We start from the raw sequence: 72,089 nt of genomic DNA, 5'->3' as shown, positions 1-72,089 counted from the left end.
CAAAGATGGGCTCAATAAAGAACAGAAATTGTATGGACCTAACAGAAGCAGAAGATATTAAGAAGAGGTGGCAAGAATACACAGAAGAACTATACAAAAAAGATCTTCATGACCCAGGTAATCACGATGGCATGATCACTCACCTAGAGCCAGACATCCTGGAATGTGAAGTCAAGTGGGCCTTAGGAAGCATCACTATGAACAAAGCTAGTGGAGGTGATGGAATTACAGTTGAGCTATTTCAAATGCTGAAAGATGATGCTGTGAAAGTGCTGCACTCAATATGCCAGCAAATTTGGAAAACTCAGCAGTGGCCACAGGACTGGAAAAGTTCAGTTTTTATTCCAATCCCAAAGAAAGGCAATGCCAAAGAATGTTCAAACTACCACACAATTGCACTCATCTCACACACAGTAAAGTGATGCTTAAAATTCTCCAAGACAGGCTTCAGCAATACGTGAACTATGAACTTCCAGATGTTCAAGCGGGTTTTAGAAAAGGCAGAGGAACCAGAAATCAAATTCCCAACACCTGATGGATCATCAACAAAGCAAAAGAGTTCCAGAAAAATATCTATTTCTGCTTTATCAACTATGCCAAAGTCTTTGACTGTGTGGATCACAATAAATTGTGGAAATGATGAAAGAGATGGGAATACCAGACCACTTGACCTTCCTCTTGAGAAACTTGTATGCAGGTCAGGAAGCAACAGTTAGAACTGGACATGGACCAACAGACTGGTTCCAAATAGGAAAAGGAGTACATCAGGGCTGTGTATTGTCACCCTGCTTATTTAACTTATATGCAGAGTACATCATGAGAAACTCTGGGCTGGAAGAAGCAGAAGCTGGAATCAAGATTGCCAGGAGAAATATCAATAACCTCAGATATGCAGATGACACCACCCTTATGGCAGAAAGTGAAGAAGAACTAAAGAGCCTCTTGATGAAAGTAAAAGAGGAGAGCGAAAAAGTTGGCTTAAATCTCAACATTCAGAAAACTAAGATCATGGCATCCAGTCCCATCACTTCATGGCAAATAAATGGGGAAACAGTGGCTGACTCTACTTTTTTGGGCTCCAAAATCACTGCAGATGGTGACTGCAGCCATGAAATTAAAAGATGCTTACTCCTTGGAAAGAAAGTTATGACCAACCTAGATAGCATATTAAAAAGCAGAGACATTACTTTGTCAATACAGGTCTGTCTAGTCAAGGCTATGGTTTTTCCAGTGGTCATGTATGGATGTGAGAGTTGGACTGTGAAGAAAGCTGAGTGCTGAAGAATTGATGCTTTTGAACTGTGGTATTGGAGAAGACTCTTGAGAGTCCCTTGGACTGCAAGGAGATCCAACCAGTCCATCCTAAAGGTGATCAGTCCTGGGTGTTCATTGGAAGGACTGATGCTGAGGCTGAAACTCCAATACTTTGGCCACCTGATGCAAAGAACTGACTCATTTGAAAAGACTCTGATGCTGGAAAGATTGAGGGCAGGAGGAGAAGGGGACATCAGAGGATGAGATGGTTGGATGGCATCACCGACTCAATGGACATGGGTTTTGGTGGACTCCAGGAGTTGGTGATGGACAGGGAGGCCTGCTGTGCTGTGATTCATGGGGTTACAAAGAATCGGACACGGCTGAGTGACTGAACTGAACTGAACTGCGATTAAAAAAAAAAAAAATCATTTGATTGCCTGTGTTATGTTGGGGAAAGTTAGGTCCATTGTATTCCTGCCTTAGTCAAAGGACATAAACATCCGTTAAGTTGCAACAAAAACCATGAAATGTCCGTGGGTCCTCACTGCCTATAGAAAAGTGAATCCATCAGAGGTTACTCAACATATTCCTCAATCTTCCTTTCTATTATTTTGATTCCTCAGAATGAGTTCTCTATTTTAACTTCCATCCCCATCATGCCACACTTATCCAAAACCTGCTGTTTGCTCAGAGGTTTTTTACTATCTGAAACTTACCAGCCTCTCCATCTATTCAATTTTTAAACCAAGGGCACAGAGCCAACACCATAAATACCAGTGGTCACATGGACAATGTATGAGAAAGAAGACATAACTCATAGAAGGATGCTGGATGGTGGTGGTCCAGCATGGGAGCCCTGCTGCTCGGTTAATAGTGATTATCTTCTATATGGTCAACCACTGTGCTAAATAATGGAGATGCTGCTGCTGCTGCTAAGTCGCTTCAGTCGTGTCCGACTCTGTGCGACTCCATAGACGGCAGCCCACCAGGCTCCGCCATCCCTGGGATTCTCCAGGCAAGAACACTGGAGTGGGTTGCCATTTCCTTCTCCCATGCATGAAAGTGAAAACTGAAAGTGAAGTTGCTCAGTCGTGTCTGACTCTTAGCGACCCCATGGACTGCAGCCTGCGAGGCTCCTCCATCCATGGGATTTTCCAGGCAAGAGTACTGGAGTGGGTTGCCATTGCCTTCTCTGAATGGAGATGCAAATATAAATAAAAAACATGGGAATTTTGAGGTGGGGATGAGGCAAGATGGCATCAGTCATATCACTTGGCCCTTGTCTTAATAAGTAGGAGACACGTTGTCATCCTGAGAGACAGTGTAGGTGATGAGGAAGAGTATCTGGATGAAAGAAGTCAAAATGTCTAGAGCAGCCTGTATATCTTAGTGTGGTCCTGCTGACTTCTGGAAAGTGCAACATGGTTATCGGTCCAATAATGATGACTTTGGAAACCTTTCCCTTAGAAGAAATGACAGAATGAAGTATGGGCTTCCCTCAACCATGTCTCATAGAAGACCACAGCAACCTGAGGCATTGTTTGTTTTGTTTTATCCCCAGAGGTCTTGCAGTTTGCCAAAAGAGAAATAAAAATGGAGTCGAAAAAAGAGAAATGATTTGATTCTATGTAACAGGCCAACCATGTGCACGCTAAATAATGATTCTGTGTTATATGATGCAAACTAAGTGACAAACAAGTATTATACTCATCTTAACAAGGAAAATTCTTATATCATATAAAAGCTACCAAAATGTTTGAAATAAATATTTGCATCAAAATAACCTACATAAGAATTTTTTTTTTTTATCAATTAGAGTGCAATATAGGCAGATCAATCTGATTTGAATGGAAGTTTTATTTGAAATAGATATTGGGATTATTCTGGAATCTGCTATAGTAGAATGAGCTCAGGTAACACATTAGACACAAAACTAATCACATTACTTCTGAAAATTCTAAAAGTTCAAAGTTCCTCGGTGTCAGCTATGATGTCAGTTTATCCTTTCTACCTACTCAGGATATTAACAGAGTGTGAGTTGTAAAAATGCTGACATCAAGTTAGAGCTAAACAGCGATGCTTTTATTACATTGGCTTATGATTTAAAATGACATCCTTATATAGGTTAGTTTTGGAAAATAATTCACATTATTTTTCACTGAAGTTCTGATATCTGTATTATTTTATAATCTTTAAATTAATACTATCGATGTGTATTAGTAGCTCAGTCGTATCTGACTCTTTGTGACCCCATGGACTGTAGGCCACCAGCCTCCTCTGTCCAGGGGAGTGGATTGCCATTCCCTTCTCCAGGGCATTTTCCCCACTCAGGGAAGCCTAATACTATCAACAGAAGTTTCAAATTTTATGCTGTACTGGGTAACCACAGGTCAATATTTTCTTTCCCTTTGATCTTTTTTATTCCTAAAATTTCAATAACCTCTTCAGCATTACAGACAGGAAGGAACAAAGAACTGAACAGTGGCGATTACTCAGTTATTTATGAAACTATTATATGCTTACAAAAATATGTTTTATTAAACTATAAATCAAAGTAAAGATAAGAATACCACCATTGCTTCTCCTTACAAATATGATATAACATCTTGATTTGAAAATAGGAATTTGGCATTTGCTCCTTGAACACCATTCAATATGCTAATCATTCTCCCCAAAATTCACTTTACTTCTCCTTCTATTGATGTCTATTATAGAAAGCCCAAGAATACCAGAGTAGGCAGCCTACTCCTTCTCCAGCAGATCTTTGCGACCCAGGAACCAAACCGGGATCTCCTGCATGGCAAGCAGATTCTTTACCAGCTGAACTACCAGGGAAGCCATAGAAAGTTATAGATTTCAGTTATTCAGTTAACAGTATTAAATGGCATACAGGGTTTGCCAACTTTTCTCAGTCACTATATAGTTTCCTATACACATTAAGCCAGAAAGACCTATCACAACTGCTACTAATGGGGAGCTATAGTATCCATATTATAGCTGATAAAGACACAGTGTGATCGTAGCCATGACAACTGAGATAGGAAGAAAGAAAAGGGATGCTGAACTCCCAGTTTTCACAGGATAATGTGGAGGGTAAAGAGTGCTCCAAAGTAGAAGTTTCTTGGCAAGCCAAAAAGGTTTAACAAGCCCTGCGTTGCTCTTGTGTAACAGACGGCAATGTACACGGTGTGAGTTGTCCTCTGGTTTCCCAAACAGTTTTTTACGGTTTCTACTTTGAGTTCTGAATACCTCATCTGTAGCAGAATCCTAAGAGGTCCTAATGGGTAAAATTACAAAGAACTTCTTGACTCATGCAGGCTTCAGATTTCACTTTAGTAAATCTGTTTTAGGAAATGCAGTGTCCTGGAAATTTAAAAACATTCAGAGTAATATGCCAGTTTGAGGCTATCACGCATAATCTTTGAGTGACAGGCATTCCTTTCCTGCTATCAAACCTGCTCGGGTATTTTTATAATCAGAAGCCCACATGCTCTGAAAAAGTCTACCTGACTTGTTTAATGAGTGACTTTCCCCAAACAAAGTTTGTCTCTGCTGTCAAAATCCCTCACCCAATGATAATCACTCCCACCAGAACTTGATCAATTTCAGCTATTATTTCCTTCCAGGTACAACTTTTTAAGGACCTGAAATCCACTGCACATCCAAGTTGATTGAGATGACACATTAGCTCTGTACCACCAGAGCTCTACTTATCAGAGACTGTAGACAATGATATTATTATAAAATATCACCCATTTTCTGCGCTGTCAAACATTATTTATCTCCAGGGGATCAAAAATGAATGAAATTTACCAAGCAGTACTGAGATACAGTTTTCATGTTTAACTAAACTTGTACTAGTATAAACCAAACACTATTGTTAGATCTTCGTTTCCTCCCTTTTTATAAGCCAAATCATATCCATTCCTGCCACTGGCTCCCCAAAATGGTACCCAGCTTTGCTCTTGCTCAGCAGCTCCCCAAAGTTATGTTTGGCTTCTTTGAGCCAAGGGTCCAGACAGTATGAATACCGATATAAATCTGTCATGAAAGTAAAGGTTGCATGTTATCTGATACAGCCAGTCTGGACAAACGTAGAAATAGCCATTTAGAAGGTAACTCACAGAAAAACAAAAAGAGGCCCCTATTGAATATGACTTACTGCCTTTCCCCACCGGATCCCATTTATATTCCTCATGCTGTTATTGATGGACATGTAGGAGAGAGTGGCTGTAGGCTTACCATTAGTCACTGTAATCACCAGCCTCAATAATTGACAGGAAAGAGGCTCAGCTCTGGCAATAGGGAGCCAGGGAGAATGGTCTTCACACAGCGGTTAACCATTTATTCAAATACTCAGCCTGATGCATTTTCAAAGATTGAAAAATTCCTTCTCTGCTAGAAATGGAGGTAGAGACGGGCCAAAATGATACTTAAATGCAAAGGCCGCGAATTGCTCACAGTAACCATCACAATCCCAGCCAAAAAAAAAAAATTTAAACACACCATATACAGAAGAAATGTTGACAGATGAATGATGAAGTGACTTGAGCGAAGTCAGTTTCCCAGTTGTTTAGAAGCACCGTATCTCACTGGTGATGATGGTTATGCATGAACTCCTCTCAGGCATGCAAGGCTGCAGGGTCTGGATGTATATCGATGGGTGATCCTGGCTCAGGCATATTTACTGATAACACACCCAGCTGTTATTAAGAAGGGCCACCACTCCTTCTTATTACTGTTAGAATGACAGAGGTTTAGAAAGAGTTTCTTTAGGTGGACAGTACAGAATTTACCTTAATGACCCAAAGCACCCAGTTGGAGAGCTAGAGAACAAAGGAAAGAGGGGACAGTTAGGGAGTCTGGCGTGGACATGTGCACACTGCTATATTTAAAATGGATATCCAACAGGACCCACTGCATAGCACAAAGAACTCTGCTCAATGTTATGTGGCAGCCTGGCTAGGAGGAGAGTTTGGGGGGAGAATGGATACATGCATATATACGCATGACTGAGTTGCTTTGCTGTCCACCTATCCCAACATTATTAATTGGCTATACTCTGATATAAAGTAAAATGTTTAAGATTAAAAAAAAAAGAAAGAAAAGCATATCTAGTTTCTTTAGCTCTGCCCCTGGCAAATCTAATCCTTTTATAAACTGGAATGAGTGCCCCAAATGCAAAATGGAAGGAGGGCATTTGCAGGAGGAAACCAACACGAGAATTTTCGTAGCAACTCTAAATTGTACAAAAACCAAGGGTGGGTTTTTGCTTTGTTTTGTTTATTTGTTTTCTTTCTGGCAACCACTCGGTTTCGGGTCAAAGGATGTGGTGAACTTCGTGGCCGTGGAGGGGAGCTGGCGGCCCAGAGGAGGAGCCTGGGGTCCAGCAGGAAGCTCTATCCCCAGGGCAGGAGAGACCCCATCTAGGCAATCTGACAACTTTCCTTTACAATTTGTGCAAACTCTGTAGCAGTGATGGGCTTAAAGCCATATCTCCAGACTAGTTTAGCAGCCCTCTTGTGAATTGGAGACTTGTAAAACCTAAAAGAGCGGGCAGGCGGACATCATAATCACCATACCAGAACAGAGCAATGAGGCCAAGAGTCTGGTACCTTCTCTCCAACACAGCCAATGCCGCGGGATCCGGAAGATGCAGCCCTCCCGCCCCACACCCCCAGAAGACACCTAATTGTGCAACACGGGACCACCGGGGGCCATTTCTCCCAGTCCCCAGATGGTGATCAGCAGAGTGTGTGCCCTGAAGCAGTGGAATTGAACATCCTGTAATTTCATCCTCGACAACAAACTGCCCGCATTGCTCTTCCTGGGAGCAACACAGAATCCCTTTGGCAAACCTCCCTCCAATGTTTGAATCCAGTCGAAACCCAGCAAGTCCCCTGGTGGAATTGCAGACACTGTGTTGAGAATCTGTTTCTGTCTCTCTCTTTACACTTGCCGCCTCCTGGCTTCCCCGAGTGCCTGCCTGGTTTCTCTGCTTCCAAGTAAACAAAGGAAGAGTGTCCATGGGTTTCCATAATACCACTCGTTCCGTATTCCCCACTGCATACCCCCAGCCCTGGCCTCTGGCTTGCCCCTGTTTCTACATTCATCGCTCTGATTTTTCTTCTTGGAGGACTTACTCCTCACTCACAGCTCTTGCAAATCTCCCGACACATTTCTGTTCTGTCCTGTTGTTGTTTTCTCTTGCTGATGTTTCGTTTATGAAACGAGGGATGCAAGTAAACATAGATGCAAAGTGTGAGCACACAACAGATTCAGAAGCCTGAACACGTGCCTATTAGGCATATTGTGCCATTTTGGTGTACTTCTTAATTAATATGGTCTAATATTAATTCACATACTGTGTATACACACTTTATTCTTCTACAGCTGCTGCGCATGAAATAGACATTCTTAGTTCTCAAAACGGATGCCTCTGCTTTTGTCTTGAGAGGTTTAGAGATAATTTGGAATTCATCATGGATAAAGGACCGTTAAATGTTCCATTGAACAAAATATACATATGTGCACACACATTTATTCATTATATATGTGGTCTGACACTTGCCTGGATCAAATTTAATTTACCTGCCAAGTTGATGCTTCGTCTTAGACTGTCATTTCATGTTCTTTGGAGATTTTCACCAGTTTTTCTCTTCCTAACATACCCTAAAAATGTATTCTCAGTGAATATCAATACTTCATGTTTGACTTGTCTTCTAAGTCATCAGTATAGAGAACATATATACTATACCAAGTCTACATTCTTAGAGCATCTCATACTTAATCTTTCCCTGGTGAAAGCCTGCCCTTTTGAAATGAGGTTTTGTTTTGTTTTGTTTTTCCTTGTCTATTTAATCCACAACAGGTATTTTTTAAAAAATTTATTTATTTTAATTGGAGGCTAATTACTTTACAATATTGTGGCGGTTTGGCCACACATTGACATGAATCAGCCGTAGGTGTACATGTGTCCCCCATCCTGAACCCCCTCCCACCTCCCTCCCCATCCCTTCCCTCTGGGTTGTCCAAGTGCACCGGCTTTGCGGGCCCTGTTTTATGCATCGAACTTGCACGGGCCATCTATTTCACATATGGTAATATACAAGTTTCAATGCTGTTCTCTCAAATTATTCCACCCATACCTTCTCCCACACCTTCCAAAAGTCTGTTCTTTACATCTGTGTCTCTTTTGCTGTCTTGCATATAGGGTCATTGTTACCATCTTTCTAAATTCCATATATATGCACTGATATACTGTATTGGTGTTTTCCTTTCTGACTTACATCTCTCTGTATAATAGACTCCAATTTCATCCACCTCATTAGAACTGATTCAAATGCATTCTTTTTTCATAGCTGAGTAATATTCCATTGTGTATATGTACCACCACTTTCCTATCCATTTGTTTGCCAATGGACATCTAGGTTGCTTCCATGTCCTAGCTATTGTAAACAGTGCTGCAATGAACATTGGGAACAACATTCAAGGAACACGTGTTGCTTTCAATTCTGGTTTTCCCGGTGCGTATGCCCAGCAGTGGGATTGTTGGGTTGTATGGCAGTTCTAGTTCCAGTTTTTTAAGGAATCTCCACACTGTTCTCCATAGTGGCTGTACTAGTCTGCATTCCCATCAACAGTGTAAGAGGGTTCCCTTTTCTCTGCACCCTCTCCAGCATTTATTGCTTGTAGACTTTTTGATGGCAGCCATTTAGACCAGCATGAGATGGTACCTCATTGTGGTTTTGATTTGCATTTCTCTGACAATGAGTGATGTTGAGCATCTTTTCATGTGTTTGTTAGCCATCTCACAACAGAATCTTTGATTGCTCTCTGTGACTCAGTTGTCTTGACAGATTCAACTAGAGAATGTATCAGTAAATTATGTTCAAAGAGTGCTATCTTTTTGCTGCTGATGTAGTTCTCAGGAAGTTTGCAAAGTGTCATACAAACTGTCATTCTGCTCAGTAGGTACGCAAGAGGGGCATTTTGATGGAGGGCCAAGGACAGGAGCCCCTCTAGGAGGAATCCCAGCTGCTGCCTACCATGAACTTAAACCAGCCCCTCTGAGGCCCCAAGTCCCTCATCTACAAAAGAGAGAGGATGCCCTTCCTCCTAGGGCCTTTAAGAGAATGAATGGGCCAACAGCTTATGTTCAACAAGTATGAATCCTCTGCCCTTCTTAGATCTGGGCCTGTGTAAAAGTAATGGTACTTAGCTGCAGAAGAACATTCTCATTTAATGATTCTAGAAGTCACTTTGACAGCTTCCATCTTCCCCTTTTCACAAAACATAGTTAAATGGTCTTCCTTCCATTTCACTATCTATCCCCTCGGATCACCACATCCTGGGAGACAGCAACTGTTTCTTGATCACTATAATACGTGGAACACATCATACCATATTTCAACCATAAGATAAAGTTTCCTTGTCCTCCATACCAGATACAAGAAGGAAGCACTAATAATGGCAGAAATCAGAAGTAAGGAAATGAAGAGGAGGGTGGGGCGGGGGCGTGGGGGGCGGACAGAGTTACACAATGGCTCCTGTTTCTTTTAATACTTGTGTGCATGATCCATAACAATGCAATGATGACAACCACAAACCAGCAACACCAAATATCTTTAAATGTCCCCTTTGTGCCAGGCCAAACCACACCATGCCCTGGACTTTACATGGACTGGCCTACTTAATTCACAAAAAAATGTGTGTCCCTAGGGTATCCACAACTGTGAGGATTGGACCTCTTTTGGACTTAGCATGGAAGTTGATGCTTTGAGAGGTAACATGGGTGACAAAGAGGCAAGTTTTCTGAACCTAATGACAATTTTGTAGCCCAAGTGAGTCTTACAAACTCTGTGCAAGGCTGTAGGGGAGATTATTTTAATTGTAAAGACATTTTTCTTAGCATCAATATGAAACTCACAGATGTATAATTTCTGAGATCACCTCTAGTCCTATTAAGAAGATGGGTGTCACCTTGGCAGTCTTCCAGTCTTCTAGTGGAGCGGCTGTTTTAAATGATAAATCACATATTTTTGTTAGTCGCACAGCTACCTCATTTTGTAGTTCCTTCATACTGCTTGGACGAGTTCCATCGAGCTGATGATTTATTACAATACAATTTTTTTTAGCTGTTCCATCACTCCCCCACCCTTACAAGTTGAAAATTTTCACCTTCAAAAATAGTAAAGGATAACCCAAGCTCTGCAATAATTTTAAGAATAAATGAGAAATTGAACTATTGTTCTACCAAAAGGGTGGGATGACCCAAGACTGAATGTGCCCTGAACAGCAAATGGCTAAGAGGGTGGATAGTAGGGGCCCTAGACCAGCTCCTTCTGCCTGAGCCCACAGGAGCCCAAGGTCTCCCAGGACCACATGCCTGGACTCTTGGGCAACATTCTAAGAGCTGGTAATGAGGAGAGGCAGGGTAATGGTGTGAGACTCAAGACTAAAAGCATGATTGTGCAAAAAGCTTTTCCAAAAGCTTCTAAAGTTCTTTTCCTGATGCACATTCTAGACCCAAGAAATATTTTTCATCCTAGAAAAATCTAATCATCTGTGAGTCTTCAAATAATTTGAGCAGATCCCTGGTAATCTTGATGTTATTAACCACTTATAGGAAAACAGTTCATTCTGCAAAATTGTCCTAGTCTAGGGAGGTGTGAAGATTTTAGTTATTTGAGTGACTTTTTTCCCATTACATATATTGTCTGGGACAACATCTGTTAAAACTTATGAGTCTTCCCAGCCTTATCCTTCTCTTCCAATCTTTCTATGAAGGGGACAGTTTATTTGTCTGTTCAAAGTCTCCTCTCAGTGATCCTCTAATTGGTATCTCCATTTCTCTTAGCCACATTCCAGGGCTGGAAAAAAACAGACCGCAGTAGAGAGAGGCTAGACTAGACTAGAACGAGGCTTTCTTGTTGAGACACAAGCCCACGGGTTGACAGTCCTCCACCAAAAGCCATCCCTCTGTTCTCTTAACCTTTTCTCCCAATTCCATTTTTTGCTGGATTTTTTTTTTCACCAACTTTACTCTTGCCCCTTTGGATTATCTCCAGCCCCAGAAGGCTTCCTCATCCTTCACTGTGGTGGTTCTGCAACATAGGCATGCATCCAAGTCACCCAGAGAGCTTGTTAACACACAGATGGTTGGGTTCCATCCCCACAGTTTCCGACTGAGCAGGTCTGGAGAAGGGACTGAGATTTGGCATTTCTAAGTTGCCAAGTGATGTTGATGCTGTTGGACCAAGGACTTCATGGCAGGCAAGCACATCTTCCTGGTGTCTCTTAACCCTGCCTACCTGTTCTCTCTTCTGCAGCTACTTTTGGTATGCTCCATCTGTGTGCTACTAGGGCCTGATCGACACACTCAGATATCCTTCCCCAGTTACCATGGGGAAAAAAGCAAAACAAAACTACACAACCCACTGCACTCATACAACCCATGATACGCATTATGCTCAGTGGCCGTGTGACCTTGAGCCTCACTGGCAGGAACTTTGTCCATCATGGTGGCTCTCACTGACTGACGGGCAAGACCAAGACCACCGGAGTAGTCGAGGGAGGAGCCACACCCTAAGAAGAGGAGATAATACAGACAGGACGGTGTCATGGGTGGATGACAATGGCATCATGCTGCAGAGGATGCAGCTAACCTGGTCTGCTGCTCTGGCATGGTCACCATCAGACTGGCTGGTGGTGTAACTCACTTGGGTTCCAGAAGCCCAATTTATAAGAGAGTTCTTGATGAATAAACTGAATACTCCTAAATGCAGTATGGCCTGATGATGTTTCCCCGATTCTTTTGAATTATTATGCATGGTTCTCTCTTGCTGTGCCTAGGGTGTGTTTCTGTGCATCATTTTCCATGGTTCTTTGCTCCTAATACCTAAGTAATGAGTCCAAAAGAACTTCCACATGTGTCAGACTCATGAACTACTACAAAGACATGTGATGCTAGGAAAATACCTAAAGCATTTTCAAGCAACCAGAAAAATAAATCCTAAACTGTTCTTTGATTAAACGATTTGGACAGTAAGATCATGTGTGAATCCAGAAAGTACAATGCAATTTGAGTAAGACCTGCAGTTTTATGCAAGAACAGAATCTTTCCCTATGACCTTTGGACAACTACAAAATGTCAGTGATTAATACCTGGATGTGTTAATTCAGAAGGTAATTGCCCTCTTTTCGGATATGAGACTGAAATATGCAGACGCATCTCTGCTGATTTCAAGGCACTCTGGAATATACATCTTTGCATTTTTTAATATCTGGTAGTTTTTGTTAAAGCAACATTTAAAAATATACCATATCAAACTACAGTTAATTTATTATACTCTGCATGTAAGTTTTCATTTTTAACCACAGGGAAGATGGAATATAATGGTGAAGATGAGCAAATGTTCTTATTGCCAGGCTGAATTTTTAAGGTTCTAAAACAGTGAAAAGATGCAAATAGACAAATGATCTTTGAACTTCAGGATACCAACCTCTGACTTGGATTTGCTCTGCAAATGGAATGTGGTAGAGAGGTGACAGTGGAAACATGGAAAAGATGATGTTAATGATTTTTATAATCCTAAAAGAAATCCTTACTGATCCCCAAGCACCAGGAGACATTACGTATTCTGCATAGCTGCAGCTTTGAAACACTAATAGCCTTATTTGTATGTAACTGCTGACGAATACACGAGAGTCCCAGCACTTATGCTGAAGGAAGTCTAGCTTGATGCCCATTCATTCAGGTTTTCATGACTCATTCAACCACCACCATCTATTGTGTGTCTCTCAATGGAGTCACTCTGCCAGGCAGTATGGATTGAGTGGTTTCTATGACCAACCATCAGCCCAACTAGAATGATACCCATGTCTTAGATTTGAGTCAGCCAGTTTTTTACAAGTTACTTAATATTAATATTCAGTAACTAGATAAAGGAAAAGGGATAATGTCAACAAGCAGACCTCTGCCCCTAAGACTGCCTTCTACCTAATTTCTACCTACGCTATTAAAAAGGCCTACTTGTGCTCCACACCCTTCCTATAGATCCAACTACAGCTGGAAAAACTGAAGGAAATTGACAAGGAACAGCCCATGAGACGGGATGGAAACCACAGAAGGCGAGGGAGGAAGTCTTCTGAAGGAGAAGGGGGTGACCAGTGTGTCCCATCATGCTGGGGGTCAAGTAAGAACTGAGGACTGAGCATCCAAAACTGGATCCAAGGCCCTTCATGTCTGACAAAGGCACTCATGGCTGGAATGATGGAGATAAAGAAGGGCAAATCTATGACACAGGCCTAAAGAGGACGCCGGTGGAGCACTGTCTGTGGGTGGCAGGGTAGGCAAGGTGCGCACGTAGGGAGGAGACCCTGAACAGTGGTGCAGGGGTGGCCTTGTGATGGGAGGGGTGGGTACAGGTGAGTTGGGCACAGGTGCCGACAGGTGGTAGATGCCATGATGGGAGCTGGTGGAAATTATCTTCTGGTTGCATCAAAAACAGCTACACCTGACCCAACTCACTGTGCCTAGACCCTCTTCCTTCTCATCTCCCCTCTCTCCATTCTCTTTTCTCTCCTGTCCCCTCAACATACATTTTTTTCCTGATCATTTTACCTGCATCCTTGGCTTCAACCATCATCCCTACAGAGTGGACTCCAAATTTCTGAATTCTTTGCTTCAAATCAGACAAGTCCTATTTCAAACTCACCTCTCAAAATAAATACCATGGTATCTACCTCCTCAATGCTTTCCCTGCCCCTGATCTCTCTTTCTCTCTCTCACATACAAACACACACACACACACACACACACACACACACACACACACACACACACACACTTTCCATTTTCTGAAACTGACTTCACTAACCTCACAACCTCAGGACCCAGTGAAATCTGCCCCCCCACCCAAAGTAGGGGAATCAAAATAAACAAAACTGGGAAAAACAGTGATGATTTTTAAAGTTGTGATGCATATGTACAAGTTCATTATAGCTGTCTCTCTACTTGAATAGAGATGTGAAATTTGCCTTCTGAAATTAGAACAAGCTCAGAACTATTCTGATTCTTTCCGAAGCTGTCCCCACTATCCAATGAGATCTGGAGTCCTGTAAATTCCTCCCACACAATTGTTTTTCCTATGTAGATTATTGCCCAGAAAGTTCAGTTGAATTGGGGTTTTCAGCTTTTATACCTTTTAAGTCAAAGATGGTTATTGAACTGAGGATCTGATACTTAATTCCTTGAATGTGAGCTGTAGATGTATCTCCCAGGAATGATGGAAAGTGGTGGGAATACCTGGATGTGATCAGAGAGGAAGACTCTAGGTGTAACGCCCACTTACTGTGGTATTTCTGTGTCTGAGGAAAGTGCTTCATCTCTTTATACTTCACTTGCTTGTTGGAGAATCAGAAAGGGAGTGGTCAAATACAGTGGTACTAACCTGAGTCCTGTAGTCGGAACCTAACTGAAGCTATTTCCCACAGTTATCTTTTTATTAGTCGGCAACATTAAAAACTGAAGAACTTTTACAGGAACATCTGCATTTCAAGTGCCTTTTAAATTCTAACATCCAACATCTAGCAAAACACTGTGTGGTGTTTCCACGTGGTGAGGACCACCTGCACCCCAAGAGTGGGCATGTGCTCTCCATGGTTCTTCAGCTTCTACCTGCCCTGACACATGGTGAATTTTTGCTTGAGATTTCTGTCTGTCTCATGATCTCTAAGACAGTTTGTCAGATTGAAATTCGAACAACTGACTTTGGCCAGATATCAGGGAACTCGAAGATGTGTGTGTCTTTGCTGGTCTTATCCTAGCCCTCAGCAAACTCTTCCATGCATTTGATCTGCAGCTGTTTAAAGGAAGATGTACATGTCCATAGCTTGTTAGCCTATGTTCAAAACAACACAGGCCACCCCAGGGTATGTCCCCAGGACCTCCACCATGGAAATCATCTCACCTGACAAATTTCTGTTGCCCATGTGACACAAGACAATTAACGACAGAACCCAAACTGGAACTGAGCACTCTGGTCCCAAGCCTGCTGAGTCCTTCAACTGGACACACTCCTGTATACCTCTCAGCATCTAATCAGTCTGTCAATGAGATGACAAATGAACCCTTCTGTTCATTTATATCAGCACTCAAGATCTGCAATTATTCGTGTGTTTATTGTTTACTTGCTTATTGTTTGTCTTCCTGGGAGGGCGAGGACCTTGTCTGTCTGGTTCTTTCAGGTAAATCTAGTGTTTGACACAATCAATGAAACATAATATTAAGCAATGTGTGTTGTTATATTTTCTCTCTCTTTCAATGTGTGTGTGTGATTATATGCATATGAATGCACGATCTATATATATGTATATACTCTCTCCAAACACACACACACACACACATATATATATACACTCATATATATGCACACATACATATAGAAAATATATACACACACACACTGCTGCAGTCTGTGGGGTCACAATGAGTTAGATACAATTGAGTGACTGAACAACAATAACTATACATATATATATGTATATATGAAAGTCACTCAGTCATGTCCAACTCTTCGAGACCCCATGAACTGTAGTTCGCCAGGCTCCTCTGTCCATGGGGATTCTCCAGGCAAGAATACTGGAGTGGGTTGCCATGCCCTCCTATAGAGTATCTTCCCAACCCAGGGATTGAACACAGGTCTCCCACATTGCAGGTGGATTCTTTAATGTCTGATCCACCAAGAAAGCCTATATACACATGTGCACACACACACACATGTGTGCAGTTATTCTGCACACCTATCTGCATGTTGTCAGGAAGGAAACGGCACATAATGAGATTTAACCCCAAGTCCCACAGCTGTTCCTGTCTGTTTTTTTCCTGACTATGACCTTTCTCAGAATTTCCTCTCAGAGGATGCCTTGACTCCATCCAGATGCCTGTGTTATTACAGTGCTTTGCAATAGCTTTTTTTTTTTTCTTGAGTCCTTTCTTCACAGTAAATCCAGCAAAGAAGATTAATACATAAAACAGCTAAGAAAGAATTGCTGCTCCAGCTTTAAGGCAGAAGGGGTTGGCCTGGGTCCTGTTGGCCTCCACCCCTCCATGCCTGCATCCTGGAACCTTCCAAAGCCATAGCTCACGTGGCTCCTTGAGCCCAGTTCAAAAATCACCACTTTATAGAAGGAAACCCCCAGTAGGCTTCATGGAGAATCACACTGAAGTTTGACTGATGATGAAGAGACCCTTGGTCCAAGGCCATCTCAGCTGAAGGCGTGGAATCATTTATCTCCACCTCAATACCAGCATGTACCGGCCTATCCTCTTACATTCAGGTTGCTCATCTGAAGCAAATCGAGTCCTCCTGTCTCTCATGAAGACTGATTAATTTTTTAACCCCACGTTCAGATGTAACTAGTAAATCAGTGTTTATTTTTATTATAGAGTAGGTAAAGAATCCTCCTGCCAATGCGAGTTCGACCCTTGGGTGGGGAAGATCCACTGGAGTAGGAAATAGCAACCCATTCCAGAATTCTTGCTTGGAGAATCCCATGGACAGAGGAGCCTGGAGGGTTACAGTCCTTGGGGTTGCAAAGAGTTGGACACGACTGAGCATACACAAACATATACTAGATAGCTATATCCATAATTAGCTGAATTCATATTAAGGGGCAATATCAATTAAGTAACAATCATGATAAAACATTTCAGCAGAAACATTCATTTTCCAACTTTCTCCTTTGCTCTACCCACACACATCCTTTCTGCTGAGGCAGAGAAAACTTTGACTGCTAAACCCCGTCAGAATTAATGTGACTTACTCTTGTACCTCTCAATGGGCACAGATAAGAAATAAACAATGTTATTTTTTGAGATGACTCTCATAATATTTATATGTCTGTTAGTAGCTTACACATCTTTTTTTCTCTTTTCCTTCTTATGAAATCCAATAGAAGATGAAAACAGGGTGATGGATAATAGAGTATTTCTCACAAGAGTGCAAGGAATATATTGATTTTAAAGGAATACACGTCATTTATTAATTAAGTTCAAAAACCCAAATGGAAATGCTCCGGGGACTCTGGTTTTATGCGGAAAAAAAGAAAAAACTGGTAAACAGCCATGACTCTGGGTAGTTTGGTGAAAATCAGAGAAGATTCTAGTAGGAAGATTCATTAAAGAAATGGCTGTTTTAATTTAAAGTGATTGAAATTTTGATGTAAATTATGGATCATCCATTAGAGATGAGGAGAAGCTTTTAGCACATTAATCTTAAGGAGTAATAGAGGGCTATGTTATTTCCTACAGGAGAGACTTAAAATATATGTATCTTGAGCTTCCTCAGAAAGGCAAGATCAATCATTTGAGGCGTATGGTACTAGCGACACAAAATACATAGGAAAACAGATAACATATGGGTTGCATCTGCAAGGTATGCTCTATGAAAAAAAAAAAATAACACCTTTCCCCTCAATTATGAATGGCTGTAAAGAAAATAAGGACTGTTTCAAAAAACTGAATTAAAAAGAAAAAGAATCAAACAGATACATATATTGAAAATAGATTGTTTGGAGAAATCATGTTTTATTTAAGGAGACTGAAGAAAGAAGGCCACATTTGTTACTTCAGTATTTCTTATCCAGGGTGAACTTTCACAAAGCGAATGGCAAATGTTTACAGCCGCATAAGGCCAACAACGATAAACGGGAAATTTACAGTTGGCAAAGGCAAATATGTAAATAAAGTTTATTGCTCCTCCAAACACCAAGCATTCTAAATTGTGACAAGACAGAATTTCCATTCACAGAATGTGATCATTGCCAAATGCTACCTACCATCAACGTGTTACACTGGGGCTATCAGTGTGACTGAACTAGAAAAGGAAGTGCAATTTTTTTTCCCCTTAAGGGCAAATTATAAACATGAAAGAAAGTAAAAAACACTTAAAAAGACATCCCTCACTTTGCCTGGGAAAATGGCAGGAGGACCTTAAATATAAGCTTAAAGGAATTTAATCAAGAACATGGGTTCAGTGCTCTGCAGAGACTGACATGAACCCACCTAGTACCCCACAGCTTACAACAGAATGCTCTGTGGAACCTGCTTGTGGGTGGGGACAGCTTACAGAACCAAATTTATGATCCATATGTTAACACACCTGTGGTATAAATTTTTAAAACACATTCCTGAGCATCTGCAAGAAAGTGGAGGCATTAGTAGTGCCTCAGACACTAGTTCTGAGTCTATAGGAAGGGTTCAGACCCTAGACCAAATCAGATGAAGAGACCTATTTGATTTGTTTCTGGTCTATGACAATTTCATAACCATTATCTAGAGTTTAGGCTCATTCAGTTTAACCCCCGGTTTTCCCCAGATAATTTGCCCTTGAGATTTTTAATATCCATCAGTGGACTGACAAAATTTGCTGTGACTCCATGCTCGCAAGCTTGCTGATGAGGGGAACTATAGAGGGATGACCATCCATTCTTTGTCCCTGATAACCACACAAACGACCACACGAAATTAATAACCATACAGCGTAAACGGAATGAGCTGATTTTGAGGTCCCCCGGGGAAGAAGAGTTAGATTAGTTCTTGATGGGTGATGAAGTCTCAGAAAGGAATCTCAGGGCACTTTTTGCCATGGACAGAACCGTCATCTGAAGGTGTTTTCTAGCATCCTAGTTATCTTTCAAATCAGGGAAAGAGAACAAACCAACGGTGATACTTATTCTCATCAGCTGTAGGAATATTACTGAAGATTTATTTTACTGAATGTCTTTGATTCAGCTTAAAATTTCCACCCTCAAAGAGAACCACTGTGCCATGATGCAGTCAGAACGTGAACTGCCTCCTTTTAAAGGAAGAAACCTCAGGGAGGCACCAATCAGAGGATGAGGGAGTTCAAGCCCCAAAAGGCAGCAACCCAAGGATTTTATTTGACCCAAGAAAAATATTGGTTACAGAGGAGATCATGCATGATTTATACAGGGGCACGATCCTAGATGTCACTGAGAAAGTAAATTAAAAATCATATGTGTGTGTGTGTTAGTCACTCAGTTGTGTCTGACCTTTGCAATCCCATGGACTGTAGCCCACCAGGCTCCTCTGGCCATGGGATTCTCCAGGCAAGAATACTGGAGTGGGTTGCCATTCCCTTCTCCAGGGGACCTTCCCAATGGGGGATCAAACCCAGGCCTCCTGAATTGTAGACAGATTCTTTACTGTCTGAGCCACTCAGGGAACAAAAATTATGATACCCATGTATAATTTTAAGAAAGATTCTGATTTTCCATTGTGATATAAGTCTTATCCTATCCCCTTATATTTCTGTATACATAAATCAGAATATTGAAAAATATTTTACTTAACATGTTCAAAGATCATTTGGATGCTTCAGGCAACTGGTGTAGAATGCAAGTCTATGATGTAAAATATACTGACCTTATATTAAGCAAGTGTGGCAACCTGAATTTGTGCAATAGTGAGTGGTTTCATTTACTTTATGAAATTCTCTGTTTTTTGTATTCCATTATTATAGACTTCACTTTTCTCCCCAACTCCTATGTGATCATAGAGATTAGATGGTAGGCTCTAAAAACGTTACAGCATTTATATGGGAGAACACTGAATGTTACACTTTTTTGATAACACGTGTGGTAGGTAGAATTTGGAAATGGACACCAAGATTCCTGTTCCCTGGTGTCTTGATTCTGTGTAAATTCCATTCCCAGGACTGGGTCAGGATGTGAATATAACAATTAGATTAAATTATATAGCAATGGTGAAAAGACTTTGCAGATGTGATTAAGGATGCCAATTTAGTTGAATTTGAATAAATTAAAATAGAGACTACACTGGGTGGGCCACACCTAATCATGTAAGTCTTCAAAAAGAACTGGGCTCTTTCTGAAGGAAGAGATTGGACGTAGGAGAAAACTTCAGTTAAGATTGGAGCTCAACCTCTGTGAGCTGAAATTGGGCTCCAGACATCAGCCGGGTGGGCAAAGGCCTGAGGTCACAAGGGCATGGGCTCTGTCAACAGCCCGAGGACACTTGGGAGTGGATCTGTCCTGAGTTAACCCTCTGACTGAGGACACAGCAGGTCCATTTCTTGATTTCAGCCCTTTGAGAACCTTATCAGAGAACCCACCTAATCTGGGCCTGGAGTTCTAACTTAGAGTAATGGGAGCTTATAAACAGATGTTATTTTAAGCTGCTATGTTTGGGTAATTTTTTAAGCAATAATAGAAAATTAACACAGCATCCCATCAGTAAAAACAAACAAACAAACAAACAAAAAAACTGTGAGCATACATTCCTGTTAGTATTTAGAGCATATTACTATCAACCTCCATATCAACTATTTGAAGACCTTATTTTCTTTTCTTTTGGTAAAATACTATGAATAATAGCTCTAATATTTTCTTTTGCATCCCAATGTATTAAGCACCTCTTAACTGGGGTGAAGACACCCCAATTTACAAACCTTTTACTATCTTAGAAGATTAGGAAATTGCACTCTCTTTAGAACATTCCTTGTTTAGTTCTAAATTATCCAGTAAAGTCAGATATTTCCCCATTCTTTCTGTGGGGAGTCATCTTGACACCACCTCTGCCTCTCACCCCACACTTACTTTGTCATAAAGTTCTGTAGATTCTGTCATTTATCTGGGCCAGACACCGCCATCCTCCTCTGGACTCTGGACAACAGCCTTGTTCTGCTGGTCTTATTCTTGCCCTGGTCCAGTCTGGCTTTTGCACAACACTTAAAGTGATCTTTAAATGCATATGTGACTATTTCTCTTTCTCATTTAAATGTTTTCTGGATAAAGCTTTACGGTAAAATCCAAAGCCTGTCTGAAAGGCCCTCATCCACCTTGTGGTCCTCGGCTCCTATCACTGCCCCACCCCGGGCCCTCAATTCACACTGGCCTTGTCCTGTTCTCCGCTTGTGCTGTGCGGCTTTGTAACCCAGAACCTTCAGGCCCGCTGTCCCCCCAGCTACTGCCCTCTTCTTCCCTCTTTTTCCCTTGCTCCACCCTCCTCATCCTTCTTCAGATCTCTGCTTTTCTGTCGTTTCCTCAGAAAAACACCCTCAGATGCCCATTTCATAAACTTACTGGGGTGTCCCTGTTAACACCTCTCATTTCACTCATTATGTTTTTTGTTCAGAGAACATTTTATAATTCATCACCACGCACTTATTTTCACCGATTACTCATCCAATGGATGGGGAAGCTTGGTGGACAGAGGCTCTTTGTTCAGCTCAACCCTCAAAGAGAGCCACTGTGCCCAGGAGGCCCCCAGCCACAAAATGGATCTTCACCCAATACTTACCAAGTGAATAAGGAAAATTCTTAATTAATTGTGGTGGTGGTGGTTTAGTTGCTAAGTCGTGTCCAACTCTTGTGAGCCCCGTGTGACCCACCAGGCTCCTCTGTCCATGGAATCCCCCAAGCAAGAATATTGGGGTGGGTTGCCATTTCCTTCTCCAGGGGATCTTCCAAACCCAGAGATCGAGTCTGGGTCTCCTGCATTGCAGGTGGATTTTTTACCAACTGAGCCACCAGGGAAGCCCCTTAATTAATTGATGGGTTGCTAATTCAACATGTGATAACTGAGGCTTCCACGTCTAAAAAGAAAGTCACATAAACTGGTTAAGTTTACCCAATGATAGGGGCTTCCCAGGTGTCTCAGCGGTAAAGAATCCACCTGCCAACATAGGAGACACAGACCAGGGTTTGATTCCTGGGTTGGGAAGATCTCCTGGAGGAGGAAATGGCAACCCACTGCAGTATTCTTGCCTGGAAAATCCCAAGGATGGAGGAGCCTGGCAGGCAATAGTCTGAAGGGTAGCAAAGTGTCAGACACAAATGAGCAACTAAACATTAGCCAGTGATGGCTGGACCGGGTGTGATCAGATTGAATCAGTCCAGTTGGCAAAGGTTTACAAAGACTGCTCTGCCTTCCTATTTCACTAGTATGTGAAATCAAAGAAAAACTGATGAGTTTGGCTTTCACATCACTGTGGCTCATGTAGACACTGGAAAATAAATGCCCATGATAAAAATGCCTGAAATAGATGACACAGATCACTTCATTGGTATGGAGGATCTTATTCACCCTCTGCTTTTATAAGACATTCAAGGTGGTTTAACAACAGGAAATAAATACAATAGCATTATAGAAGGAAAACCAAATCAGAAGTGGCCAATGGCAAGTTATGCAGATGCTACCAAAGAAGGCAGACAGCATTTCTGGGATGGAGCAGTGCCCTGAATGGCAGGACGCATGAAAACAGTCAAGAGAAAAGGTCCTCACTCTCCACATTGTCATTGTTTAGTCACTCAGTCATGTCTGACTTTTTGGGACCCCATGGACTGTAGGCCATCAGGCTCCTCTGTCCATGGAATTTTCCAGGCAAGAATACTGGAGTGGGTTGCCATTCTCTTCTCCAGGGGATCTTTCCAACCAGGGATCGAACCCAGGTCTCCTGCATTGCAGGCAGATTCTTTACCATCTGAGCCACCATGGAATCCCAAGTTTTGGGGTAGTTTATTTTCCAATAATAAAGGCACTTGATCATTATCTGATATAACCCTGACTTGAAAACTTTGAACCATGAATGGGACATTCCTCTTCATTTCACAGAATCGCTTTATATGGTGTGCCTTGCTTCCTTGCTAATGAAGATCTTGGTTGTATTAAATGTCTGAGAAATCAGAGAAAATGAGCTCACAGACAAAGCACACAGAATGAAAAACAAGAAGAGGTCAGGTACTGTCACGGTCACAAAGCTGTTTTCCGGTTTTTCCAGTTCTCTCTCTTCTAGGACATGGTAAAACATCCCTCCCCTGCTTCTTCAAAGTTAGGTGTGGCCAAGGGACTTACTTCAATGGTGTGGCCATTGAAATTTGAGTGAAAGCCTTAAGAGCCCGTGTGTGATTAGACCACATTGCCACACTCTTTTCATGCAGCACAGTGAGCGGTCATGTGCTAGACAGTGGCTATTCCATCAGCCTGAATTCTGCAGTGAAGATAAGCCAAGAACAGTCTCCACCTGATAAGAGGTGAAATGGAGCAGGGAGTTGGAGGTTATCCCTGTCACGTAAAGTCACCCATCCTACCATATAGATCCTTACATAGTAGGTTCTAGGCTAGTTACACGGTGGATATTTACTTTGCTAAAAGTGTTGCTCCTCCCCCCAGAAAGTTTGCTCAACATATCTAAGAGGCAAATTCATTCCTCTTCGAATGCGTATTCTCAAAAAGGAGCAAGCAAACCCTCTGTTGAAAAGAATAAAAGAACAACACTGAATTACAGGTATTTCATCAGAATGTCCTATAAAATATTGTATAAATATTGACTGTAGACATTTTTCCACGCATCACATTTCATTTTCAGGTAACTTTATAGCTCAAACATAAAACTGCTTAACATCTAAATGAAGACTTTCTGTATCCTGGAGTCATCAAAATTGCTGCTTGTACGTGAAATCTTCTTGCTGGTAACTTCATATTTCAATCTCCAAGGAATACACCAAATAACTGTTTACAAAGCGTAAGCAAGCCCGTGGCGCTGAGTACTGTTTGTAATGGCTCCTAAACAGAAGAGATGGTGACTCTGAACTGTGTTTGTGCAGATTGGGAAGAATGATTTTCCCATCAGGTGTCTTAATGAAGAGGCTGAGTTTCAGGAATCATTACCCTGATGGGCCCTGTGAACCACTGCCTATTTTAGAAATTGATAATGGTTTCCTCAAACAGAAAAACGGATAAATACCTGGTCTTCACATAGACTAAAAGTTAGCCTAACCCTTGTCCTTGCTGCTTTAACTTCTGAACCTCCTGGCATCAGAGATGTGCTTCCACTGTTCCATGAGACCTTTCCACACAACCTTTACGCTGCTGCTAGGGCCTTCCCAGGTGGCACTAGCGGTAAAGAACCCGCCTGCTGATGCCGGAGACATAAGAGACGTGGGTTCAATCCCTGGGCCAGAAAGATCCCCTGGAGGAGGAAATGGCAATCCACTCCAATATTCTAACCTGGAGAATCTCATGGATAGAGGAGCCTTGTGGGCTACAGTCCATGGGGTCACACAGTCTGACATGACTGAAGCGGCTTAGCATGTATGCAAGAGTTTTATATGTCATAATAGAAAAAACTCATAGTGAACCTGAAGAAGGTATTACTTTCCCCATCTTACCACTGCGGTATAGAGAAGTTAGGAAATTGATATAATGTCACACAGCTTATAGGAGTAAAACTGATATTCATACTCAAATCTGGTAGAATCCAGAGCCTAGGTTTTTCTTTAACCTGGTTTGAGTGGCATCAAAGCAGTTTTATTTTCATTCTAATATGTTCCCAATGACTTTTGTACCACAGTGCCTGCGTTTTACTATTAGAAACAAATTCATTAGGCTTTATCATGGTCTTTTCTATAAGTTCTTTTTAAGAAATGCAATGCTCTTGGAAGGGGTAACATGTTGAGATACTAATTTTCAGAAAATTATTTAAATTATTAAGGTGTGATAAGTTATGGATTAGTTCTGGGTGAGTTGGAGGTAGAATGAGGTCACAAGTCACCTAAAAGGCAGGGACTCAACAGAAATGTGAAAGTTTTAGAGAATGGGAGTGAGGAAGGGGGAGCCCCAAAGGCCAACCTAACTTATATGAGCATTTTCGCAGAGTTTGTTCTGTATTTAAAGGAAACACCTCCTCCCATATCACACAAAGGCCATACAATCTGTAGTATTTATTATAAATAGAAGGATTCAAGGAACACGTTTTGCGTCTTGATATTTTATTGACTGACTGATTGCTAATGCTTTATTTGACAAGTGGAACCAGAGAGCAGCGAGAGTGAGGGTGAGAAAAATGAGGTGGGAAGTAAGAGAGTTGTTCACATGTAAGGATGCACTCCCTGCTGGCCACCACCTCACAGCGAGGCTCTTTGTAGCCACTTGACCACATGGGCATCTCTGGAAGGGCTACCATGAAGAAACTGCCATCTTGAAAAAGCCCATTGGAGGCAGAAATGGAGAGACAATCAATTCCAGGTCTGACACTGATCAAAGTTCACTTCAGAGAGGATGTTATTCCCAACATGTGATTCTTTTAATCTAGCTAATTGCAGTGTTGTTTAGATTTTTACTGTGAATTAACGTCTGTGCTTGCTGGCTAAATTAATTTAGAAGGTATCATATATTTGACCTGAAATGTCACACAGCAAGGAGAACCCACTTGGTTTTCAGGGCAGCCTCACAGCTGCCTAAGCTTTATAACCATGACCCATAGACACTTTTCCCACTGACTCTTTAGTTTACTGCAAATTTAGGAGTTGGTGGAACATTTAAGTCCTTGCTCGGACAGTGAGACTTTATTTTACTGTTGTTGGATCAATTCTATTCTTGACTCTGTGAGTCTATTTTTAATATCTGGTTATAAATGATATGATTCTGACTTTTGAGAATATTGGAGAAACAAGACAACATACAGAATATATTAAATGATTTTTTTTTTTTAGTGAGACCCTGGACAGAAATTGTAGCATGAGTTATAGACCTTAAGAGGTTCTCACTGTCAGGAGGCTATTCATAAAAACACATTGCTTACAGTGGGAGGTACCTGAGGAGCGAGCCAGAGGGTAATTAAAGTTAATTGATATGTTATTGTTCTCTGTGTTGTAGCATTAAACTACAGAGGAAAAAAAATCAGTGTTAACTTGTCAAACTGCTCTTTGATATAACAAAACTGAAAAATAAAGACTTAGTCCTGAGGAACGTATTCATTAGTATTCTCCTGGACCTTGATCTTACTCTCCCACCTAAACAGTATGGTAAGGCATAAAAAAAATTGTTCATTTATCTAATATGCATTTAAAGGGTGCACATTTACTTGAAATGGTGGTTTCTGATTATGGAGAAAGTCACTGAAGTAAAAGACATTTGAATCATTTCATCTACATTAAGTTTAGGCCACAGATCCATAACTACCATAGCAATTTAACCTCTTTGATTATTGTAAACTGGGCTCACTTTTTCCCTTGTCTCTGGTTTCCTCCACAACCTCAATATTCAGACACAGAAATAAAATCTAGTTGAAGGTTGCTACTGCTGCTGCTGCTAAGTCACTTCAGTCGTGTCCGACTCTGTGCTACCCCATAGACGGCAGCCCACCAGGCTCCAGCGTCCCTGGGATTCTCCAGGCAAGAACACTGGAGTGGGTTGCCATTTCCTTCTCCAATGCAGGAAAGTGAAAAGTGAAAGTGAAGTCGCTTGGTCATGTCCAACTCATAGCAACCCCATGGTCTGCAGCCTACCAGGCTCCTCCATCCATGGGATTTTCCAGGCAAGAGTACTGGAGTGGGCTGCCATTGCCTTCTCCAAGTTGAAGGCTAGTCAATGCCAAAAGAGTTAACTAACATCAGAAGTCAAGAGGATAGTTGAATTCCATTTACTCTGCATGTACCACACCCATCCATAAGTTACTAAGGCATCCTCAAATATATTCTGCCTTCCCACTCATGGTATTATTAATATAAAATAAAAAAATAATATAAATATATAATATAAATATTTTCATTTGTGAAAATCAGTAAAATGATTAGGATGGCAACAGCAACAACTAACATTTTGTGAAATATATGTGTCTTAGGCACACATAACTTATTGTTAATCCTCACAATTTTCTGAGTTATAATAAATTATTATTCCTATTTAAATAATGAAATTAACCCCTAGATGCTATCAACTGTTGCTTCCCTCCTCATGTAGGCATTGTCTGTTTGATATCAGGGGTCTATTCCCAAAAAACAAATTTTCTGCATGAAAATATTAAGAGCCCCTTTCCACCTATTTTAAACAATAAAAATTACGATGCGTTATTTGTCAAGCTAAAACCTTGATTCAGGTTCCTAAAAGGCGGTGGAAACTAGTAAAACACAAATAGATAAGAAACTATGGGGCTAGGATGTCAAAGTCCTAAGCCTTTATTTCCTGAGAGACACAAGGAATGTGGCTGTCGACAGTGATTTCGAATGAGCAGCATGACCAATCTTCGTGACAGCAGCCTCCAAGGTGGGTGTGCCCTAGGCTGGCACACCGAGATCTCCATTTCCAAAGGATGCTGGCAGTCTACCAACTGTATTTGGAATGCAATTTGAGGTTGATGTGCACAATGATTTGTTTAAAATGAGGCCCTGACTATAGTTTTGAGGCCCTGACTATAACTGTTTTCTTTTGTAAAAATTACTCAAAGATTATTTTGGTCAGAATTTCTTATAGAAATAAGAAATACAAATAGATGACACAGAGGAATAGAAGAGGTTGTAAAAGGACTATTTGTCAGTCTATGAGCTAGGCTAAGAGGAACCATCCCTGGGACTAAAACCTGGTGTCTAATTTGACACCTAGAGGAAGTAAGTGACCACAGTATAGACTAGATCATCCAGAGGGCAATGGTGGCCTTAGCAGATGGACAGGGCCACCCCCTAGCCCACCTGGGAGGGCCTGGGGAAGAAATATACCAGCCCCACTTTCCCACTTCCCTCTGATCTTTTGTTGATTTCCTACTGGCCAAACCCAAGTAGAAGCCAGTCAATCCTAAAGGAAATCAACCTTGAATAATCTTTGGAAGGACTGATGCTGAAGCTAAAGCTCTGACACTTTGGCCACTTAATGCGAAGAGCCGACCCATTGGAAAAGACTCTGATGCTGGGAAAGACTGAAGGCAAAAGGAGAAGAGGGCAGCAGACGATGAGCTGGTTGCATGGTGTCACTGACTCAATGGACACGAACTTGGGCAAACTCCAGGAGATAGTGTAGAACAGGGAAGCCTGGTGTGCTATCATCCACAGGGTCACAATAGTAGTAGCACATGACTTAAGAACAACACCTGGAAGCCAGAGATCAAGGGAGACTACTGATGGAGTCCATAAATGTCAGCCTTCCAGGACACCAAGTAGGGTATAGAAAAGTGGAAAGTGGATCCAAGGGACAGATTGAAAATACCCATCATAATAAGTAGTTGTGTTTTGCTTTGAATTCTCTAGTTTGACTCTCTTTGTTGAGCTGCTATCCATAAATGGTATCGACCCTCCTGTCCTTTCCCAAATCTTTCAGAAACAAAACATTGAAGTGCGAACCTGATCCAACCCCAAACTCTTACCAATTTCTTATTGCAGAGATTCTCTATGTAAAAACTGTTTCTGCAAACCCTAGTCAGACCAATGAATAACTTGTTCCATGCTCCACACAAGAAAACTCCAAGAGAAATAGGTTTTAGGTCTTCCCTTTGCAATAAAAATATTTGTAGGATGAGTTCTATCTATAGAACTTTATTCAATTCAAATCCCCTGAATTTCCCAAATTGGTTTAGAAGCCTCGGGCATTTCAGAACTACTATTGCCTCCAAAATCTTTAACCAAAAATAGATTCCTACCAGAACACCGCAGCTGCAGACATCAGCAACTTGTAGGAAGTTAAAAATGATACTTCCAGGGACTTAAATCACCCACTGGTCAGCAGCTGATAGGCTAACACCTGCTGCAGCCAAACCATGGGTTGTTGTACCTACTGATAAGCTCCATCTCCACCAAGTTCTCTCGGTCTGTTTTTGCAGCTTTACCCAAATGAAGTGCTCTGAGCCAACACTGCTAATTGTTTGCTAGGTGTACGAGTCAGCCAAAGATCCATGACAGGAACGAAATAGGAGTAAGTCAAGTCATCGATGTCGAGAAACTGGCCCCCAACTCACCCTGCACCCACCTGCGAGAACTCATAACAGCTGAGGGCTGTGACAAGCATAGACTCCTCAGAGGAGAAGCCTGCTGCACTCAGGGCAAGTAAACATCAAAACCCAAGCCAGCGACTGCAAGATCTATATGGTTGTACGTCATTTTCGAGGATGACACTGTGGGTGGTGATTATGCTGTGGACGGGTAGGGATGCTGGAAACTCTGATACAAGATTTCAGGTTCAATCACACTGTGCACTTGTTAAGCCTGCCCTTCAGTATGTGGCCACTGCCGCTGTTTCTAGAACCACAGAATCTTTACTTTCACAGTCCACCAAGTGAGTGATCATTGGTTGCTGTATATGTTTTTGCAGGAATCCTTTTCAATGGTGATACTGGGCTTACTAATGGAAGTTTGTACAGTATCTGTTTTACTCTTGATGACTCCACAGGCCCACAGATAAGCTTCAGAGTCTCCAGAGAGGTGCTTCTTTGGAGTATTTGGTATAATTGTAACGTGTTCCATATTTTTAATCCTTATTCACTAGCTCATTGACAATCATGTCTCTCCCAGCTTAAACCTTCCAAAGCTTTCCTAGTGTAAAAGAATGACTATTGGTAGGAATGTAAATTGATACAGCCACTATGGAAGATGGTATGCTGCGGCTAAGTCGCTTCAGTTGTGTCTGACTCTGTGCGACCCCATAGATGGCAGCCCACCAGGCTTCCCCGTCCCTGGGATTCTCCAGGCAAGAACACTGGAGTGGGTTGCCATTTCCTTCTCCAATGCATGAAAGTGAAAAGTGAAAGTGAAGACGCTTGGTCGTGTCTGACTCTTAGCGACCCCATGGACTGTAGCCTACCAGGCTCCTCTGTCCATGGGATTTTCCAGGCAAGAGTACTGGAGTGGGGTGCCATTGCCTTCTCCGGAAGATGGTATGGAGATTCCTTAAAGAAAATACTAGGAATAAAACCACCATATGACCCAGCAATCCCACTCCTAGGCATATATGCTGAGGAAAGCAAGACTGCAAAAGACACGTGCATCCCATTGTTCATTGCAGCACTATTTACAATCGCTAGAACATGGAAGTAACCTAGATGTCAATAGACTGATGAATGGATACATAAGCTTTGGTACATATACACAATGGACTATTACTCAGCCATAGAAAGGAAAACACTTGAGTCAGTTCTGATGAGGTGGATGAACCTAGAACCTATTATACAGAGTGAAGTAAGTCAGAAAGAGAAAGATAAATATTGTATTCTAACACGTAAATATGAAATCTAGAAAAATGATACTGAAGAACTTATTTACAGGGTAGCAATGGAGAAACAGACATAGAGAAGAGACTTGTGGACATGGGGAGAGGGGAGGAGAGGGTGAGATGTATGGAAAGAGTAACATGGAAACTTACATTGCCATGTGTAAAATAGATAGCCAACGGGAATTTCCTGTATGGCTCAGAAAACTCAAACAGGGGCTCTGTATCAACCTAGAGGGGTGGGGTGGGGAGGGAGAAGGGAGGGAGGTTCAAAAGGTGGGGTATATGTGTATACCTATGGCTGATTCATGTTGAGGTTTGACAGAAAACAACAAGTCTGTAAAGCAATTATCCTTCAATAAAAAAAAAAATGGATCACCAACTCATACCCATGGCTGACACTGTCCATGCCCTGTGTCTCTGACAGCTCTGACTGTGTCTGCCTTCCAGCCATAGATCTTTCTCACTTTGGTCCTTTATACCTGCTGTTCCTACTGCAGGAAAACCTCCCCAACTCATCCTCAATGGTCCCGTCTCTGCTGAAGCGCTACCACTTCAGACGTAATCTAGAAAAATTTCCTGCCCCACCCTAGTCACTTCTATCACATTACCATATATATTTGCTTCATGAAGTGAAATCTTGGTCACTCAGTCCTGTCGATTCTTTGTGACCCCGTGGACTGTAGCCTGCCAGGCTCTCCTGTCCATGGAATCCTCCGGGCAAGAATACTGGAGTGGGTAGTCATTCCCTTCTCCAGGGGATCTTCCCAACTCAGGGATTGAACCTGGGTCTCCTGCATTGTAGGCAAACTCTTTACATCTGAACTACCAGGGAAGCCTATTTGCTTCATAACACAGATTAAAATTAAAATAAACTTAAAAATATTTGTTACTTACTACCACTTCCTTTCCCTATAGAACTCCCAGTTCCTAGAGGAATCCTCAGTGTAAGTGCTGAATAAACATTTGTTTATGGATTTCTTAAATCTAAATTCCACCTGACCATCCATCATCTACCTGTCAATCAGTTTGCAATATTTATTTGCAAAATTGTGTGAAGATGAGTGTGTTAGTGTGTGTGATGATGGTGCATAGGTAGTGGGGTGATGGGAATATAGAAGAAATGAAAGAAGTACATCTTTGTTTGCAGAACAGGAGAGTCATCATTTTGCCAGGTTTGAGAAATATTCAGTTCAGTTCAGTTCAGTTTATTTGCTCAGTCGTGTCCGACTCTTTGCGACCGCATGAATCACAGCACGCCAGGCCTCCCTGTCCATCACCAACTCCCAGAGTTTACTCAACCTCATGCCCATCGAGTCGGTGATGCCATCGAGCCATCTCATCCTCTGTTGTCCCCTTCTCCTCCTGCCCCCAATCCCTCCCAGCATCAGGGTCTTTTCCAATGAGTCAACTCTTCGCATGAGGTGGCCAAAGTATTGGAGTTTCAGGTTCAACATCACCCCTTCCAAAGAACACCCAGGACTGATCTCCTTTAGGATGGACTGGTTGGATCTCCTTGCAGTCCAAGGGACTCTCAAGAGTCTTCTCCAACACCACAGTTCAAAAGCATCAATTTTTTGGTGCTCAGCTTTCTTCACAGTCCAACTCTCAAATCCATACATGACCACTCTATTCTTTTGCATTGATCACTGAGGAAGGCTTTCTTATCTCTCCTAGATATTCTTTGGAACTCTGCATTCAAATGGGCATATCTTTCCTTTTCTCCTTTGCTTTTCACTTCTCTTCTTTTCACAGCTATTTGTAAGGCCTCCTCAGACAACCATTTTGCCTTTTTGCATTTCTTTTCCATGGGGATGGTCTTGATCCCTGTCTCTTGTACAATGTCATGAACCTCCATCCATAGTTCATCAGGTTCTCTGTCTATCAGATCTAGCCCATTAAATCTATCTCTCACTTCTGTTGTATAATCATAAGGGATTTGACTGAGGTTATACCTGAATGGTCTAATGGTTTTCCTTACTTTCTTCAGTTTAAGTCTGAATTTGGCAATAAGGAGTTCATGATCTGAGCCATAGTCAGCTCCCAGTCTTGTTTTCGCTGACTGTATAGAGCTTTGCATCTTTGGCTGCAAAGCATATGGAAAATATTGATTTCATGTTAAGCACATATATGTATGCATTTTCATATAAATTCACATCATAGTAGGGCTTACCTAATGGGTTAAGCCAAGTTGGAAAATCATTACTACTGTGGGTATTTCTTATCCACATTGTTATTTACATTAATTTCCTAAAGGAAAAGGGAAAAACAAGTCCTCACACTCTTTACTGTCCCTCAGCCAAAACAAGAAGATCTGCTCTAATCACCATGAAACTAACACAGAAAATAGGACTTTTACTTACCCTGTTTATTAAAAAAAACTACTTAAAATTTCTCTGCCTCAATTTTCTCAAACCAGCTTCTTTATGTGAGTAATAAAATGACTTTCTCAAAGTTATACGCATTAGTCTCTAGAAGATGGTAAAATATCTTTTCCGCAGGCAGATTTCTCAAAGGTTTCACATTATGCTTTCTCATTGCCACAGTCATTAGGAACACAATCAACTAACATATTTTGCCCATGAGTTACCCTCTGACCTCACGGAATTAATACTATATTTTAAACTAGGGGGGGAGAATTCGCTAAGCCTTAGTGGGAGCATGGCTGGTACATAAAGCCCTTATAATGTGTTTTGAGCTGCTTTCAGTTACTCATATTGGATGTTTGATGTACCCATTCTGTTTTGCTTTCCTCTGAAATAATTCATTTGCCTTCTAAATGGAATCATGGACATACTTAATAAAAATGGTAATACTTCAAAGGGTGCATGGTTATAACCCAAGGATTGACGTAGAGGAAATTTCAGTGAGTGAAGGTGGGGGTGGTATGTGGAGGCTGAAGAAGGGTTTAGGGAATTCATTAAGTGATCGTGAGCTTCATGACAGTTCTCTTTTGAAAGATATTGAGTTGTAGTTAGGATTCTTTTTGAAAATTTTATCTGTGGGTTAGCGTGCCTTTCTCTGGAGGATCTTTCATAAGCAGTCACAAATGAGAGAATAGCAGAGGACTGCTATGTTGAAAATTAGACTGGAGAACAGATTTTTTTTTTTAACTTTTTAGTTTGTATTGGGGTAGAGCCAATTAACAGTGCCGTGGTAGTTTCCGGTGAACAGTGAAGGGACTCACCCATCCATATACATGGATCCATTCTCCCCCAAACCCCTCTCCCATCCAAGCTGCCACATAACACTGAGCAGACTACCCTGAGCCATCCAGGGGGTCCTTGCTGGTTATCCATTTTAAATACACCAGTGTGTATGTCTGTCCCAAACTCCCAAACAGATTTGACGGCATCAACTCTCACATCCCAGCTCAAGTAAGTCTTGATCACAGGTGAACCTCTCTGATCATAGAGAAATGATTTAAAGAAGACAAAGAGAAATTTCCACAAATGATGGTCAACCTGGGGACCTAAAATCCAACACTGAGCTTTGGATTCTATGTCCTCTTCCTCTGGCCTTCCATCTCCAAAAGAGAATCAAAAGCCTAATGGGGGGAAGGGCAGGAAGCGATTCAGCTCTATCTTATCCGCAAGCTAGTGGCATCCATACTCATCTTTCCCTCACCCTTCATTCACACGCTGCCCTTTCCCCATAGCTTCTCCTTCACTTCCATCATCTCACAGTTTACCCCTAAAAAACTGCAGCCAAAGGGACAACTTATGCCCCCAAAATTGATGTGAAAGTGAAAAGTGTCAGTCACGTTCAACTCTTTGTGACCCCATGGGCTGTAGCCTGCCAGGCTCCTCTGTCCTTGAAATTCTACAGACAAAAATACAGGAGTGGGTTGCCATTTCCTCCTCCAGGGGATCTTCCTGGCCCAGGGATTGAACCTGGGCCTCGCACACTGCAGACAGATTCTTTACCATCTGAGCCACTGGGGAAGCCCTAAAGTTAATTACTGCTGAGCTATGCAGAGACCTGGAAAACCAATACATAGTCTTTTTGATCCTTGAAGTTACAAACCACACACAGAGGTCCGTGAGACACCTGCGGATAATCTTAACTGCATCTTTCTGCCAAGAAGACCACAGGTCCTGCTGACCTTCACTGAGAAAGGAGAGAAGTCCATACTGAGAGGGGAAAACCTGAACATAGAGATTGCTTTACATCTGAGGAGATGAAAAAGGAGTTCCTCAGGCAATATTGACCTTAAAAATGTGGTAACATCTCAGAACTACTTAGAGGCGAAACATCTAGATTCTTGGAAATCACCCAAACTTTTGGAATCAGAATTTCTGGAAGTGGAGTCCTGCAGACAGCACTGCAAATAAATGTGGTGGTTGTGTCTGTCTGCTGATTGAGAAAAATAATTTTTCATGTGCGTCTGCTGAAAAAAAAAAGTGTTTTTTTTCACTAGATGCCTGCAGGTTTGTGTGATAAAACCCAATATATTGAGGATGGTAGAGGTTGATTAGCAGCAGCAGCAGCAGAGGTCAATAGTGATATTAGTATTAGTTCGTATCAGTGGTTTGTCAATTTTTTGGTTTAAAAACTCTCTCATTTAAAAAAAAAAATGAAAGACTCCCAAGAGCTTTTTGTTTAGGGGATTAGATTTATCAATATTTATGTTGGAGATATAAAATGAGAAGTTAAAAAATATATGTGTTTAGGAAATAATCTAAAACAACAAAAATTAAACCTGTTATATGTTAAAAATAGCATGTATTTGTATGGCAGAAACCAACACAATATTGTAAAAATTAAGAAAAAAAAAAGTTAATCCACATCACTCAAGGCCAGATTTGCCATCAGAGAGGGATATAGATACTGGATAGATGAGTTTACATTTATACTTGGGTTCTGGTTATATTTATTATTTTCTGGTTTGCTATTTCATAAGAAATATGTAGCCTTTTATAACAAAATGAATAATGGAAGAAATGAAAATAACCATAGCTATATTTTCCAAACTGAAGCTAATATGAGAAGAGTGGCATTATTCTACATTTTTGCAAATCTCCACTGTCCAGCAGAACACAGCTGGAATCTCCCACATGCTGCTTCGTTCAGTTGGTTGCAAAACCCCAGGGTGTGTGACTCCTGACGTCGGCAGGAGAGTTCTTTACCACTAGAGCCAGCTGGGAAGCCCAGTGTAAACCAGGCAACTAGTGGGAAGCCGTTGTATAGAACAGAGAACTCAACTCTATGCTCTATGGTGACCCAGATGGGTGGGAGGGAGGTCCCCGAGGGAGGGGGTCATATGTATACAGATTCACTTCATTGTACAGCAGAAACTAACACAAAATGGTAAAGCAATGATACTCCAGTTAAAAAAAAAAAAAAGGAAAAAAAGACTTTAGGCATTTAGCAAGAGCTTGCCAGAAGGCCCCGGGACTGACTTGCCAGGCATCCCTCAGCCCTTCCAGATGGCCCCAATCGATGTCTCTGGGCTCCTCCCAGGCCAGCTTTGCTAGTGTGGGTTCAGCTCCAGGTGAGGGAATCCTTCGGCAGAAGGCCCGGCACGGAAACTTACAAATGTGTGTGTGTGCTCAGTCATGTCCAACTGTGTGCCACCTTATGGACTGTAGCCCACCAGGCTCCTCTGTCCGTGGGATTTTCCAGGCAAGAATACTGGAGTGGGTTGACATTTCCTTCTCCAAGGGATCTTCCTGACCCAGGGCTTGAACCCACATCTCTTGCATCTCCTGCACTGGTAGGCAGATTCTTACCATTGGCACCAGATGGGAAGCCTGAAAATTTAAAATGCTGAGACGCAAATCTGGGAAAAAGAAGAGGAAGTCCCAACTCTGTGTCACCTGGGCTGGAGCCAAGAGTATTTTCCACATTTAATGCCTCTCTTCTCTCTATTGATCCTTCTTAGGCAAACAAAAGACGACATAGACCTTCTGGCATACACACATGATTTCTTCCAGTATTATTCAAACTATCAAACAGCATGATGAAAACTGGAATAACTATACCTCTAGGAAAGTAAACCCTCACAAACTCTTGAAAGCTATTGTGTGGCAAAACTTAAGATCTATTAAAATTTAAAAGAAATAGATGGCTGCCTGATTTTTAAATATAAATATTTTCTTGATCTTAGTGATAAGTGAAATCACTCAGTCGTGTCTGATTCTTTGCGACCCCGTGGACTGTAGCCTACCAGGCTCCTCCATCCATGGGATTCTCCAGGCAAGAACACTGGAGTGGGTTGCCATTTGCTTTTCCAGGGGATCTTCCCAACCCAGGGATCACACCCGTGTCTCCCGCATTGCAGGCAGATGCTTTAACCTCTGAGCCACCAGGGATCTTGACCAAGTATAATTAAATGTCCCGCAAATGAGTGTCTCGCTGTATTGTGTCTCTTTTATTCAACCAAGTGATGTGTTTCTCATCACACACTATTTAAAAAGTTCATCTAACTGTGGTGCTGGAGAAGACTCCCGAGTCCCCTGCACTGAAAGGAGATCAAACCAGTCAATTCTAAAGGAAATCAACTTTGAATATCCACTGGAAGGACTGATGCTGAAGTTGAAGCTCCAATACTTTGGCCATCTAATGCAAAGAGTTGACTCACTAGAAAAGACTCTATGATGTTGGGAAATACTGAGGGCAGGAGGAAAAGGGGGTGACAGAGGATGAGATGGCTGGATGGCATCATCAACACAATGGACATGAGTCTGAGCAAACTCAGGGAGATGGTGAAGGATGGGGAAGCTGGGTGTGCTGCAATTCAGAGGTCACAAAGAGTCAGGCACAACTTAGCTACTGAACAAGACCTAAAATGAAGTGATACTATGTCTTTCTCTTAATGAAGTCAATTAGCATTTTAGGACTTCGAGCAAAGTCTTCTCTTTTTTGCTACCCAGTATTTCAACAGACTACCTATTCTATCAAAGAAAGAGTAAAAAAGAAAATGCATACACAAACATGCCTTCTTTAAGTTTGGGAAAAAACATAATGAGGTGTAGGGATTTTCCTGGTAGTCCAGTGGTTAAGCTTCAAAGTGGTTGTCCAGTGGTTAACTGCATCAAATGCAAGGGACATGGGTTCAATCCCTGGTCAGGGAACTAGGATCCTACATGTCACATGGTGACCAAAAAATAAACTAAAACAAATAATAATAAAATTTAAAAACCTTGAAACATAATGAGGTACAGTCTGGCCATTGGTGACAAAGACCACATTGGTGCAGAAGAAGTTAAATATTGTCTGATCTCTTTTCTCACATTTTAACCACAGAATCATTTTGATCTCCGAGCTGTTTCTAATTAGGTGTTAATGACCTCAGAGTTGTGTGAGTTTACCATGTTCTGTTCCTCATTTGATTTTCCCCTTGGGCTAAAACAATACCAAGAGGACTGAAATGAAGATAAAATACACCTCTATGGTCCCAATGGCTATTGAATCAGAGATATATAAATACAGAGAAGTCCAGAGGGAACAATTATTATTAACACTAGTTCCATGACCTATACCAACCAAGAAAAGAAAGTAATTATACTGCTTTTGTGTGCTGGGCCAAGAGGGGTCCTCAGACTCAGAAATCATGAATGAAACAAAGATACAGGGTACCACTGATGCTTTGAAGGCTGGAAGTTTAGGAACCAATGGCCACTCAGTACAGAAGGAATGTAAAATACCACACACCATCCCTGGGAAGTGTCAGAAAGAAAATGCTTTTTTGTTTTTTTCCAAAGTAAAACAGCCACACTTATCATTAACCTCTACAACAAGAACTAAGTAAATGAGAAAATAATAAAGGAAGGAAAAAATAGATGTAATGTATATGGTGCCTTTTAGCACAATGCCATACTACCTAAGAGATTTCCAGAATGATGTACTGTAGACTTTACAGGGAATTCAAAAGGACAAAGAATGTCTTCTAATCAGTGAATTTAATGATTATACACATATACGGTTGCACCCTCTATATCCCAGCTTCCTATTTGTGAATGAAAGAGCTTGAAGTAAATATTTAGTCTCTAGTAATCCTCGGTGCAGCATTTTATTTATTTTTAAAGTTGCACATTATAACTATAACTGGCAATGCCTCTTACTAAGGACTTATTCATTTGTTAAAAAATATCAACAGATTTTAGCCAAGGATTAAGAAGAAAAAGAGTTACCAAACAAAACTTCAGATATTGTAAAACAAGATGAATCATCTTGAAGTACTGGTAAACCCATAAATCTTGAACAGTCTCAAAAATATGCCTGAAAATAAAATGACTTGAGTATCATTTAAAGAGGAGAATTGAAAAAAAAAAAAACAAAGAAAAGAAGAGGCGGAAATAAAAGCAATATCCCTTTACAGCATATTGACTGAGCTGGTAAAGTCACCACGATTAAAATGAAGTAATTCACTTTGAACTAACTCTAGTTGACTCGGCTAATGTGCCTGAGGATTGTCTGTGGCAAGCCCAGAGGAAATCTTTTGTGCTTCAGTTAGCAATAAAGCTTGGAAATCATTATTCTTTCAAAGATGAACATAGATAACAGAGGAAACCAGAAATGTCTGTTGTCTTGTGTTATATGTTCAGACTACAAGCTGTCTAGCCATTTTGCTTCCTCATGGGTCAGGATTTCAGACATGGACTCATTTAAATCTCATCAAATCTTCTGCACATAAAAATTCCATCAATCAACCCATCTAGACTATTAACATGACAACACACATTGTTTAGGATGCGTCCAAAACAGAATAGAAAATTGAATTGATGGCATTAAAGGTTAACTCTGACTCATGAAACCAACAAAATTAGCTAAGATTTTTTGTTATTAACCAAAACGCAAGATCGGTGGTTCTGTGGTCTTTTCCGGTGGGCTATCCATACAGCTGTATATCCCATCCTATGTTGTTTGTGGAAAACCCAACACTCTGTTAGGAACAGATGTTTTGCCATCTTTGGGTGGGAGAGCAGTGGTGGGATTAAGAAGCCCCTCTGATTCTTGTACTTCTTGCTCTGCCCTGATAAACATGTAACTTCCATTTCAGGAGTGCTCCTTGATGCCTGCATATCCGAGTCCCTACAGAATACTAACTCCCACCACCCCCCAAACAAAAACAAAGCAAAGTCTGCTGAACACCCAGCTTCCGCCTCTCTAGGAGTTATTTATGCGGTAAATTTACGACATATTTTTACAGGTTAGTCAGTGTCACATTGCTCACTTCCACGGTTTTAGATGCAGAAATGAATCGTCTCTCTGTTCTTTGGCAAGATAAATGCCTCCTTTTTGATGCTTTGATGCCACTGTGTAAAAGACAGCGAAGTGAGGTACATGAAACTGGGTTAAAAAGCTTAATATAACTGTACTGGGTTGACAAAGCACAGGATTAAAATTCAGTCACGCATGCAAAAAAATGTAATAAATGAATGAAAATGTGTGTTATGGGTCATTTCTGCTTTAATAGCACCTTTGTGCTATGGAATCCAAATAGCAACAGTCATCTTATCCACGCCTCACAAATGAAATAACATTAGGTTTCCAGGCACCTAATGACACACAGCTAGCACAGAATGAGGCTCGTGCCCATGGATTTATTTGATGTAAACACCCAGGGCACATAGAGACAACTTATCAGTCCCCGATAGGACTCCATTTAAAGCTGCTGCAACATTGATACTATGGTTCATCTCCATTTTTCAGCTAAATGGAGGTTTTCTTTTTCACTTCATATAAAGTCTTCAACCAGCTCAAGACTTCTAATAAATTGCAAACTCTGTAACAATATATCTTCTATTATGCCGCGTGTTACTTTACTAAGACAGGAAATTAAAGCAATAAAACACTTACAAAATGGGAGGGCACATTTAGACACTCATTTTTCTTATGTCCCCATATTATTCTTCAAAAGGCCTTTTATGATACTAATATTAAATTCTTTGAAGTCTGAAAAATCTGTTGAAAGTGTAGAATTTCTAAGATATAGAGCCCAAACACTGCCTCTCCTCATGCATTTATTAAAATGGAATGTGTGGTAGAAAATCTTAAAACACAAAATACAGTACAGTTAAATAATATATGACCAGATATATTTCAAGTCCCCATTAGAGAGTCCATTGTGTGGAAATTTGATTGAAGGCTCAGGAAAATCTATTTTGCTTTTTCTCACCTGATGTGACCAAATGCACAACACATGTGGTCATTTGTACAAAATGCTGGTAACTGCAAAATGAAGCGCTGAGAACCAGACAAATACGGTAACGGTCACTTACGCAGCCTGTTCATATAAAAGAAATTGAATCAAGCTTACGAGGCTGTGCATTTTTTATTAACCTCCTGGAAAAAAGGTCAGACAACTGTTCTTTTAATAGTAAGAGCACTATGTGAAAATGGCTAAAAGAGAAATGTAAAAAACTGCCATATATTCTAGGCGGTATATTAGGCAATTTTATTGAACAGCTTAGAGATGTGCGGAGAAGCCCCCTTCATTGGCTACTATGAAAAAAGATGAAAAACTACTATTCTGTTTCAGCAACAAGCATTTCCGTCCAACCTTACAGAAAAAGAAGTAGAAAGAATAGAAATGGATAGGAGGAAAACCTCTGAAAGTGAAAATTTAAGAGACAGGAAAGCTCATAAAAAACGTCTCCTCCCTCCTCTCACTCTTCACACCCACCTACCTGGGCCTCCTCCCTTCTCCCCTCCTTCCTCCCCTCTTTTTGCAAAGGTTTGCCAAAAACAAAAAAAAAAAGAAAGCCGGCTGAAGGATGGTGAACATTCTTTCCCCTGAAGACTACACGAAACTCCAACTTCCCATTAGATGAAACTGCAACATTGCCTGAGCAGTGCAGGAATTTTTCTCTTCTTTGGAAACCCCCAAAACAGTTGATCTCTTTCTCAACATGTCACTTGAAACAACAGCTATTTAGCAGGTGCGAACGTTCCAATTAAATAGCAAGTGCTTTTTGGAGGCGATCCTAACAGCCTTTGCAGGGTCGGGCTCCATCCCAAACCACTACCTCTCCTCGCTCAGTTGATTAGGGTCAGCAGTTTAAAATTAGAAAATGAAGCCCTTGAACCTCTTGTCACCACTATAGACACACTTGCTAACATTAAAGGATCTTCCACACACCAAAGGGAAGTCAAACTCTCCTGCCTGCTGCTAGTTTACTCCAGTCCTTTACCAATTTCTCTCGCTGTCTCAGAAATATCTTTTTTACTTTTTTTGAAACACTGTGCTGAATTCAGTGACAAAATTAGCGGGTCCAATCTGAGGCATTAGTCCTCAATAACTTATGTTTCCCTTCTTTTCTGCCATGGTTCCTCTCTGCTGGAATTCTGAAGCAATCAACTACCTGGGGACACTTCTCCCCAGAGACCTTTCTTAGTACACTATATCAATTAACACAAAAGCAATTGTGGACCCCCTGCATTACCCAGCACCACCATCTGGTCTCCCTGGTACTGCATGGAGGGGGGCATATTTCAATTTGTCAAAACAATGCAAATTTCCCAAATTATTTTCAAATTATGCATGTTTACTTTAATGTGGTGCCTATTCATCTCTTAAAAGGTGTTTTGCAAATTCTTCTAAATTGATTCTCCCTCCAGCTTGCCTGGTTGCTCTCTCTCTCTCTCTCTGTCTGTCTCTCTCAGGCAGGAAAAAATTGGGATTATAAAGACTGAAGTTTAACTCAAAAGAAATAAGAGTTTGTAAAATTTAAATAGCTTACCAACCAAAAGTGAAAGTGAAATTTGCTCAGTCATGTCCAACTCTTTGTGACCCCATGGATTATGCAGTCCATGGAATTCTCCAGGCCAGAATACTGGAGTGGGTAAACTTTCCCTTCTCTAGGGGATCTTCCCAACCCAGGGATCGAACCAAGGTCTCCTGCATTGCAGGCAGATTCTTTACCAGCTGCGTCACAAGGGCAACCCAGGGAAATGACAAATTATTAGATGTGTGTTCATACCGCACAAGTTCCCTTGCCAGTTGTCCAGTGATTAATGGGGAGGGGATATCATTTTTATGCAGCAAAACTCAATATTATCTGAGAGATACCAAAAAGACTCTCCCATCAAAGAAAATTGTCCCAAAAATCACATTTGCCACTCTTTCCCTTTAAGGCTTTGCAAATTCCTGCTAGAATATAAGCAATTAATTTGAAAGTATTAATAAATTAAGTCATTTTTCACGCATTTTAATGAATTGACTTGGCAGATGAGTTTGGCTGTTGCTTTGGAATGTTCTGATGTGACGACGAATGGCAGGCGAGCTCTAGATCAATGCTCGCCACTGCGGTCGCCACTGGCCACCTGTGGCTGTAATTTTAAATGTAAACCAATTAAAATCAAATACACTTTTAGAAACCCAGCTCCTCAGTCAGAGGAGTCACATTTTATGTGCTCGGTAAACTACATGTGGCTGGTGACTGCCGTATTGGACGACACAGTATGTTGTCCAACACATCTCATCAGTCCTAATGGGCCCACTAACATAGGAAGCTCCAGATAAAGGCTAACTGGCAGTATGCGCACATCATTGTTCTTGATGTTAAAGATGGAAAAGTTGAAAGTGTTAGTTGATCAGTTGTGTCGACTCTTTGCAACCCCATAGATTGTAGCCTGATGGGTCAGGCTCCTCTGTCCATGGGATTCTCCAGGCAAGATTACTGGAGTGGATTGCCATCTCCTTCTCCACGGGATCTTCCCAAACCAGGTAACGAACCCAGGTCTCCCTAATTGCAGGCAGATTCTTTACCATCTGAGCCACCAAGAAAGAGGAAAATGGTCCCCAAAGCAGGCAGGACATGGACAAAAGAACAAATTGCAACTTGCCAGGCTTTGGCTGAGAGTGAAACAAAGGAGGATCCTACATTCCTCCCACACATCCTCCATCTGACTTTTGTCTGTAGAAAAACTTCAGCCAAAGAACAAGTTTAACCAGAGAAGTGGAAAAAAAAAAAATGAAGAAACAAGGAGAAAGAAGTCTAAGAAGAATAGTAACACTAGTTTAGTCAAGTTTAGTTAAGTATCTTTCGTTTCTTCTCAAGCAATACAGATAATATTCTGAGCCATATCCTATGAGCTGTCTTGTAGATATGGAAACCCCTACCAGGTAGAAAAGGTTAACTACATGATGATCAGGCTGTAGTCATGACATAAGTTGCCACAATCCCGAGAACTGTCGTCAAAGAAATGGGTACAAACACCCTGGAACTGAAGATTAACTATACTCAAATCATGGACAGAGGAGCCTGAAGGGTTACTCTTCCTAGGGTTGCAAAGAGTCAGACACGACTGAAGTGACTTAGCATGCAAGCATGCAAACCACACAAGAAGACGCTGATCAGACCCCCGATGACCAATTTCAAGACGACAGTCAGAGCTGATTGTGCTTTTTCTGCATGCCGCCCCCTCCCTCCGTCTGTAAAAGCTCTTACCCACTGACTGTCAGTAGGGCTAGTCTGTCTTTGAACAGGAGTCTGCCACCCTCCCCCGCAACCCCTCAGTAGCCAACATTTAAAATAAAGCAAACTTTCCTCTTCCTCAACCTTGCCTCTTTATTGGCTTTTGGACGGCAAGCCATCAGACCCCCGTGTTCGGTGACAAGTGCGAAATCTTTCCACTAGCATGAGATGTATTTGAAAGATGAGGATATCTTGGTTTGCCGGGTTGTACTTAATTGAACAGATTTATCTCATTGCATGCACTCTTTTGGCCAAGGAGTGTCCACTGGTGCCTCTGCTAATGTCATCACTCTTCACCCTGCTCAGCCAGGAGTCCTGAGTGGAGCTGATTCTGACCCCAGTTCCGTGAAATGACCCCGGGCTGGCGGATTCGAGTCTTGCAACTCTCCAGCTAGAGAAAGGACTGAAAACTCTGCTGTCCCTGAAGCCGAGTTGGTCAGGTCCCACTAGCAGTGATCCTGGCCTCCTGCCTGAGTGACCAGGATGGACTGCTCCCTCCCCCCATTCTTAGAGTTGCTCCAAAGAGGATGTGTCTGACCAGGAACCACCTTACTCCACCCAGGAGGCCAGCCCGGACTGATGGCCACAGAGAGGACAGAAGAGGCAGAGGAGGTAAGTGGCTGGGTCTTAGGACTGCATGTCAGGCACCGGATCTATTCATGTTCAAAGCTGGTTCTTCCCAGATCAGTAAGATTCTCTCCATTTCCATACGGAATACAAACTTCTCTCTTATCCGTGGACACATGTCTACATGCATAGGCACGCACACAGCTTGTAAGAGACCTGCAAGTTGTGCGGAGTGGACTAAAGAGCTTTTTTCCGGCAGAGAGGACTATCCAAGAAGACCCTGGGGCAGGAAAGAGCCTGGCAAATTGCAGCAATGAAAGAAGGGCAGCGTGGTGAAGAGTCACAAGCTGGTGTGAATGGCATTGCTAGAGACAGAGACGTGGGGTGGAGATGGGGGTTTATTTCACAAACAAGGAGGAAAACATAAGATGACTCTATTCGGGTGAGTGACAACCCTTTGGCTGTTCCAATACGTTGGAGAGAAATCAGGCCAGAAACATAGTGTCCAGTTAGGAAAGTCAGATGGGGGACTGGTGGATTGGACAGGATGCTGGCAGGAGGGTACAGAAAGGCTGGTGGGGGTGGGATGTAGTTTGAGTCTAGAATCATCAAGATTTTTGGCTGGAGCACCTGGGTGGGTAGTGACAGGACTGACCAAGATGAAGGACCAAGGAAGGAAGAGAAGAGATTGGAACTCACAGTGTACCCCATCCTTTGATGAAAAGGATAATGTGGACCATCCAAATTAAATCCACACTTACAAATGAATTCTCCATTCTTAGAGTTGGAAATTGCCCTGAGGAAACATTGAGTCAAAAATACAACTCAGGCTTAAATCCCACAGGCCCAATACTATCAAAAGATTTTAACTGCTAACTTGTTTTTGGACAATTAGGGTACCGCTTATTAGATTATAATAATGTTCCAAAAATACCACTTCTAAGATGAGAGTTTGATTCTATTCTAGTACTTTCCTAGTGCTCCTGCCTTTTATTCTTTCTCTTGTGCTTAAGATGAGTTGATTTTACTCTAATTGTCTTCTATCGTACTCATTTGCTTTCTTTTATGCATTCATTTATGTATTTCTTTTCTTACGATATGACCTAGTAGGTTCATATACCATTGAACACTACTCTGTATTTTTGATCTCGAGTGATTTAAGCCACCTGATGAGTCTAAGTTTCCATGACTATATTATATCATAGCAACAACAAGAGCCATCACTTAATAAACACTTTATACGGGCTTACCAGGTGTCACTAGTGGTAAAGAACTCACTTGCCAATGTAACAGACATTAAAGACATGGGTTCAATCTCTGGGCCAGGAAGATCCCCTGGAGAAGAGCCTGGCAACCCACTCCAGTATTCTTACCCGGAGAATCCCATGGACAGAGAAGCCTGGCATGCTGCAATCCACAGGGTCACAAAGTTTGACACAACTGAAGTGACTTAGCATGCAACATGCATGCACAATAACATGCATTAAATCAACCTCCACAACAACAATACAAGGTAGTCCCATTGTTCCATTTTACAGATGAAGAACTAAGAGCAGATTTAAGTAAGGTCCCAAGGTCACAGAGAGCTGAAATTTGCCCCAGGATGTTTGCATTCAGAAGCTACAGTCTGATTCTGTGCTACCTCCTAGGTCATGTGACTGGATTCAGTCCACACCGCCATAGCCAGTATCTTGGTTCAGATGCAAGGAAATGAAATGCTATGCATAAATCGGTCTTACCTTTCTAGATGAAAAAAAAATATTAAAGCAGAATTTCAAGCCTATGATAAAATCATATGCCATAGACTATGATACACTGATTAGAAAATTCTTAAAGAAAAATTTCCTTTTAACAACATTGGCCTGGGTCAGGGGAAGGGGTGGAAGCTGCTGCTGCTGCTAAGTCACTTCAGTCATGTCCAACTCTGTGCGACCCCACAGACGGAAGCCCACAGGCTCCTCTGTCCCTGGGAGTCTCCAGGCAAAAATATTAACTTGAGTTGTCATTTTCTCCTCCAATGCATGCATGCAGGCATGCTAAGTCACTTCATTCGTGTCCAACTCTGTGCGACCCCGTGGACAGAAGCCCACCAGGCTCCTCTGTCCACAGGATTTTCTAGGCAAGAATACTGGAGTGGGTTGCCTTTTCCTTCTCCAAAGGGGGGTGGAAGGCTTCCTGTCATTTCATGTCATGGGTAGCATGGGGATGCGGCAGCTGAGAAGGCGGTGGCCCTGGTCAGGTTGACCATGCCCTGCTGGGACACTCAGGAGTGGAGGTACTGTTTGCACTTAGCAATGTATGTGGTCCCATGTGGGGCTCAAAGCAGAAAATGTATTCTCTGATCCAAGAGGGTGGGAAGTATTGAGATGTCCTCCTGAGCAGGAGAAAATTCATATTTTTAAGGATATCATAACGCTTCCTAAATTTTTTCTCTCTCTACAGTGACAATTCTCATGAAATATCTTCCTGCATGCTTGTTTGTAAAAGGGGAATCAGTGTTTTTGAGGAAATGAGCTTTAAAATAGCGAAGCAGACCTTTTCCATCTTTTAATGAAGACTTTTATTTTATCTCAACCCTGACAGGACAAGGCAACTTAAAGCGTTAACCACAACAAAAATTTCTTTAGGCAAGTTGAAGTCATCTCTATCTCTAGTCTTTTTTCATTGCAATTTATTAGTGATGGCAGATGCTCTTCTGAAGCTAGTACTGAAAGCACATTTTCTCTATGATTTCATTTCCAATGGGTTTTAAGATTTTTGAAGGCAAGGATTGTAACTTCATGCCCCTTTATGCTCATCAAAGCAGCTTCTAGAGTTCCTTGTGTGCAGTAGGTGCTAGTTGCCTGGGAAAAAGCACTTTAATATTTCTGTGATATTTTGTGTCATTCTTAGTGAAACTGTAGAGGAAACATTTAGGGATTAGTGTTCCCTACCCAGTACATAGTTTGCTTTCCTTCTTTTTTTTTATCATTTATTTTTAAGATTTTTTAATTGGAGTATAATAGCTTTACAATGTTGTGTTGGCCTCTGCCATATAACACTGAATCAGTTATAATTATATAAATACACACACACATATCCCCTTTCTCTTGAGCCCCCCTCCCTATACCCATCCCACCCCTCTAGGTCATCACAGAGCACCAGGCTGGTCTCCCTGGGCTAGCTTCTCACTAGTTACCTATTTCACACATGATAGTGTATATACGTCATTGCTACTGTCTCAATTCATCCCACCCTCTCCTTCCCCCACTGTGTCCACAAGTCTGTTGTCTATGTCTGCATCTCCATTCCTTTCCTGCAGGTAGGTTCACAGGCTTTTGAGGCCCCAGTATCTTCTGATGGTTTTTGTTGATTTTCTTCCTCTTACATGAGTGTTGATTTCTTTGGTACCAGGAAACCAGTCCTAATGAAAGTGGTTGATAATAACAACACAAAATATTTGAATAATGCTTTAAGATCTTCAATTATTTTTCCGATTCATCCCTTCATTTCCATGGCACCTCCCACAATCCAATTACCAATCTATTAGGATCTTTGATTGGAGTTTTCTGCTCTGTATCACATCATGATAGATGCCAGAACAGCTGATTGTCACTACTGAATTTCAGAGTTTTCCTGCTTCATATAGAGTCAGTGAATTAGTGTGGCTATAATTTCAACCACCATGACATTCTGTCATTAAGAGCCTCTTCATTTCCTACGAGTTTCGTGTTGAGTCATCCAGATAGCCTGATTCCATCCCTAATAAACACTGGGAGAGGAGCAGGAAATAGCCGTTTCAGCAGGTGGCACCCCACATATCTGCAATTTCTGTTCCTCCTTTAGGCAACACAGTTGAAGGCTGCATGATGAATGAGCAACCGTTGATTGGTCCTATTGTGCATTTGTGATTCTCCTCTTTTTATGTCTAATTTTAGGATGCAGAAAATGCTCTGGGGGATCAAAAGCAGATACGTGACACATGCGCCAAGATAAAATATAACAATGACATGTGGTCAGAGGATTTTTTTTTTTCCCTTCAGAATATCTTGGACTGACAGCAAGTTCCTATGGTGGTAGCTGTGTGCCCAAAGCTGCCTAGAGATGCTGAAATTTGTCCTTCAAAACAGAAACTCCTTACCTCCTCCATCTCTCTCTCTCTCTTTTTTTTTCTTTTTTAAACATTAGGGTGAACATTTCTCAAGAACGGATGACTTTCCTAGCCTCATGCAAGATGGATTTGGACAGATAATAAGGATACTTCCATTACTGATGATGGAGAATTTCACGTCAGGTTTAGACTTCATATAAAGCTTGTCACTAATGGCCAAAAAATCTTGGCAGAAATCTCATACCAATGATGATGTGTGGTACCTACTACTAACTACAGTAAAGGAAAAACTTTTCAAAAGCAATTACCTCAGTAGGTTCCAGAACGATGCAAATCAAGGCAAAAGTAAAATTTCATTTATCTTCATTCCTTTGGCAAAATTATTCAATGACGGGCACTCCTTGGTGAGAAACAGGATGTTGATCCACAGAATCTCTTTTCTATTGCTGTGGGAGTGTAAATTGGTAAATCCACTTTCAAAAATACTTGATCTTGTAAAGTTGAGCATTTATATTTCTTCCTACTCACCAATTTCATTTTAAATACATTGCTTGATTGTAATTATTTTTCATCTTATAAAAGGGTATCATAGTGAATTGTAGGTCAGTTTTCATTCCAATCCTAAAGAAGGGCAATGCCAAAGGATGCTCAAACTATCATACATTGCACTCATTCCATATGCTAGTTACGGTTATGCTGAAAATTCTTCAAGCTAGGCTTCAGCGGTATATGAATCAAGAACTTCCAGATATACAAGTTGGGTTTAGAAAAGGCAGAGGAACCAGAGATCAAATTTTCAACATCCGCTGGGTCATAGAGAGAGCAAGGGAATTCCAGGAAAACATCTACTTCTGTTTCATTGACTGCATGAGAGCCTTCACCTATGTAAATGTATTAAGAAAATTCTTAAATAGATGGGAATACCAGACCACCTCACCTGCCTCCCTAGAAACCTGTATGTGGGTCAAGAAGCAACAGTTAGAACCAAACACGGAACAACTGACTGATTCAAAACTGGGAAAGGAGTATGTCAAGGCTGATTATTGTCACTCTGCTTATTTTACTTCTATGCAGAGGGAAAGAAAGTGAAAACGAAGTTGCTCAGTTTTGTCCAACTCTTTGTGACCCTATGGACTGTAGCCCGCCAGGCTCCTCCTCTGTCCATGGGATTTTCCATGCAAGAACACTGGAGTGGGTTGACATTTTCTCCTCCAGGGCATCTGCCCAACTCAGGGATCGAACTCAGGTCTTCCACATTGCAGACAGACTCTTTACCTTCTGAGCCATCAGGGAATCTATGCAGAGTGCATCATGTAAAATGACAGGCTGGATAAATCACAAGCTGGAATCAGCCTTGCCAGAGAAATGTTAAAAACCTCAGATATAGATGATACCACTTCACCACTCTGGCAAAAAGGAAAGAGGAAACCTCTCGATGAGAGTGAAAGAGGAGAGTGAAAAAGCTGGCTTAAAACTCAACATTCCAGAAACTAAGATCATGGCATCTGATCCCATCAATTTATGGCAAATAGAAGGGGAAAATGTGGAAGCAGTGGCAGATTTTCTTTCCTTGGGCTCAAAAATCACTGAGGAGGGTAACTACAGCCATGAAGTTATATGACACTGCTCCTTGGAATAAAAACTATGACAAACCTAGACAGTGTATTACAAAGCAGAGACATCACTTTGCTGAGACCAAGGCCCATCTAGTCAAAGCTAAGTTTTTTCCAGTAGAGTTGTGATATATAGAAGTATGTGATACTTACAGATGTAAGAGTTGGACCATGAAGAAGGCTGAGTGCTGAAGAATTGATGCTTTTGAATTGTGGTGCTGGAGAAGATTCTTGAGAGTCCCTTGGATGGCAAGGAGATCAAAGCAGTCAATTCTAAAGGAAATTAACCCTGATTATGGGCCTTAGTCCAAACTAACTGGTGTCTTAGAAGAAGAAGAGATCAGAAGACAGACATCAGGAGTCACCTGTATACACAGAGGGATTGTAGAGTGAAGGGCAGCAGGCACATGCCCTTTGGCCGGGGAAGGGAGAGAAACCAGAAGAACCCAACCCCGTTGGCACCTTAATCTTGGATTTCCAGCCTCCAGGACTGTGAGAAAATACACTGTGGTCATTCATTCCAGCAGCCCTAGAAAACTGGTAGAGGCATCATACCCATGAGAAAGTCTTGCCTGGAGTACCAGCAGTCTTGCTCCTTGACCACGGCAAATGGAACCCCACCTGGGCGCCACCCTTTGGAGTCTCCTACAAATCACCAACATGGAACCACAAAACATTTCCCTCCCTTTTTTGATAACAGAAGAAAATTTGCTTGAAAATTTAATAACCAACTTATCAGCCCATCGGACTTCCCTGCCCATGTCAAGGATGCGTGTCTGAGGATGACAGTGTGGGGGGTGTGTGTGTGTGTGTGTGTGTGTGTGTGTGTGTGTGTGTGTGTGTGTGTGTGTGTGTGTGTGTGTGTGTGTGTGTGTGTGTGTGTGTGTGTGTGTGTGTGTGTGTGTGTGTGTGTGTGTGTGTAAGTAGTAGGAGATCACAGCCACAGCCCTGGGAGACTGGAGACAGAGGGCTTCCTCCACAGATCTGCAGCACCAGGATCTAGGCAGACCAGGCTCCCCAGACCACGGCACACTCCCTCCCTTCTGTTTGGGTGCTATGGCTTGGGAAGGTGCTTAGCATCACCAGGAAATCTCAGGTCAAGAGGCCAGGAGCTGGGGAGAGGACTTGCCTGCTAGGGAAGCTTCACCCTGTCTCAGTGTGGGTTCAGGCAGGTCCTGTCACCTCTCAGGAATAGCTGTCATTTCCCTGTCTATCTTCTGCTTACTCTGCAAACTCAAGTGTTGAGGGCATGGTGGTTGACGGGACAGTGTAGCTCCTTTAGCCTCTGGATTAGAGGTCCCTTCCTAAGAAAAAGACTCTGGGTCCTCAAGTTGGGAACACAATTCAGGCTGTGGGTGCAGCTAGATTTGTAACATTTACTGTTTTGTGATTGGGCTTCCCTGGTGGCTCAGGGGTAAAGAATCCGCCTGCCAATGGAGGGCCGCAGGAGACACGGATTCGATCCTCCAGTTGGGAAGATCCGCTGGAGGAGGAAATGGCAACCCACCCCAGTATTCTTGCCTGAAGAATCCCATGGACACAGGAGCCTGGCAGGCTATAGTCCATGGGGTTACAAAGAGTCAGACATGACTTAGCAACGAAACAACAACAACCATTTTGTGATACCATGTGTGAGCTTTGATTTACAGTGAGACTCTGGAGTCCTCAAATTCTCCAGGTGAAGCTGTTTCAACAAGAATACTCATAAAAGCTTTATGCGCAAGAGCAAAAACTTGGCCACAGTCCAAATTCCCATAGCAGAGAAGGGATGAATTCATTGAGAGCATATTCACATAACAGAACATTACATAGCAATCAAAATGATTGAATCATGGCACCAAGGAATACAGGGGGTTAATCTTAGCAATAAAATACTCACTGAAAAAAGTACAGGGGAGATTATGTACAACATGGCTATGGAATACATTTAGAAACAACGACAACTAAAAACTCCTGATTTTTTATTTTCATACCTTATCTAGGTTAGAGGAAGGAGGATGGTGGATACGAGATTTAGGGGGAGGGGTTCCTCTGGCCCAGGAACAGGGCACTCAACATGCGAAGATATATTACTCCAAATGATCTAGGTCTGAGGTAATGAGGTGTGTTCATGAGAATCAATATTGGTGTGGGTTTTCCCAAAAACACATTTTTGGCTAACCCAATATATTTTTTTGCAATAAATTAGTAAATAGTTAAAGGGATGCATAATAAAAAATGTCATAGATGGCAAAATGACAAAGAGATATAATGAAGCAAGGATTGTCTACTTTTGTGTTCATCTGCTCAAAGAATTAAAAGAGCAACACCTTTTCTCAGAGGTGTTATTCACTCATAAATACGACCAAGCTTTTATGCAGAAATGACTTATTGCACCTGATGAAACTTGCCCAAATGGATTGAATAGTGAGGTGAGAAAATAGGGAGCTACACGAGTTTCCTAACGCAGGGCCAAGTTATACATCAAGCAAACCAATATTCTTGATTATGAACACAATCTAGTTGGGGAGAAAACAGGACTATTTCAATGGCAGGAGAATGTGTGCAAATTATTCTGCTTTGGATAAGTTAGGTCTCAGCAGCAGTCTTACTGCTTAATAATTTGCCTGGGACAAAGCATTGGATCTGCAATCTGTTGTGGCCTTTGAACAAATTTCTCTGTGTGTCCTCCTTAACCACTGAGGTTACCGTATCCTGCTGTTGCTTTTGTCCCTTTCTTGAATGTGGGACTGATAATGATAGTGTGAATCACTGGAACCTTCTCTGTGCTGTATCCTGGTCTCGTTTGTAACAAAGGGATAATGGTGTGCTCCTCCAATTGAGGCACCCAGAGATAATGAGGCCTTTGAATAAGACATCTCTGCTCAACGTGATTCCTCCATCCTCTTTCAACTTGGTTAGACATCTTCTACCTATGTGCTTATTAGCATCTGGGGTAACTAGATATGTTTGCCCTTGTCTGGATGTTTACACAACCTTTCACTTTGTCTGTTTCAACCAGGATCACTTAGAAAACAGAGCTGAATGGAGAAGCTTCAGTTACTTCAATTGTCCACTGGTTAATGTTTTTTAAAAAATGGCAATGTTTGTAGAAGAAGATAGAAAATTTGTCTTCATTTAAGTTTGCACCCTGCATACAATGAGATTATATATATATATATATATATATATATATGGTAGTAAAGCTGGCATAGTTAAAAACAGTGTCTTATACTCTTTTATTTTCATAGTACTTGAAAAGTGGCAAATTATTTCTTGAATAAGCAAATGATCATTTTCTTCATAGTCATCTTTTCGTTCTGGTAGAATTTCATGGTTGTGTTATTATAAGATTGAAACCTTTACTGGATGGCCTTCTTATTTTTCTTTTTTTTAATATTTCTTTAGTAGTAAAATTAAGACATGTTAATGATTGGTCTTTTGATGAAGAGATAAACATAAGCTGGACAATACTTAAAATTTTTACCTAAACTTCAGGTGCTCATTTTTGTCAAAATATCTTTTCATTGTGCCCTATAAAGTCATCAAATATTTATCTTTTAGAAAATAATTTTAAACCATCTTTGAAAGGAATTAACATTAGCATTTCTTCTGCTTAATGTAATTAGAAGAGGAAACTGCACCAGCACCTAACCTAAATATTTGGGTGGTTTCTGAAGGTTTAAGTTCCCACTGTATCCTATGTCTCCCAGAAGCCTGAAGAGAAGCATGCTTAGCTGGAGGACAAAGGACAGGAAGATATCAAAATCACCCCTGGAGTCTGATCATTAGACATTATCAATATCATTCTTAAGGAATGTGCATTGGAAACAGGCTAGTCAAAATATAACCTTCCAGAAGAGCTATCTAGTATTGAAAAAGCAAAAAAAAATTTCCTCCAAACATTCTATGGCAGCTCTGGGGCTCAATTATTGATTACTGGAAAGATTCAAAACTGAGAAACATTTTGGGTTTCTCTATGTTAATCAAAACTACGGCTTTCACTCTTCGCAGAGTGTTTCAACACAACAGGGGCACTGATTTATTGAGGGAGCCAATGGTAAGCTAGTTTACAATGCTCTTCCTCCAGGGAGGCTCAGTGGTATATCAATTAGGCAATATGTGACATACTAAAATATTTTATCGACAACTGTTAAGGAATATTTAAACAGGATTAAAATATAGCCCTAGATATGCTAATACTTTTTAAAAAAAGGAAAAAGAAAACTGTTCCCTCAACAGGCAGAAATTTAATAAAAAAGATAATATATAGATATGTTAGCAGATAAACGATAACAAGGAAACTAATATGAAAAGAAGCAGTGATGTCTTCTCATCCTAAAGGAAGAAACTCTGAATTGTCAGATGTTCTTGAGATTAAAACTAGCATCATCCTTACACTCTGTTGCAAATACAGCTTAGGAAGGGTTTAATATGACTGAACTTGACTTATAGTTAACTGACTTCAATCACTTGATAGTAAGAATGGAGCTAATATTTTTCCTAAGGAAATGAATACTGATTGTTTAAATACTTGCCATTATTGAGCAGAAACATCAATGTGGGTTTATTCTTAGGCAAGCAGCCTATGTAATAATATTTAAACTAGAATTTCAGAGGAGAATGTTTCTGTAACTGTTGTGTGTGTGTGGCTCTGATTTTGTTTTATGCTACAAATGAAAATGAAATGCAAAGGTTAATCATTGATTTGGAATCCAGGGTCATAGACAAAATAGGTCCCAAAATAGTGGAAGTCAGGTTAACTGTAAGCTGAAGACCTGATGTGAGTGGTAGGAACCTATGAGGCCCTACTCAATTCTTTCTTATTGTGGCTCCAAGGAAAGACAGGCCTATCCTGTTGCCAGATGTTCAAGAGATGTAAAGAGGCCAGCGACTTGAATTGTTATGTAAAACCTTCCTATGTTGGGTAATGGATCATTAAAAACAAAAAAACAACCAAACAAACAAAAAAGGTTCAAGCTTATCAAAGCATGACTACAGACCAACAAAATATCAAATATCAGCTACTTATAAAGTGGATTTGGAAAATATTTATGCCATGATAGAGGTTCTGCAATAAAGAGATATTTATATAGGACCTACTGTATGACACAAGGACAGTCAGGGATTGTTTCAGGAGGGAGACTATTATGGCTTGGATTTCAAGAAGAGATGCACATACATCTATTATGAACACAGAGAAACAAGAGATTTTTGCTTAACAATTAAGGGAAGAAAGGGATCAAGTCTGGCACAAAAAGTTTTTGTCCCTAAGCAATGGGGAGGGTGGTAGAAGAAGTTTCTGTGATGGGGAAAATTTTGGGAGAAGCATAGTGGGGCCAGGTTAAATTTTGGATGCCAAAATGGTTATATTTAAATGAGGTTATCTAGAAGGCAGCTGCTTATGTGAACCCAGTTAGGAGATAGATCAACATTACAAAACAGATTTGGGAATCTTCAGCATACTGATGACACTTAAAGCCACGGACTGAATGAAGCTGCCTTTTTTTTTTTTTTTTTAAGATTTTAAGATGATGCTATTTATCCATTTTATTTGCTTATTTATTTGGTCATGCTGCTCAGCTCAGTTTTCCAATCAGGGATCAAACCCAGGTCCCTGTCAGTGAAAGCACAGAATTCTAACCACTGAACTGCCAGGGAATTCTTAAATGAGGCTGTTTAGACAGGGATGTAGACACTGATGGGAAAATGAACAAGTAGAAAGTTCAGGGGCTCCCTAACATTGAGAAATCTGGGAGAAACAGGTGACCCAGAGTGATGCAAAGGACTTTGGGAAGGAGTACCTGGAGAGGCAGAAAGAAAACTCAGAAGTGTTTTGTATAGAATACCTAGAAAAGAAATTATTTCAAGAAGAAAAAGATGGACTAAATACTGATGAAAGGTTAAGTAACATGAAACTCAAGAACTAACCAGTGATTTGACCAGATGGGCTCATTTTGTAAACAGTTCAAGCACACGTTTTAAAAGAGCGCTAGCTATTTAATTCTTAAATATAAACTGCAGATTCATTTTGGAATAATAAAAACTAATTAGAGCTTTTCAGCCGGGTAACCATGAAAAATTTAAATTACTGGGTCATGTAGGTAACTCATACCTTGTCTTATTCAACATGCACATACACAGTTTGTAAAAGGAATAATAAACTTTCCTGTTTTCAAATTGTTGCATTATTTCTCAGCCTAGAATGAATTAATGAAAGGATTCTTCTTACACTTGGAAATAGGTACCTTATTAGGTTGATTATCACTTCTGTCTTCACTGATAAATGGAAGCATCGAAGCAGCTGCCACCAATTTCATTATTTAAAAACAAAAACTCCCTGCAGAGTTTATCCATAACCCTGAAATTTATTTTAATGGCCACTGTGTCAAGATTACCAGAAGATTCTATATCGTAATTAACCCTTCTTCAGCATTTAAGGATTTACTTTGGCACCAATAAGAAAACTGGAAAGAAATTACTACTTACAGTTAATAATATTATCCATGGCTCCAACTATCATATTAATATGTACTGCCAGATCTTTATCCCCAATCACTCTCCCCATTGTCACATGATGTCTCAGTGACCCAGTAACAGAGCTTGGTTAAGAAAACTTTATGATCCCCTTTCCATTCAAAATGAAACATTAAACTACACAGTAGCAACACAGTTCTGTTTTTTTTCTGACTTCTATATTTTTAGATTATATCAATATTCTTTTTAAAAAATCAAGTGTTAATGCTGAAAAATGTTTTTATACAGTGATGTGTTGCTTCCATTTTCTGATCTGGTCATCGCTTCAAGTGCAATTTATCTACAACAGTCCTCATCAAGTTTTCCTAACAAAGCAATGTTGCTTTTAGACCAGCAGCTCCTGAACTATTTTGGATTCAGTGTTTCTTTGAAAATCTGATGAAGCCTATAGGCCTCTAAAAAAATGCACATAAATACATACGCAAGTATTTTTGACAGCTTTATTCTCTTTCCCTCCATGTTCATTTCCACTCAACAGCTAGATGAGAAAATCTTGTGAAGGAGCAGATCACGTTCACTTCTCATTTTCATAACGATCACTTACTAATCATAAAATAGAAATGGCTCCAAACTGTGCAACGAAAACAAAATAAGCTTTAATTCTGCTCAAAACAACTGTTAATGAAGAGGCTTATTGTTTGGTTTGTATGAGAAGTGATTGTGGCATAACTGGAAATGTGTAAATAATCTCTGAAAGCCAACTGATTGAGGATTTTGGCTTTGATAGAGGGAGTGAAGAAAATCTGTACTACAAAAAAAAAAAAAATTACTTTTTCAAATTTTAAAAAGACAGTAGCAAATGAAATCCAAACTTCCATGACTAACTTTCTCCTGCGAGGAGTAGGTTTGTCAAGAAATGCAAGAATCCTATCTCATCATTTCCTTTGAAGCCGAGTCAAAGAAGACATTGTGGTCATGCCTGAGTCACTGAGACCATCTGTGTTAACAGCCAAAGGATTACAATTCTGTATTTCAGTTTTAAAGCCTTTCGGAGCAGAAGTAACCTTCAGAAAAGTTCTGCAGATTTCTGCCTGCTGAGAAATTGAAAGGCAAAGTTACTCTTGACACCAGGCTCCAGAAATGTTCCCTCCACATTCAAAAGCTTACTTTCTTCTCCACTTCCAGTCTCTCCTTCCAGAGAGCCAGCTGGGACAAAAGAAAGTAGATGTTTAGCAGGCTCCAAAATAGTAACTTGAGAGACTTGAATCCAAAGTTTCACTTGTTTCTTATGGCTGAAAATATCAGCCAAATACTCGAGTCAGGAACAAACTCCTTCCTGTCAGACTGTTCGGAGAAGGGCTTCTGTCTCTCTGAAAACAAACAGAATTTCTGCCTGTTGTTCAGTTCTGGGGTTTCAAGATTGGCCCCGTGAAATTCAGTCTTGTTCGGTAATTCAGGATTAGGCTTTTGTGATTATTCAAATTAAACTTTGAGTAAGTTCCAGACTCTTTAATATTAGCATGAAAGAAAGAAAGAGAAGGGAGGGAGGAAGAGTGAGAGAGGAAAGGAAGGAAGAAAAGAAGGGAGTCCGATGGTTGGGAGAGTTGGACTAGGAAGAAGGCTGAACTTCAAAGAATTGATGATTTTGATTGTGGTGCAGGGGAAGACTCTTGAGAGTCTCCTGGACTGTAAGGAGATCAAACCAGTCAATCCTAAAGGAAATCAACCCTGAATATTCATTGAAAGAACTGATGCTGAAGCTAAAGCTCCAGTACTTTGACCACCTGATGCAAAAAGCTGACTCACGGGAAAAGACCCTGATGCTGGAAAAGATTGAGGGCAGGAGGAGAAGGGGGCGACAGAGGATGAGATGGTTAGACAGCATCAGCGACTCCATGGACATGAATTTGAGCACACTCTGGGAGACAGTGGAGGACAGAGGAGACAGGCGTGCTGCAGGCCATGGGGTTGTGAGGAGCTGGACATGGCTTAGAAACTGAACAACGACAAAGGGTCTCTGAAATTTGAGTATAGATATAAGTATAGATATAAGAGATAGATATAAGGCCTTTCTTGACCTTTGTTAGCTCTGCGTGTGTGTCTGTGTGTGTAAACAACTTTATTGAGAAATAATTGACATACACTAATCTGCACATATGTAAATTGTGTGATCTAGCAAGTCCTGCCACACACGTGCACCCAGGCAACCATTACCACAAAGAACCAGTGAACACAGCCAACACCTCTGAAAGTTTTCCCATTTCCTTTTTTACTTCTTCCTTCCCATCCATCTCAGAGTCTTCTTTCCATGAACCCTCTTTCCATGAACCCTCTTTCTGTCACTATAAATAAGTTTGCATTTCCCAGCTCTTAATATAAATGAATCATAGAGTATGTACTTTTTGATAGTTCTTAAAGAAATCACTCAGTATAATTATTTTGAGATTAATCCATATTGTTCTATGTATCAATAGGTCATTTCTTTCTGTTGTAATATTCTACAGTACATATGTAGAGCACTATTTGTTTCCCATTCATTTATTGATGGATATTTGAGTTTCCAGGTTTTATAAGGGTAGATTATGTCTACCAAAATATTTTAGACAGTCTAGCAAGGTGACCAAGGTTCATAGTACATACATTCCTATCCTTATTTGGAGTGAAATAATTTCTTAGTAACAAAATTGAATGAGGTTAATTTTTATTGCTGATATTCTTTGTTCCCCTACACCCCCCTAACTAATCTTCACAGTATGAGAAAGAAGAAAATTAAACACTTCCTTGAAAATTCAGTTCAATATCTGAAATGCTTCTGTGGATTTCCAGATTAAAAATCCCTGCTCTACATGTTTATGCATTTATCTGTCGGGAAGAGAACTCCTCTACTTTTTTCCTAATTTTTACTGGGTCCTCCCAAAGGAAAGGGAGGACTGTTAACTTGATTGGTCAGAGACTGAGACATTTATTGGGTGGAATTTTCTAATGGGAGGGCTCATCGTATGTTAAAGGACAGTGCCCGCCCACAGTGCACCCAGCTGTCCCTCCTTACTCCTTGTTTGATATAAATTCTCAGAGCAGCGATGGTCTGGCCCCTAGACCAGACCTGCTGTGCATTTTCCCTTCCCAAAGGACCAGCTATGACTGGGTTGGCCAATCAGATGGCAGCCTTTTTTCCAGCTAGGATAGCTAAGAAGCTTAGATTACAGGGAGGGAGAGGGAAGCAGAGGGTCCTTCTCCAGTTGTTTTACTGAAGCTGTATTTTTCACCGATGCTTTCTCCAGGGCCCTGTTTAGGGGGATTTTTGTTGAGCTATTCATGAATGAGTAGTTCTATCCCATTCCACTTAGCACTACTTTATGTATATGGTTTCTTGGTCAACAGCCCTGGAGAGAAGAAGAGTTGAATGAAAGAATTTGAGAATGCAAATTCAAATGGTCTCTTTGAGGTATACATCAAGGTTAGAATTAAATTTGGTCAAATACTTATTCTTTGGTCATAACATTCTATTTATTCTTTCCTTTTAATTTTTACTTTCATCTCCCCAGTCCTGGCCCTTATCTTACTATACTTTGATGATCACAATTGGTTTAAAAGCCTGCTCATGTCCATAAAGTTTGTACACTACACATAACATGCAATGTTCCCTAAAAAAAATCAGTTACTAGCAATAACATTAAACATAAAACATAAGGGATGTGACAATATCTGCTATGACTAGCCCTAAAGTAGTTTATAAACCAAAGGTGTAAAAATGATATGGAGCTATGAGTCAGAACTGTTCACAACAAAAACATAATGCCCATCTATATATGAGACCACCGAGTGAGGGAAATGTCCAGAAAATTATTTACTTAATATTCCTCTATTGAGTGCATTCTGTCCATTCTCCTTTTCCAAGATGGATTACCACCCAGATCACTGAAGACAGATGGTTGTCTCTATTTTTAAAATGTTCTAGAGTCGATAATTTCACAAGCTCCTTTCGTAGTCTGTTTCAGTGTTTAATCACTCTTACACTCAAGACGTTCTTCCTTATGTCTAATATATGATGTCTAAATAATGAAATACACTGACTGGAATAAGGAGGGTAATTTTAACTCTCACAGCTGCTAGAACTAGAGACCTAAACAATTTTTCAAGGAGACACATGGCTCAATTATGTTCTCTATGGGGCTGACATCTTCTTCCCTGACCTTTCACCCTCTTTATAAGTCTATAATTCTTACTTTCCACAGGATATTGTCTACTGAATATCCTACAGACATTCAGAAGTTAAGCTCATCAAAGTAGACTCACTTTGCTTGTTAAAAATGCAGTTTTCTTGAATGTGTAGTTCTAGGGTCCACTTTCACTTCTATATTTATTTTCCTCCCTCTATACTCTATTTGCAAAACAAAATTCAGCAAACTGTTAAATATACCTATAAAGCATTTCTATAGTCATAGTTTTGGTAAAGAATGTTGGGATTTCATTCCTAAACAATTAACGGTATAGGTCTTGGCTGGAGTCTCTACCTTTCCTAACACCAGAAGTGACCGACTGCCTTCCTCACTATAGGACTTGGGGTAACAGTAACAATACCCTTGACATTCTATTTTTTTTTTCTTTACCCTTGACATTCTAAACAAGGCTCACTTAATTTTCTTTCCCCTGTCTTCCATCATCACCTTTCCTCCCGCCAGGAATGTCTCCTGAGTAGCTCTGATTAAGGATAAGTTTTTATTTTTATGTTTCTTTCCGGCATCAGGAAACTCTAACAGGATTTAGAGATGATTAAATATGAGGGGAGATAGTTTAAGGAGTCTCCCTTCCTTGGGTCATGGACTTTGAGTGTGTCTGATATGAGGGAAGGGACTGCCTTCCTGGAGGACTGAGTCCCCGGGACATCACATGCACTCTCAAGACGGCAAGCACAGACAGACCCCTCCCTATTCCTGCTGGCTGTGAGTGAACCAGACTTGTCTCACCCAGAAAGCATATGCCCCCCTGGACCCTCGCTGCTTCCCTATCTTCCCATCAGACAATCACTCACTTCCCCGCCTTGGTGCACCTCCCCTCCCCTCCTCATCACCAAGTCCAGTCCTTCCCCCCACCACATGGCCCGGAGGGGCCACTTAGCCCTGACATTCAAAGGCACAGCGGCAGGACCCTGAGTAACTCATTCCAGCTTTGCCCAGAAAATTATAATGAACTTATGTATGAGACAGAAATAGAGTCACAGATGTAGAGAACAAACCTGTGGTTTCTAAGGGTTGGGCATAATAAATTGGGAGACTGGGACTGACATATACACGCTATTGTGTATTGGGTTGGCCAAAAAGCTCATTCAAGTCTCTTTGTAAAGATGTTATGGAAAAATCCAAATGAATATTTTGGCCAACCCAATATAAAACAGATAAACCAGGACTTATTGTATCGCGTAGGGAACTATACTCAATACCCTATAATGACCTATATGGGAAAATAATCTAATAAAAAGAGTTGCTGTTTAGTTGCTAAGTCATGTCCAACTCTTTTGTGACCCCATGGACTTTAGTCCACTAGGCTCCTCTTGTCATGAGATTTCCCAGGAAAGAATACTGGAGTGGGTTGCCATTCCCTTCTCCACGGGATCTTCCCAACCCAGGAATTCAACCTCTGTCTCCTATCTCCTATGTCCCCTGCACTGGCCACAGATTCTTCACTGTTGAGCCACCAAATATATGTGTATGTATAACTGATTCATTTTGCTGTACACCTAAACTAATACAATATTGTAAGTCAACTATACTCCTCCAGTTAAAAAAAAAAAAAAAGACCGACAAAGGTAAGTGTCTTAAGAATACTATTTATGGTCATTCTACTCTCAGATCAAGAAACTGCATTGAAGTTATGGATGATACTGAAAGAAAAAAGGAACAAAGCCTGGAGCAAGAATTGAAGAAATTCTCAGCATTCAAGTTAGTAATTGAAGAGCATTAAGTACAGCTTGTGGTTGACAGAGGGGTCCTATCCTGAAGGTCTGTGTTTGAATATCTGTTGTTTCAAAGACTGCTAGTCAGATGGGGCGTGTCACCTGGCCTTTCTGCCTGTTTCTTCATCTGTGAAATGCGGATAGTACTGACCTCAATTATGATTGTTAGGCTTCAGTGTAATGCACACAGTTGGCATATAAAGTTAGCTGTGCTCACTAATGAAGGATAAAAGACATTGAGGCTATATTTTTTTAAGATTACTTTGGCAATGTGGAGAAAAAGAATAGAACAAGTCTTCTTCTGAGACAGGAGTGCCATCGCCATGCACAGAGGCTGTGAGAGGGAGCCCTGGGCAAGGTGAGCAGAGAGAATGGAACAAGTGGAAGGAAAGTGCCCAGTGCTGAGCATGGAGCCCAGAACATAATAAACGGTGGTTAAATTTGGTAAATAGACAAGGGTTCATTTTTCCTCAGTTGTAGGAATTGGGAGAGGGCAGTCATGGCATTTGACCCATCACTTCATGGGAAATAGATGGGGAAACAGTGGAAGCAGTGTCAGACTTTATTTTGGGGGGCTCCAAAATCACTGCAGATGGTGACTGCAACCATGAAATTAAAAGACGCTTGCTCCTTGGAAGGAAAGTTATGACCAACCTAGACAGCATATTAAAAAGCAGAGACATTACTTTGCCAACAAAGGTCCGTCTAGTCAAGGCTATGGTTTTTCCAGTGGTCATGTATGGATGTGCGAGTTGGACTGTGAAGAAAGCTGAGTGCTGAAGAATTGATGCTTTTGAACTGTGGTGTTGGAGAAGACTGTTGAGAGTCCCTTGGACTGCAAGGAGATCCAACCAGTCCATCCTAAAGGAGGTCAGTCCTGGGCGTTCATTGGAAGGACTGATGCTGAAGCTGAAACTCCAATCCTTTGGCCACCTGATGTGAAGAACTGACTCATTGGAAAAGACCCTGATGCTGGGAGGGGTTGGGGGCAGGAGGAGAAGGGGACGACAGAGGGTGAGATGGCTGGATGGCATCACTGACTCGATGGACATGAGTTTGAGTAAACTCTGGGATTTGGTGATGGACAGGGAGGCCTGGCATGCTGCGATTCATGGGGTCGCAAAGAGTCGGACATATGTGAGTGACTGAAATGACTGACTGACTGATAGACATATAGAAAGACCTCAGGAAAAAAAGAAAGTAATTTGTTTCCAATTCTGTAGGCTTTGAAATCTTTAAGTCCTAAGGTATGGTTTGCTGGCTGGACAGGATGGAGGTTGGTCAGAAAAGACTGACTGATATATCAGAAAGAGTAGGGGGAAGCTGATTTCTACGTAGTAAATAGAAATAAGATGAATACAGAAAAGTGTATTGCGGGTGAATTCATTAATGTGTTACTGATCAAAAACAGCATAATAAACATTCTTGAAATGCTTAAGAAATTTCTTTTAGAGTATAACGAATAGCTTTTGTTTGTTTCTGTTTATTTTACAAGGAGCCATGACTCAGCCTTGGATGTGAATGAGGCAGTTTAAGAATGATCCCAGTATTTTTGGTTTACAGGAGCCACTTACTTGCCCAGTATTTGTGCCTTAGTATAGCTCTCGCTCTCCTTTGATTCATTATTTTGGTTAGTCCTCATGACGGTGAGGTAGACATTATTATTCCTCTTTTAAGGTCAAGAGAAGTGCCACAACCAGAATCAGAAGGAGTCTAGGGGCTTCTTCAGGTCTCAGAAGGCAGCCTCCTTAAATGCTGAGGACCTGCCACAGTATTTTGTAATCTTTGTGTGTGAATTGGGCACTTATCACAGGTATTTGCCAATGAAAGAAATCTTTTAGCAGATACTATTTTTCTTTCATTTTGTGTTGTTTGCTTGTTTTGGCCTCACTGCATGGCAGGTGGAATCCTATTTGCCTGATCAAAGATCAAACCCATGCCCCATGCCCTGGGAGCACAGTTTTAACCACTGCCAGGGAAGTCCGAGGGAAATCTTCTAAAAATCCATTCATCTTCACAGATGATAAAGCTACTTGAAACTCGTGAGTTCAAGTTTTCCCCTTCCCTCCACCCAACACGGTTCAAAGCAAAGCAATACTTCATGTTCCGGTTTTCTTTTTTTTTTTTTTGGAGGGGGCAAGTTGTACATCTGTGCCTTGTATTCTCATGATTAAGACAAAACTTGGAAGTCAATATTTTATTGAATACTATTTCTTGCTGAGCCCCCAGCTCCTTGGAATCCTGAAGCTAGTCACTTTGCTTTTCTGAGTTTCTGCCAATCCAGTGATAAAATTGCTAAAAAAAACAACAAAAAAAAAACCTCTTCCAAAAATTGAACCCAGATTTTCTCTTGTATAAATTAACAGGAAAAAAAAAGTACACAGAAGAAGCAGGTTACATAAAATAAGTGCAATAAATGTTTCTAATGGACTGAGGGTGATTTATAGAGGCCAAGGTCACTGTCTTGCTGGCAATAAATACTTGATTAAAAGAATCTTAGGCATTTGACTGAAATGGGCTCATTTGCGACTTTGTTTTCTAGAGTTAATGACATTTGTTTTGCAACTACATTATTTTGTCCTGCTTAACTAATAATCTAAAAATGAAAAGAAATGAAAACAAAGGACCCAATGTCCTTGTGCCTTGCTGGAGGGAAAGTACACTGTTAAATAGTCTCCTTTTTGGGGTATATCATCACATTTAAAATAGAGTTTTCTCTCTACATTAAATTAACCTACAAGTCTCAGTGGTTCAGTGAATTTTTTATTGGTCTTTGTAATTCCTATCCCCCATTTTTCCTAATAGAATAGCAAACAATGTCAAAGCTTTAGACTGTGATACACAAATAAGAACAATAATAAGAGACAATGCAAAATAGAATTAAATTCAGAGACTGTAGTTGTTTTCTCGGAATACTTAATGTCTCTGATTGCTGAAAACTAACAATGATTCAAAAAAATTGGTCCAATCTTGATATGATTCAAATATGAGGTGCTTTGTGTCTTTTAAAACAATACTTTTTAAAAATCTTAACTTTAGTTACTTCTATTCATACCCACAAAGGAAATTTTAGAGGTAGTGATCCAATCATATAAAATGGAGATCCTTGTTTGGATAAATCATTGGATGACTGAAAAGAGGAGGCAATTTTAGCCACTGTGTTATCATTTTCTTAATATAACTATGTAGGCATGGGTGCTCTTTAGTTCAGAAACATCCCTGTGAATTTGTCAAATCTAATAATAATACCAGAACCAACGTACTTGATGCCCTTTCTGCTGCTAAATTTAAAGCCAGATAATTCAAAAGAGAATTTTTCATTAGGTACCAATGTTTGTGCCTACTGCTGTCATTGCAAATGAAAATGAGAGATGTAAAGATAATTTTTTAAATGTAAAATATTTTACCGCTTTAAGGTTTAAATGTTTTAAAAGCATAAGTTTTGAAAGCCTTTTATTAAAAAATCATTATTCTAATATTATTAAGGGAAGAAAAACTTGGATGGAGTTTTGAGTTCTGGGGAGCACTCATCTGAACTTCCCTCATTTAGGGTCAAGAATAAAACACAAATACTGTTTCCTGCATGATCTTAAGACATTTTGTTGAAGCAGTTGGATATTTCAAAACAGTAGAATATTCTAACCACTGAGGGTATTTACTTTATGTCATTCCCTTTATTTCAATGTTAGATGATTTCTACAGCCATAAAATGGGAATAACAACAACAATATTTAAAATAACACTGGGGTTGACTTGGAAGAGTCAGTTGGCTTCTCCATGGTTACCCTCATTCACACCTACCCCTCCCCACTATTCGCTGTGGATATTTATTCTCCCAAAGTAGCTTTGACTGTTTTTTCTTTTTCCCAAGTTGCCATGCCTAAACCACACAGTGATTTAAAAAAAAAAAAAAAAAGTAACATTCTTAGGATATGACAAAAGACGAGGCAATGGCATTGGGACTAAGAAATGAAGACCACTCTTGAACAGCAAGGACAGACTAAACGAAGTGATCAAAGTCCATAGGGTTGCAAAAGAGTCAGAAATGACTTAGTGGCTAATCAATAGCAACGAGGACAAAAACAAACTGATGCGACAATGATTTATTCAGGAGTCACACGTGCAGTTTACATCCAAAGCTGGAGTTTATACTTCAGAAATCCTGACCTATTCTGGCTTTGTTCCTGTAGGTTTGAGCCTCTGAAGAAAAGATCCTCCTCTCCCTTCTCCCACACCTCCCTCATTTTTGCAGGATCCTTCAGTATCATTGTGAGATCCTAGAAAGTCCTCTTCTGACTTTTCTAGTAGGATGTGGCCAATCCTTCTTTCAAGAACTATTTACTGAGCGTGTATTAATGTTAGTGCTCTAAAGGTAATGTGCTCTTGGTACTGTGAAAATATGGAAAAGTAAAAGAAGGTGCTCCCTGCCTGAAAGGAGCTTAGAATCTTGGGGATATAGAGTTTTACCAGATAAATCTTCATAAACTGATTAATGCTTTGGAGGGAACTATGAGAGCGTGTAACCAGAGAGGAGGATCGAAGCACCAAAGACAGTGAAAGCTTCCTGCAGAGAAAGAATTTTCAATTGAGAACACGACCAAAGTCTATTTATGAAATTGTATTAAAGCGGTATTAGAGTTGGGAGAATGTTATTAGAAAAAGTTAGGAGTACATGGAAAGAATTACATGACATCAGAGTTCTATGTGTGTGAAAATGTTTGAAAGGACAGAGAGTCAATGACAGAGTACGAGTGAATTTCTCAATCAGCAGGTAAGACAGTCAAAGTTTAACACAAAATCATGTGCAAGTTACCAAGTTTCAATTTCTTCATCATGAATGTAATTTCATTTACCTCAAGGGACTTCCCTGGTGGCCCAGTGGTTAAGACTCTATGCTGCCTGCCTCCAGTGGTTGAGACGTCTGCTGAAAGGGGTGCAGGTTCAATTCCTGGTCAGGGAACTAAGATCCTACATACTGTGTCGTAAGGCCAATAGAGTCTTTTTAAACTCACGTGTGTGTGTGTGTGTGTGTGTGTGTGTGTGATTGTGATTAAGCTAAATGCTTATAAAGTACCTATCACCTATAAAGTGACCAGCAGCTGCTCATTTTTTTACCAAAATTATTTTCAAGCATGGATTAAATGTATGAGCAACAACTCACATGCTGACCCATAACTAGACTCATCTTAAATTTTGTTGATCATATCAGGACACTTTTGAACATGAAAGTGACAGAACAAGAGCTGTCACCTGAAGAGTGTGCTCACCTTGTCTATATTGCCGGGTAGAGATAATGTTGAAAAGCAATCAACAAAAAACAAAAAATCAACTATAAAAAGGCACCGCCAACTCCCTCAAACCATGCCTCATAATGTGCCCACTCTCTGCCTAGAGTACTTAGACATAATACAACTCTGAGAACATGGAACATTTTAAAGTATATGAATATTAAAAGGACCCTCTCAAAGCTATTACTACATTCCTTGTATTACAAAAATAATACCTGCAAAAAGTAAATAAAAAACACTACAGTAGGGTATAAAATGAAAGAGAAAACTCTCCTAATCTTTCAGGGTTCAGCTGACTATCCATCCTAGGATATGTGTGTGTGTGTGTGTAGGTCTATTTTTGTTAATGTCATTAATGCTGCATATAAAATAATGCGGTTTATCTCTTTGAGATATAAACGTATTTACAATGAATAGTTAATACTGTGGACATATAACTTTCCTCAAAGGCAAATTAACAAAAGCTCTCCTGCATGGGGGCCAATGATGGCACCAGGAGACTGGCAGCTCTTCTTTTTGGAAGCTGAGGACCTTGGCCACAGTCGGGGGGCGTCCTTGTGCAGCCTGGTTCACTGACCCCAAGCAGCTCCTCTGGCTTCCTTTCTCACCACTGACAGCAGAGGAACTTGCTTTCACCCCTCTGACCCTGGGGTACTGCTTTCTGCAGCTTAAAGTCACAAGAACTTTTTCTCAATTAACCCAGTTCCCCGGCACTGTGTGGACCCCTGCTCCTCTTAGCAAAGTGCATCCATAGCAGGCAATTCAGATTCATCCCAGAGACCAAGAGGGAGACTCCTAGCTTGCTTATGTTTGCGCACCAATCACCAATGGATTTTTCCCCTCTCCGCTCCCTTTCCTCCTTCTAAATGCAAAGCATGCACAGCAGCTGTGAATGTGAGAGACAGGCCAGTGCCCCGTGCAAAGAAAAACAGTCACCAGTACTTGGAAAACATTATGGTGCCTGCCATCCTGAGCTTGTGAAACCAGGAACAGTGAATACATTTAGCCATTAACAACTTTATTTCAAAGGCAAACATATGTGCGTGCAATCTGAGCCTGTGCTCACTGAGAATTAATAGCTTGACAAGATAAATTTAAGGCAGAGCATCGCCTGCAAAGGGGAAACACCATGGAAATTCACGATGGTAGGTAACAGGTATTCTCCTGCAGATTAAAAAAAAAGAGCCAATGATCTGTTTCTTTACATTAAAATAATAATAAAAATAAATGCAGTGGTGCTTTGAGAGTTTAAGAAGGGGGAAATGTGGCCTCTGTGTATTTCGTATGAAAAACTGCTTGATGGGAAACTGGGACATTTGAACAACCAATGGTGACTTTTCTTGCTGGTAGCTCCTCATTCTAGTTATTGGGTTGGCCAAAAAGTTCATAAGAACATCTTACAGAGAAACCAAAATGAACTTTTTTGTCAACCCAATATTTTCCTGGAGCTACACTTTTCTTTCTTTGCTATATGTACTTGTTGTTGTTGTTTAGTTACTTAGTCATGTCTGATTCTTTTGTGACCCCATAGACTGTAGTCCTCCAGGCTCCTCTGTCCATGGGATTTCCCAGGCAAGGATTCTGGAGTGGGTAGCCATTTTCCTCTCCAGGGGATCTTCCAGACCCAGGGATCAAGCCCACATCTCCTGCTTGACTGGTGGATTCTTTGCCACTGAACCAGCAGGAAAGCCCAGATATATGTACTATTTCTCCTATTTTCCTTGGGCTGAAAAGCATGGGGAGAATGTGAGTATGCCAAGGAAAACAGATTATTAAGCAACTTGGCTACTTGAATGATAGTGGCCACTGTATGTGACCAAACACACTTTCTGACTCTCAATGGACAATATGGTACAGCCTCTTCATTTCTTGACTTATAAATTCTGAATTGATGAGGACTACTGGATTCATTGAGAATCTAGAGTTTATTAAGAGGGGGTAGTAAGTTAGGTCATTTCCACCAGACATTCTTTTCTCTATCTCTGCATGAAGTACATATGAAAGTAAAACATCTCTTCCTCTCCCCTTTCTTTATCTTCTCTTTTTCTCTCTCCATCTCTCTCTCTCATAATCTTAACATTCTCTCCTCCCAAAGGGTCTTGGACCACCCATGTTTCCACATTCTCTCTCTGGAAAAAAATAACCCGACCATTTTAACCCTAGCCAGGTGCTGGGAGCTCTCATCTTGATATCTGAGCTATCCATAAGGATTCCCTTATTTTCAAAACATCATTTATTACTGAGACTCCTCTGTAAAAAGCTCACAGACTCTCTGCCCTCTCTCCCTCAAAGTTCATGAGGAGAAGAGTCATCTGGTCTTCCACCGAGAGATTTAGGGGTGATGAGAGGTGCAGTGGAGACTGTGTCACAAGCTTCCAAACAGGGAAGTGGCACCACCATATGCTCCCTCCAAGCTGATGGGTATTTCTCCTGGAAGCTCCCCACACATCTTCATCCCACTGGCAAAGCCCCCCAGTAATGGGCTTGTTTATGAGCCCCTTTCACTGCACCCAAGTGGGAAGGAGGTTGAATAGGAAACAAGAAAACTCTTGTTTAACTTATATGCAGAGTATACCATGCAAAATGCCAGACTGGACGAAGCACAAGCTGGAATCAAGATCGCTGGGAAAAATATTAGTAACCTCAGATATTTAGATGACACCACTCTTACGGCAGAAAACGAAGAGGAACTCAAGAGCTTCTTGATGAAAGTGAAAGAGGAGAGTGAAAAAGCTGGCTTAAAACTCAACATTCAGAAAACAAAAATCATGACATCAGGTCCCGTCACTTCATGGCTAACAGATGGGGAAACAATGGAAACAGTTACAGATTTTATTTTCTTGGGTTCCAAAATCGCTGCAGATGATGACTGCATCCATGAAATTAAAAGATGCTTGCTTCTTGGAAGAAAAGCTGTGACTAACCTAGACAGCATATTAAAAACAGAGACATTACTTTAGCAATAAAGGTCTGTAGAGTCAAAGTTATGGTTTTTCCAGTAGTCATGTATGGATGTGAGAGTTGACCATAAAGAAGGCTGAGTGGCGAAGAATTGATGCTGCTTTTGAACTGTGGTGTTGGAGAAGGAGATCAAACCAGTCAATCCTAAAGGCAAGCAGTCCTGAATGTTCGTTGGAAGGACTGATGCTGAAACTGAAGCTCCAATAATTTGGCCATCTTAAGCGAAGAATTGACTCATTGGAAAAGACCCTGATGCTGGGAAAGATTGAAGGTGGGAAGAGAAGGGGATGGCAGAGGATAAGATGGTTGGATGGCATCATCAACTCAATGGATATGAGTTTGAGCAAGCTCGGGGAGTTGGTGGTGGATGTGGAAACCTGGAGTGTTGCAGTCCATGGGGTCACAAAGAGTCAGACATGACTGAGCGACTGCACTGCATTGACCTGAACTTCACTGCACCTAAGGAAACAAGAATTCTCTTCCACTCTTGAAAGATCTAGGCTCTACGTCAGGTGTTGAACTACAGGGAAGGGCTCCTAGAAATTCCAGTTTAGGGATTTCCTCTGGCTTCAAACATTCCTTAATCCTAGGTTACTATTATTCTGGCTATCTGTGTGCTGCTGGGGTAAATAAATAACTAAATACATAAATAAAAAGATGCTGAGTTGAAAGTTACTGCAATTTCAAAAGTCAAAGTGACCAATTTGGTACAGTTATAAGGGCTCACTTAAAAACCAATATCTTACAATGGTTTTTCTAGAAGTTAAGAAGGAATATATTCAGCCTTTCCGGTTCACTGCCTACCTACTTAACTCCTGAAAGAATATTATCTATATATCAGAATGGAAAGCATTTGGGAAGAATCTAGGTTTTCCAGAAGTTTCTTAGAAGTATGCCCAGTCACTCCATCATGTTCTATTGTGTCTTGCCCCCTTCACTGTAGCCCACCAGGCTCCTCTGTCCACGGAATTTTCCAGGCAAGAATACTGGAGTGGGCTTCCATTTCTTCCTCCAGGGGATCTTCCTGACTCAGGTATCAAATGCATGTCTCCTGAGTCTCTTGCACTGGCAGGCAGGTTCCTTACCACTAAGGACACCTGGGAAGCCCTTCTCAGAAGTGATAGCATATCAAAGAATATTCTGGGAATTAAGATGTTATTCCTAGAATATTTGTAATTCAGAAATTCAAGGTAAGTATTTTGACAGCATTCCCTTGACTGTATAAATTAATATAGAGAGTCCTATTTCTTTCTTTTTTTTTTTTTTAATTTTTTTATTAGTTGGAGGCTAATTACTTCACAACATTTCAGTGGGTTTTGTCATACATTGATATGAATCAGCCATAGATTTATTTCTTTAAGATAAAGTATTTTAAGAGTATGTGGCTTCTGTCAGAGTAGTAAGGCAGCCACATTTTCACAATATGTTTTATTTTTATTTTTTCCTAGTGGAGTAGAGACATA

The sequence above is a fragment of the Cervus elaphus genome, chromosome 32 (assembly GCF_910594005.1).
Source record: "Cervus elaphus chromosome 32, mCerEla1.1, whole genome shotgun sequence".
Classification (NCBI taxonomy): domain Eukaryota; kingdom Metazoa; phylum Chordata; class Mammalia; order Artiodactyla; family Cervidae; genus Cervus; species Cervus elaphus.
The sequence above is the reverse complement of the archived record's forward strand: the minus strand, read 5'-3'. Positions refer to the sequence as shown.